The following is a 66,658-nucleotide window of genomic DNA, read 5'->3' on the forward strand; positions in this document are numbered from 1 at the left end:
CTCCTCCTTAGTATAGTGGTTAGTATCCCCGCCTGTCACGCGGGAGACCGGGGTTCAATTCCCCGACGGGGAGATTAGCAGTTCACTTTTGCTAACCACCACAAATACTTCCCATATTTCAACTGCCCGACACAGCTAACAAATACAACATGCTGTTATTGTCTGTAAGTGCGTCTTTTCAAAATGATAACTTTTAAGCTCACCGTGAAGTAAAAGCCAACACTGAAGGTAAACCCTTTTATACTGTTTTCAGAAGGATTAAGAAGTAAATACTTGGAGAACTCCCGCTGCTTGCTTCCAGCAACAAGCTGGCTGGCAAACGCCTGCGCAGTAGCGCCCCGCCAAATTCCAAATGGAGGTCACGAACTCGGCCTACGGAACCAGGAGAGGGTAGAGAGGGCCGAGGCTCCGCCCCTAACCAGGCGGATTGGAACGGAAACCGCTTGCAGAAGAAGGGGAAGGACCGGTTTCCTTTTACCCCGAGACTCGACTAAACGAGAAACTCCATTATCCCGTGTCTGTTAACCCCATCCTAGCCTAGGTAGAAGGCTAGCTGTGAGGAAAATCTTGCAGCTAAAGGAATCAGTCTCCGATGGAGAAGCAAAGAAAGAATGGAAGGAAAGGCGAGGCGCTCCCGGAAGAGACGCCATTTTGCCGGGGTCCTAAGAAACTGCGCGAGCTATAGCCCAGCAGGACCTCGTGGCGCAACGGTAGCGCGTCTGACTCCAGATCAGAAGGCTGCGTGTTCGAATCACGTCGGGGTCATGGCCTTTTACTTTTAGGCCTTCTGGTTTCTATGAACTAGATGTATTCAAGCTAGATGTGTTCCCGCCATTTTCTGGAACTTCCTTTCATTGCAGGATTAAATCTTCTTTGTTCAATTGTTATCCCAGTAATCCTTAGTCTGCAAAAAGACAAAGATCACCTTAGTCTGCCAAAAGACAAGGATCACCTTAAAGGTGGTGGTTTTGGTCTTTTTTTTTTTTCACTGTTGAGCCTTGTGAATTCTCTGTCATTCAACATTCATAATGCATAGTGATGTGGCTGTTACTGTTGTGCATTAGTGAGCATATTAGCTGATGGTGGTCCGTAACAGGGTACGTACAGTACATAAACCGTACAAGCTGTTTTTCCAAAAACAGTTTTGACCTGTTTGCCTTTGGAAAGCAAGTCCAACAAGGTACAATTTCTAACACTGTGCAATAGTTTACATCAACATGTGCATGCTGTACTCTTACAGGTGAAACTGGCACACGGAATAGTGACTAACCCAAGACCCTGAACCTGGTGACTCCTGATCTCAGTCTTCACTATCTTCTATTAAAAGTTGAAACAAACTATTGAAAAAACTGCCGAAGCCGTTGACCCTAAGTGATACCAATGCATCTTTTCTTTTCACCAACTAATGCAAGTAGTAATAAATTAGGTACCACTTTCAACTATTAGTCTCATAGCAGGAAGCAAAGCTTACTCATTCACCTTTGTAAGTTCCAGGACTCTTAGTACTGAATAGTGCCTTAGAGGCATGTGTCAAATATTTGTTGTACAAAAAGCGAATGGCAAGACTATGAAACATTATTAGATTTGGAGTTTTTTTATTGGGTATATTCCATGCAAGTCCCTGAGTTTTCTTGCTCAGTGTTTTGAATATGGCAAATACTAATTTCTTACATTTCAGCCTATTCTAACATTGGACATCATGTTTTTGTGTGGTTCTTTGCTTTCTTTTTTGGATGGATTGAGATTAGATCATACATTTCAACAGCTGTTTATGGACCACTGATACTGCAGTAAACACTGAGGAAAAGATTACACCCAGTTAAAGTGTTTTTTTGAGCAGCAGAAAAAAAGATACCTTAAGTACCCAAACACCATAATATATTGGCATGAGTGGCATGAACAGAGTGGTGTGAGGGTGCTAAAATATGGCCATTAGGTAGTTCAGAAAGTCTTCATAGAGGAAGACCTTGAAAAATAATGAACGTTTCTGTGTGACTTTAAGGCATTCCATCCAGTGGACATATGTGAATGCCTTCCAAGGGTCAAGCACTGTCACTTAATATCCCTGGGATCTGACATCTTCCAACTGTAAAAGTTGAGGTTTATATGTATTAGCTTCCTGGGGCTGCCACAGCAATATACTGCAGACTGGGTAGCTTTCAAACACCAGAAATTTATTTTCTGACAGTTCTGAAGGCTAGAAGTCCAAGATCAAAGTGACAGCACAGCTGGTTTCTTCTGAAGCCTGTCCTTTGCTCATAGATGACAACTTTCTTGCTATGTCTTCACATGGTCTTTCCTGCATACACATACATCCCTAGTATCTCCGTATGTGTCCAAGTTTCCTCTTTCAGGACACCAATCAGATCGAATTAGGGCCCATTCATGGCTTCATTTAACTGAATCACCTCTTAAAAGGCCTTACCTCGGAAATACAGCCACATTTTGAAGTACCAAGGGATTAGGGCTTCAATATATGAATGAAATCAGGGAACACAAGTCAGCCCATAATGGAAGTAATGGTCATTTTTTTCCCCTGGCAACTTTGCATATGCAGCATAACAAGACGCTTAATCTTAGCTGGGACTAAGGATGGTATCTCATTTGTACAAAATTATACTCTTGTGAGGCAGACAGAGCAGTTTGTATTACGTTGTAAATCATTTTATTTGGCAGTCCCAGCAAACTAATACAACTTCTTTGGAGAACTACTATTAATAGTTATTCATTATTGCTGGAGAGGAAGAGAGAAGTAAAGCTATAAAGGTAAACAGGAGTCAGATCACCCAGGACCTTTTGTGCCATTCTAACTAATTTAGATTTTATTCTGCAAGCAATGCAGAGCTATTATTTTAGAATGTGACAAGGTCAGCTATGGCTTTACAAAGAACATGAAAAATAGCCTAAAACTGCTGTTGCTGGACCAGCATCCTGGAAACAAGTTAAAAATGTAAAATTTCAGGCCCCACTGCAGACTCACAGACTCAGAAAACTCTGTAGGTGGGCCTACCAACCTGAGTTTTAACCAGGCCTTCCAGGTGATTCTGATGCAAGCTAAAATGTGAGAATCACAGGCCTAAAGAGCAAGGCTGGACTGGAAGCCCCACTTTCCTCACAGAGTAAAGAGAGTCACATAAGATAAAATACACAGGGCTTCCTTGGTGGCTCAGTGGTAAAGAACCTGCCCATCAATGCAGGAAATGTAAGTTTGATCCCTCATCCAGGAATATCCTACCTGCTGAGGAGCAACTAGGCCTGTGGCCACAACTACTGAGCCTTTTTGCCCTAGAGCCAGGAAACCGCAACTACTGAGCCCACGTGCCACAGATGCTGATGCCCACACACCCTAGAACCCATGCTCTGCAACAATGAAGCCACCACAATGAAAAGCCTGTGCACTCCAACTAGAGAGTAGCCCAAGCAACAACAAAAACCAGCATAGTCAGAAACAAAAAAATATTTTAAAAAATAAAATACATAAAAGTGCCTTCGATGTTGTAAAGTTCATTAATATATATCGTTGTTTAGTTGCTAAGTCATGTCTGACTCTTTCATAACCCCTTCATTAATATTTCTATCAGCGTCTGCCTGCAATGCAGGAGACCTGGGTTTGATCCCTGGGTTGGGAAGATCCGCTAGAGAAGGAAATAGCAACCCACTCCAATATTCTTGCCTGAAGAATCCCATGGACAGAGGAGCCTGGTGGGCTACAGTCCACGGGGTCACAAAAAGTAACTAACTGGAGAAGGAAATGGCACCCCACTCCAGTGTTCTTGCCTGGAGAATCCCAGGGACGGGGGAGCCTGGTGGGCTGCCGTCTATGGGGTGGGGTTGCAAAAGTCGAACAAGACTGAAGCAACTTAGCAGCATTAGTAATAGTTCTATAACTCTAAAATAGTCACTTTACATGTTTTAGCTTCTTTCCCAAGGCTGAACATTTGTACTCTTTCACAATGGCCCATTTTACTAACTTGATGTCACTGTGAAATAACCCAAAATCCAGCATGTCATTTAAACGTCTACAATCATTATATAGGAATGATATAAGGAAAAAGGATCTGGAATACACAAATTGATATTTGAATTCTCAAATTCTGACACTGAATGGCTTTGTGATTTTTGTTCTATTTCATTAACAACTTTCCAGTCTATCATGTATTCTTACAAATGGGTTTATCCCCAGTACAGAATGCTCTGAGCATGTTTCACCCATTTAATAAGATAGCTTTCACTTTTGAATTATTTTTAATCAGTTACTTAGGACTGATGTACTTGGAGGAACTGATAAAATGGAGCCTTTGGAAATGAAAACTAAAAAACAGGTTGTGAATTGATAAGACAAGTGATTTCCCAATTTCTCATACTAATTCAAAGTAGCTATGCTTATAAATCATAAGTAGTTACGATTACAAAATACAAAAGTAGTTATTATGAAATTATATGTGTTCACTGTAGAAATAGAGAAAAACATAAGAAAAATCATCTGTTCCCATCCTAGAAGAAACGACTATGAACATTCTGGTGTATACTCATTTAGTTCATTTAAATATACACATATCCATACACATCTGTTCTTCATAAAACTGAGATCTTACTCTAATATGGGTCTCTTTTTCTTTTCGTATTTTATTTACAGCTGTGTTATAAACATTTTCTCATATTCTTAGATAAATGTCATGTAGTATTTCATCATCTGCTGTTTCAGGTGACATCCTTAAATTCACAACCAAGTCCTATACAAAACAGGGTAATGAAACATTAAAAAGTCACCTGTATGTTAATAACATTAAGAACTCCAGAAAGGGAGATGAAGTGTTTCCAATTGTTTTAGAAAAACAAAAAATTGTGAGAGTTTTCTGACAAAGTAATTTCATTAAGTCTGTGGCTTCACATAGAAATATCTTTCCATTGTTTCCCAAAGCTTTGGGTATCAGAGCTGTAACATTAAAAAAAAAACAAACAAACAAACATTTTTTTAAACCTACTACCTGTTTTGACATAAAAGATAATTAAAAATTTTTTTACACTGGATGAATGTAACACAAGATTAAAAAATCGAGTCTCTTTTTTAAATTCAGAAATTTCACAGGAGATGACTGAAAGCATCAAGTCCTTGAGGAGAGAAGGCCGAGACCCACAGTACAACTGACAGAATTCACTCTGATAGGACACCACTTCAATTTAAACAAGAAAGATGCAAAAGAAAATGTGTGCAGACTTGACTATCTAAAGCTGAAGCATTCCCCACAGATGGTTTTTATGTTCTCAATTATGAGACAAGATCACCAGCTAGCTGAAAATCGGGACAAGTTAGAGAAAGGGATGTGAATAATTTGAGAGAGGTGAAAGTATGAATGGTTAATCCAGAGAGTGTCAAGTGCTCCTGTGAGGTCTGAGGTCATGAATTAAAACCAGCTGGTGTATGATTTTTTTTTTTTCCAGCCATCTTGGGTGCAAGTAATGAGAAAGCTTGTTCCAACAAGGTTCAGTCCAAGCAAGGCTCCAAGTTTCTCCAAGCAAGAAAGAGACACTGGAGTGAGAGAATTGAAAATGTTTGCCAAAGAGTGACTGTTAAGGATTGATCAGGGAATCTCAATCAGTTGAGTTGGAATGATTACATGATTGCAGAAGCAGGAAAAACAGACTTTTTTTTTTAAGTACTGGGGTTAATGAATTGGAGGTCAGCGAGAATATGACAAATGAGCTGAGTAAAAGAGGCTACTCATTGACCATTGGGATACTTGAAATTGAGATGTATTGAGTTATTGATGACAGGGTTCAGAGTCGTATCACTGGAGTGGATGGATGAGATGGAGTAGAGGAACAAGTAATTGGAGATGAAGAGGTCAAAGACCTAAGAGGCTCAGTGTTGGTGTTACATGAGTCATGCTGAATTCACACAGAATGCAGACAAAACCTAGAGCAAGGAGCAGTGGTCTAATTTCTGAGGGAGAGTGCCCAAGGGGTTGATAAATTTTAGCTGTAAAGATGATAAAGGGGTATTTGGCTAGATGATATGCACTTCAAATGTTTTTGAAGGAGGAAAGAGGAGAAATAGTTTGTAACAAGTCATTAGGAACAAAGGGGCCAAACTCTGTAGCCCAACGTCTTGGCCTTAAGGTACACAGAGTATGAGAAAAACAAATAAATAACCTATTGATAGCACCTTACTTCAGAGCTCTACAGAAGAGTTAAAAAAACAAAATTACCTTAGTCACTAAAAACGGTAGTGCTGGGGATATACCTGGATGCATCTAGGCTAATTCCAAGTCTGAATTTGATAACTCACGGCTTTGGGGATGATGTAGAAAGGCAGTCTGACACCTTATGACATCAACCACATTTCTGGAGAAATGTAGAATCTGCAAATAACCTCCTGTTGATAGCACCCAGTGATAAGAAAAGGAGAGATAATTAATGAAAGGGAATGAAAATTATGTTTCGCTCAGAGAACATTGATTTCAGGCACCTAGAATGCAGTTCTTTCTGAATTATATCTTTAATGTTGGCCTATAGGGTATAGATGGAGAAGGAAACGCCAACCCACTCCAGTATTCTTGCCTGGAGAATTTCATGGCCAGAGGAGCCTAGTGGTCCACAGTCCACGGAGTTGCAAGAAGTCGGACACGACTGAGTGACTAACACAACATAGGGTAAAGTATTGTCTATTTAAAAGAACTTTCAGGTTTGATGCATGAGACAGGGTGCTGAGGGCTGGTACACTGGGATGACCCTGGGGGATGGGGTGGAAGGAGGGTTCTGGATGAAGAACACATGTGCACCTGTTACTGATTCATGTCAATGTTTGGCAAAAACCACTACACTATTGTAAAGTAATTAGCCTCCAATTAAAATAGATAATTTTTTTAAAAAAAAGAACTTTCAGAAGACATACAGATGGCCAACATACACATGAAAAAGTGTTCAGTGTCACTAATCACTGGGGCTTCTCAGGTGGCTCAGTGGTAAAGCATTCTCCTGCCAATGCAGGAGCCGTAGGAAATGGGAACCCACTCCAGTATTCTTACCTGGAAAATTCCATGGACAGAGGAGCCTGGTGGGTACAGTCCATGGGGTAACGAAAGAGTCAGTTGCAACTGAGCACAGACTCATCACTAATCGTTAAGAGAAATACAAATCAAAACCACAGTGAGAAAACACCTCACACCTATCAAAATGGCTATTATCAAAAAGAAAAGTATTGGTGAGGACGTGATTAAAGGGAATCCTCGTGCACTACTGATAGGAATGTAAATAGATGCAGCCACCACGGAAACAGTATGCAGGTTCCACAAAAAATTAAAAATAGAGCTACCATATGATCTAGCAATTCCACTACCGGAAAACAATGAGGAAAAAAAGCACCCCTATGTTTATTGCAGCATCATTCACAACACTGAAGATATGTAAGCAAACCAAGTGTCCATCCAGAGATGAATGGATAAAGAAAATGTGATATACATTGATACAGACACACATTCACACACAAACACACACACTCTCACAGGAATACTTAGCCATAAAAAAGAATGAAATCTTGCCATTTATAGCAACATGGATGGACCTGGGAGGTATTATGCTAAGTAAAATGTTAGACAAAAACAAATACCATGTATTTCACTTTTATGTGGAATCTGAAAAACAAAACACAGGAATAAACAAAACAGAAACAGACTCTCAGATACAGAGAACTGGTGGTTGCCAGAGGGGAAGGCAATTAAGAGGTACAAACTCCCAACTATAAGATAAATCATGGGGGTTGTAATGTGCACATAAGTTAATAGTAAAAAATATTTTACCAACTTTGTACAGTGATCATTTCATAATGTATAAAAATATAGAATCACTATGTTGTACACTTGAAATTAATAATATTGTATAGTAATCAAAAAATTAAATAAGACAGCTTTCAGATTCAACAGGTGACTTTTTTTCTTTTTTGGCTTGTGGTAAAAGGGAGGATTAAACTGCCTGGAAATTTTCTACTACAAAGGCCCTACGGTAAAAAGGCATAGTATCCTGATAGCTTTCCCATATGGCTCTCTGATTCCATCATTGTATTTGCATACAGTTTACGTAGGTTTTTATTTTCATGTGTCAGTCAGTGATGCCGCCTCCTCTGAGAAAGCACGTCAGGATCCACTAGCTACCAGAGCCTGGAGATCCTTCTATGATCTACTCTCCTCAGATCAAATCTAGCCCTGGTAACTCTGACCCTTTCAAAACAAAACCTACCTTTTAAAATCTGTAAGTACAGTCAGGCCAAGAGCCAAACCCTTCAACTAGTAAGGTAAACACTTAACAGGATAATTTGCTAATTTAAGTAGGGTAGAATAAACCGATTAATTGTGGCCTTGCAGAGATTATGCTCAGGACTTTTGCTCCGCACATTTTAAAGTTAAGACTCTACGGAAAGAAGTAACTGAACTGTGGGAGGGCACACCACAGACTGTAGTCTCATCCCACACTCACGGAGTACGTTTGTGGGGTTACCAGTCACTGCAAAATCATGGTCGTTTGCCTGTCAGCTCACTTCACCCTCTTAAGATAAAACACTTGTTTCTGTACTCAGCGAAGCTGGTGGTAGGGGTTGAGGTAACTTTTACACTGCGATCTAAAAATCTTCGAAACAACTTGATAATTAAAACACAATTTTGAATTTGCATTCCTGATCTTAATATTGCTCAAATACATGTAAATTTTAAAAATTTTTAGAAAATAATTAGTAAAATTGTCTCTAGGTTAGAAATGTCTCCATTTCAACAAAATAAAATGGCTTGATTCATAGGAAACATTTTTGGTGAAGGTTCTTTAAATTTACAAGAACTTAACCATGCAGAAATCAGATAAATTTTCTTTTGAGAGGAACTTATAAAGCATAGTCTGGAGGTCAGAATTTGGGAAATGATTAAGACAACCTAATTCTAAGATCACCTTTCTTTTCTTGAAACATATAAATTGGTAAGGTAGACATGTATTTGTTATCAATGGTATTTGTTTTCAAGAAGACATTTTTATCTTAACAAATTTCGGAGACTCCACCAGGTTTTAACTTGGATCCTTAATATGGCTCTGATTAGTGTTTCCGGCCTAATTATAAAATCACTAGGCTTCCCCTAAGATTAAAATCTAGAATGCACCTATCTCAGTAATCTTAAATTGCCTATTAAGGCATTTCTAAATCATTTCATTTCGCTGCATTATTAAGCATTTAGGTTTAAGTTATGGTTTAAGATACTCACGGGTGGAGGGATCCAACCCATAGACGGCTCTCAACAAAAATGCAGTTGAGCCCAAAAAGCTAAATGAAATTCTTTAGGAATGCCCCAACCTTCTTTAGGTTAAGAGGCAAGTGCAGTATTTGGCAAGACAATTTCGTCACAAATTCAACGGCAGGTTAAAGTGCCTTGTAGTCGAGGTCTGGTTTTTCCTAAATTTCAGGAACAAAAGAAGCGTTCGCAAGCGGACAGGGATTGAACTCCCGCTCTCCCCCCTAGTAAATCAAATCGAGGAAGATGAGCGTCCACGAGCACGCCTCGCTTCTTTTCTTTCCCTTCAGGGCTAGCGTTTGGGGAGGAAAGGCTGCGGCTCTTCTTCCCGGGATTGAGACAGGCCCAGCCCCCAGGTCCTCGCAGCTGCCCTGAAATTCGGCCCGTTAGCGGCGACGGACCCCGGAGAGAAAGACATCTTCTCCAGCAGGGGGAGAGGAAACGGCGCACAAAAAGCAGTGCGACTTGTCCCTTACCGCCGTCTAAGGGTAGGGAAAAAGGAAAGAGAAACGGGCCACACTCAAGGGCTCCCGCCCGAGCGGCTTTTAAACTGCGTTTCCACCACCTCTCGCAGGGCGCCGCGGCTAATGGAACCCGCGCGAGGCGTCCCGCCAATCACCGCCGCGCTTCCTCCGGCCGCAGGCCAATGGCGGCGCGCCTTCTTGGGGCGTGGGCGAAAAGAATCCTCTCCCCTGGCTGTGGTGTGTGGGCTGGGGTTGGTGCGGACTCTTGGCTTGGCCGCACTGGGCCGCACTTGTCTTGCGGGGGCTTTTGTGTCCGCCTTTGGCTTGGCTTTGTGTGCGCGGGTTTCCGCTGGGCTTCGAGGGGCCAGTCCCGGCCGGGAGCCGTGAGGCTCGGAGGCGGGAACGCGGCGCCCCCCACCGCGGGCGAGGAGCGAGCGCGCCGGCGTGAGCGGAGGGTGTGAGGGCTGCGGGGAAGGGGATTCGCCGCCGAGATGCCGGAGTTCCTGGAAGACCCCTCGGTCCTGACGAAAGAGAAGTTGAAGAGTGAGTTGGTCGCCAACAATGTGACGCTCCCGGCCGGGGAGCAGCGCAAAGACGTGTATGTGCAGCTCTACCTGCAGCACCTCACGGCGCGCAACCGGCCGCCGCTCGCCACCAGCGCCAACAGCAAGGGGCCCCCGGACTTCTCCAGCGACGAGGAGCGCGAACCTACCCCGGTTCTCGGCTCCGGGGCCGCCGTCGCGGGCCGCAGCCGCGCCGCCGTCGGCAGGGTAAGGACGCCCGGCCGGGGCCACAAAGGCGGGCGTTGAGCAGTGGGCGCCCCCTCGGGCCTCGGCGGCGGGATAGGCACCCCACCCGCCCAGGGGGCTGGCCTCTGGGTCTGCGGACGCCCGACTCGGCCTCTTGGCCTCGGGCTCTGAGAGGGGAGGGGCCGGAGCGGAGAGCCCCGAAGTTGGGGCCGCGGGGCGCGCGTCTTGGCCGTGGTGTGTCGTGGGCTGTGAAGTTAGCTTTGCCCTCGGGTTGCGCGCGGACAGGTCGGTGTCCCTGCACCCCCGGCCGTCGGGAGCGGGTGGTGAGACCGGGACTTCCCAGCCCTTTTTGAAAAGCCCTGAGAAGGGTTAGCTCGAAACGGCTACAGGTTACGCTCGAGCGTTTTCCCGCTTTATTAACCGAAATGACTGGTGAGCGGATCTCAGAGCGCTCCCTGGAGGGCAATTTGTGACATGCTGATATCTAACCAAATTTTTAAATAAAGAAATTCCCGCCTTTTTATGTTTCTTTGCATAAGGAGGGCTTTTTGAACGATTTGTGTTTTTCCTGTTGGGGTTACCCCTTGCTAGCACCAGGCTGTTTTTTGGCGGGGCAGCATTACTCTAAATTCAGCAAACTTTTAAAAATGTATCTTTGAAAGCCTATGAGAGACGCTCAAATATTTGAAAATCCTAGGTACTAATGGTTTGGGAAGGTTGGTTGTTTTGGTGTATTTACGTGAAGAAAGGAGAGCCTTTGGAATTAGGAGAAATGTTTATTTCGTGACATTCTGCTTTGTTGGTGTTGCAGTTTGAAATATTTAATCCCGAATTCAGATTGGCTCCAGCAAATGCGCATTTTGTTTGAGAATATTTTGGGTTTTGTTCGGTGGGTTTTTATGTGCTGTTTTGTTAGTATTAATAAGCCTGGTTGTCACTTCAAATCATAATAGGATATGGTTAAAACTGATTGGTGTAAAGTATAGTGCTTTGTAAAACATTAAAAGTGGAGTTTGGAGTTGTTGGTACTGATTAAGGACTGCTTCTTTCAAAGTTATTTTAACTTTAGTTTTAAAAAACTTATCCAGTGTGTTTTCTGGACTACCTATATGGGAATGAAGGAAAGATATAATAGACACATGTAGATTTAATTAAATTTTAAGCCTGGGCTTTAGAGAAATTGAAAATCTTACGTCTTAAATCGGTATTTAGCATATGGTAGTGCCAAATAAATATTGGTTTGATAAATAAAATTCAATCTCAACTTATTGTTTCTGATGCCTTATTTTTGTGGATTTGAAAAAAGCCACTGTATTTCATAAGAAGAAATTTATTTTTGAAATAAAGGATATCCCTTACCTGTTTTTCCCCAGCCCCTCAGAAAACAAAAGTAATATTTTAGTAAAAATTTGGCTGAAAAATGAAATATTTTCCATTTAAATCAGCACTTTTTTTCCTTAATCTTATATAGACTCCTATGTTGGTCTTCTGTACAAATGTATCATTCTTGAATCGTGAAAGTATTTGGTTGTATGTGTGTGATAGGATTATTTCCTCTTATTCTGATGATGATTTGTTGTCGACAGAAACAACCATCTCAGTTTTGATGTTTTTTCTCCAACTTTAGAAGAGAGTATGTCCCAATGTGACCTGTGTTTGGGGTATAAGAAGACCTGAATGTAAAAATTTTTATTTTCAGTTCAGTTATCCAACATTGTTGAGTTCCTATGATGGGCTCTTAACTGCAAGAGTTTGTTTCCTGTAGACCTACCAACCACTGTAATTAATTTCTTGGATTAGCTCAGTAAATTACCAACTTTATCCAAATTAGTCAGCACAATGCAAATAAATAGAGATTCCCAGGTGAGCTCAGTGGTAAAGAATCCGCCTGCCAATGCAGGAAACACTGGAGACTAAGATTCTGTCCCTGGGTGGGGAAGATCCCCCTGGAGGAGGAAATGGCAACCCACTCCAGTATTCTTGCCTGAAGGATCCCATGGACAGGCTGCCAGGCAGGCTACACAGCCCATAAGGTCGAAAAGAGTCAGAAGCAGCTGAGCATACACACATGCAGATAAACTGAGTGAAAGAAAGTAACTTTTTAAAAGAACCTTTGTCCAGTAACGTGTATCTCAATTACTGTTTCAATCGTTATAGAGAACAACTGTATCATAGACATAGCTGTAAGTTTTCTCTACCTTGTGCATTTAAAACTCAGAAATGTGTACCCTGGGTTGGACTCAATGGTATCAACAACTTGAGAAGGTTAACAGTGGTAGTTGGTTAGCAACATCATTTTCTGTTTTAAAGCACATTAAGTAAAAAATGAGTTCTATTTTAACTGAGGGGTCTGGTTGATTTTTTTTATTAGGCATAGGAAAAACATTGAATTTATAAGAATACTGTATGCTATTTATAATCGGTATATGAAATTATTCTCCTTTTTTATACAATTATTCCTCTTGTATATACAGTGTTTACGTTCCAGTCATTTTTAGCCCTATGTGTAATAACAGTATAGAGTCAGGTGTTTTTTGTTTGTATTTTTTTAATTTTTTTCCCCACCCTGCAGCATGTGAGACCTGAATTCCCCAACCAGGAATCCAGCTGGTACCCCCTGAATTGGAAGGCAGAGTCTTAACTCCTTGACCCACTGGGGAAGTCCTTAGAGTCCTATTTCTTAAAAGAATATTTATAACTTAGGAGAAAGCCAAATTTAATGGTGAATTTTTTAACATTTTAAAACAAACATTAATGTGGATTTGGCCAAGGACATAGTGTATACCTTCGATTTTCATATGGGTTTATGTAGAATATGTTTAATTAAAGGAGTTGTTTGATTTCAGCCACTGCCATGAGCAGGTTCACTTGGTGTGATAGGACAGAATGTTTACATGTTCAGAATTTGGTTTTTGTTTTTAGTTTTCTTTTTTCTAAGCTTTCTGTGTCATCCATCTTGATGGTAACCAGTATTTTCTGGTGATGGAATTACTGATATTTTCGACAAAAATAAACATTTACAGAGGTGATGGTCTGCCTTTCAGTTCCAGGGTGTAAAACATTGTAGCTATTCGGTATCCAGGAGAGCATGGCATTTTTGAATGGTCTAATCTGTTGAATTATGAATTCTTAACAAATACTTAATGACATGGAGCAGAACAGTGAGGAGTATGTTATATAGTAAATGTTAAATCATAAATGGACCACCTACAGTGAGGTGTTAAGGGTACGGGCTTCTGATTCAGAATTACAGATTCAAATCCCAGGTCTGCCCTTATTCAGATGATCTCAAGCAAAGAACAGTGCCTATCAGATGCTCAATTTTCATCTGAAATAGGAATAATCTAATAACTATTTAGATTGAGGATTACATGAGCTTGCATTTGTGAAGGCATGTAGTACTCAGCAACTATAGCACATGATAGCTGTTACAACATGGGATTTCTGGATGTTGTTGCCTTTAATGCCAGAGCAATACAGTTTTACCATAATACATTCAGAATTGGATGAGGTAAGTTTGTGAAAGTGATGTATACAAAGTCTGCTCAGGTGTTACCATATAACTTAGTATGCAGATTGCTTGAGTTAACTAAACAACTTTGGGCTTCAGTTTCCTTTCTTGTAAAGTGGAAGTATCTATCGCGTAGGATATTTAGGATTCAGTAAGTTGGGCTTCCCTTGTGGCTCAGACAGTAAAGAATCTACCTACAATGCAGGAGACCTGGGTTTGATCCCTGGGTTGTGAAGATCCTCTGGAGAAGGGAAAGGCTACCCACTCCAGTATTCTGGCCTGGAGAATTCCATGGACTACTAGAGAGTCCATGGGGTCGCAAAGAGTCAGACTCAACTGAATGACTTTCAGTTTCTTTCAAGTTAATACGTAAGGCACTTAGAACACAATTTGGTATATAAATGCTCAGTAGAATCTGTTTTATAGTAATAAAGTTATATTAATACTTCCTGGGTGGCTCAGACGGTTAAGTGTCTGCCTATAATGCGGGAGACCCAGGTTCGCTCCCTGCCTCGGGAAGATCCTCTGGAGAAGGAAATGGCAACCCACTCGAGTACTCTTGCCTGGAAAATCCCATGAACAGAGGAGCGTGGTAGGCTGCAGTCCATGGGGTCGCAAAAGGTTGGACACGACTGAGCGACTTCATTTTCACTTTTCAGCATCTTTGCTGGTAATGGTAGAGATTTAAATGAGTGGCTCATTAGGTGATATAGAACTTTTGGATTTTAAAGTTAAAAAAAAATTAGAGATCGTCTGGTAGTTGGGAAGAAACTAGAGAGTGGTGCCTGGCACCTAATTGGTACTTGATATTTTTGACCAAAGGAAACAGATTACATATTTACTTAAAGGAACAAAGCTCGTTGGAGGCAGAAATCGGTGCAGCTAATGTTTCCTTCTTCCTGGTTGAAACTGCTGGTTTGATAAACATGTATACTGCACTACTTGGTAAATATGTATACTCCCAATTTTTATATTCTCATTAAATCTGATATTTCATAGAATGGCATTACTTTTCTGGGACTTTTTTTTTTTTTTTTCATTAAAAGTAAAGCTCAGGTGTCGTGATATGAACACCTGCACTATGCGAGTTTATTGGCCTCTTCCTCAAAATTTCTTTGTACAGCTGTAGTTTTTCACTGTTTCAGGAAAATGTAAGGACGCTGGTTTCCTGCTTGGGTTTGCTAAGGCTTTGTTCTTTCTTAATAAGAAATTGATTTTTTTTTAATAAGTGGCTAATTTCCCCTTCATTGGATGGCACTTTGATTCATTCATTCAACGAAACATCTATCAGGGACCTTTTCCTATGTCAGGCACTCTTTTTAATTTCAGATGCTTGGGTTACAATATGACAGTACTCCTGTTTTGTGTTATCCTCTTAAATGCTGCATCCAAAATTATCTAAACTACACATTAGAATAAAGATTCTCAGGCCCATGATTAGGACTCAGAATGGAGTAAGATATTTTTAAATAGGGGCAACTCTTCCAAAAGTTCTGAGATTTTGCTAACAGACCAGACTGAAGGAGTTTATCATCTGGAAAAAGTAAAGCATATGTACAGATAACTAATAGAAACTAAGTATTGAATGTGATGAGCACCAAAGATAGAGTTCTTGAAAACCTCAGGCTGCATCCAGACGTTGAAATTCATAGATGTTAAGAGAATTTTAATATCCTTGTGGTTGGAGGAATTTTTTTCTACAAGTGATCTATACCTAAAGTATTTATGTTACACAATGGAGTTTTTCTTCCCAATCTATTTGGAAAATTCAAGTAGGTGACAGGATTAGGTCTTTTTGGGTTTTTTTTAAAGCCTTTTGTAAAGAATTCAAGGATTTGATATCTAGAACTCTTAGTGACTCTAGGAAGCTATTTTGATACCAGGTGTAGGTTGCTTGAGATTTGAGTTTGATGATCCTAGATGAGTACAATTTTAAAGCTTCCTAAAAGTACCCTTGGTAATTTTTCCGACACTTAAAAAATTGTGTTGACAATTTCTCGTGTTGATGACATTGTTCTTTTTATGCTCTTTCAGTTCAGTTCAGTTCAGTTCAGTCGCTCAGTCGTGTCCAACTTTTTTCGACCCCATGAACCGCAGCACGCCAGGCCTCCCTGTCCATCACCAACTCCTGGAGTTTACCCAAACTCATGTCCATCGAGTCGGTGATACCATCCAGCCATCTCATCCTCTGTCGTCCCCTTCTCCTCCTACCCTCAATCTTTCCCAGCATCAGGGTCTTTTCAAATGAGGGTCTCTTCGCATGAGGTGGCCAAAGTATTGGAGTTTCAGCTTCAGCATCAGTCCTTCCAATGAACACCCAGGACTGATCTCCTTTAGGATGGACTGGTTGGATCTCCTTGCAGTCCAAGGGACTCCCAAGAGTCTTCTCCAACACCACAGTTCAAAAGCATCAATTCTTCGGCGCTCAGCTTTACTTTATAGTCCAACTCTCACATCCATACATGACTACTAGAAAAACCCACCTTGACTAGACAGACCTTTGTTGACAAAGTAATGTCTCTGCTTTTTAATATGCTGTCTAGGTTGGTCATAACTTATGCTCTTTATATAAAGTTATTTCACATTTTTATTTGGTTGAAAAACAAATTCTAGTACATTATTTGCCTGGCTTTTCTTTCCCCCTCCACATCATTGGAAAGTAAACAGCCCATACAACTTTATGATTTTCACCATTTTGCATAAAGTATTTCTAGGATGCAGTATTGACTCTTGTGCCTTAAATAGTAATCTGGGCCTACATTGACTTTGATATTTGTGGCCATTATTTAAACAACCATTTATATTCAGTACTCTGATGCTTTCTGGGATTACTGAGCCATTTGTGAAGCTATTTGCCACAACCCTAAAAGGTAACCAGACTTTCATTTCCTTCCCCTGTTTAACCTTGGAAGTTTATATAGTTTTTCCAGTAAATAATGCTATTCCTTAAATTATTTTGAAAACCACCTTTAAATTTGTTTATCTGTGTTTATTCCACATTTTTCAGCTAGTCTTAGTGAAATGGTCATGTAGATTGTGTGGCAACAAAGCAGTAACAGAGGTGATAGGTATTCATAAAGTCTGATTTCCTTCATGTGTCAAAAAACTGGCTACTAAAGTCACTATATACAAAAAGAATATCCATTTGGGCTTCTTAAATTCCAGTATGCTTGTTTGAAAGCAATCATTTTCATGCATAACATGATTAAATCTTTATGGTAAAGTCTTAAAGTTTGCTGATTTAAACTGTCAAGAATTATTGAAAAGCCAGTAGTAAATTGTTATTTACGAATATCTGAATGAAAATGTTCAGACCCAGACTTGCTCTTTGAAATTTTTGGTACCATCACCTCTTCTTAGATAAGTTAACCAAAATTGACTGTTTTAACAGTAATAACTAAAATTTGAGTTACTTGCTTGCCTTGTTAGGTTTGTATAATTATAATTGAACTTACAAAATACTTTTGAATAATGAGTTGCTTTTGAATTAATCAAATTGCTAAGCCCTACTGTAGTATAAGTTAGCCTGAAGATAAATTTGCATGTTTATTATATGCACTGTTATATAGTAAATGAAAATTTCTTAATTTGGAAATTTTAATTAGAAATTGATAACTGGACTTTGTTTACAGAAAGCCACAAAGAAAACTGATAAACCCAGACCAGAAGATAAAGATGATCTAGATGTAACAGAGCTCTCTAATGAAGATCTTCTGGATCAGCTTGTGAAATACGGAGTGAACCCTGGTCCTATTGTGGGTAAGCTGATTAAGTTTTAAGTATCTTTTTATGAAGCAGTCCCCCAAATTGTTTTCCCCTCTTGTCTAGCAGGTAGAGTTTTTGTTCTAAGGGCCTGTCTGTCATTAATTATTTTTATGACCAGGACTTCAGTTTCCCTAAATATAAATATAGATGGGGGAAAATATAATTAGGTAACTGAACTATATAATCTTAACTATATAATCCTCAAGATTACTCTGTTGCGATTGTTTCGTTTTGTGCCCATATCATATTGCTTGGTGAGACATAATGGGTCTTATATAACAGTTGAGGAAAATCTGAGGTAACATAGCTGGCCAGATTAATCCAAATCAGTAAGTTACTGACAGACTTGTTAATATAACTCAAGTTATTCAGTTCCCAGCATAGTACCCCCTTTTAGTTACCATTAAAAATGCGATTTAAAAAGTCTTATCTTAATTGTAATTCAAGAAGGATACACTAAAGAACAAACTGAAAAGAGAAAACTTGAAAGTAAATACCCTGGATTTTCATCATTTGGTTATTGTTAAGTCATTAAGTTTGCAAGGGTGATATGCCTTAATTTTGGAGGGTGTTGGCAAAAAACTAAAGATGAGAAAGTTCTATTTGATCTTCTAAGTTATATAAAATTTTGAATTCTGTAGATTTGTGAGTTTTTATCTATAGGTGTAGTTGCAAATAAGAATGTACTGCTTCCAAATGGATGATAGTAAGCCTATTAATATAATTAGAAACAGACAATGAATACACTTTTTATATTTTTCATTTAAAATTATAAAAGGAGATGCTGGAACCTGTGTATTGTGTATCAAGCATATTAAATTACATGTTGATATGCCAGTTGTTTGTTTTTTTCCCCATCTTTATTGAGGTGTAATTGACAAACAGATGTTGTACATATATGGTATACAACTTGCTGTTTTACTGTACATTGTGAAATGATCACCATAATCAAGCTAATTAACGTATCTGTCACTTCATATGGTTTTCTCGTATGTGTGGTGAGAGCAAAGATCTACCTTCTTAGCAAATTTCAAGGATGTGATATAGTATTGTTAACTATAGCCCAAGCCATACTTAGATTTCTAGAACTTATTTATCTTATATAACTGAAACACTAAGTACAGCTATTTCCCCTTCCCCAGCTTTTCCTCTTAAGACTACTTTATACATAGCATTGAGATGCACATTGTTTCCAGAAAACATGTTTATCATTTTATTCCTCTTATAGAAATCAGGGAAAGACATACATTAGTGTAAAACTTATTTTTGGTTTTAAGTTGTCACTGATGTTTAACTAAATTATTTATAATCAATTTTATTTTGCTATCTAATTGGTGTGTAATTTCTGTTTATAAGACATTTTCCATAAAAGGTTATTTTTACTGCAGCAGTATATTTATGATTTAACATCTTAAGTTTACTGTGTTGTGTGTCAAATATATTGAATTTTTAAAAATCTGACTTATAGGGCTTTTTCCATAACTGAATGGCCTTTTATAGGCATATTAATCTCTTAGAATTGTGGGGTTTAAATCATAATAGTTTAGAGTACAGTCTATTTATAAACATTTTTCTACAAAGGCAAATACTACGGTGGCGCTAGTGGTAAAGAACCTGCCTGCCAGTGCAGGAGATGTAGGGGATGTGGGTTCTATCCCCGGGTCGGGAAGACCCCTGAGGAGGAAATGGCAACCCACTTCAGTATTCTTGCCTGGAGAATCCCATGGACAGAGAAGCCTGGTGGGCTGCAGTCCATAGCGTCACAAAAAGTCAGACACGACTAAAGTGACAACACTCACTACATAGTACTAGAAAAATTACACAAAGTTCAAAACTTTTCAATCAAAGGTACTCAGTCATATGTGGCTCTTCAGTAGTAGGATGTCCTTAAGAGCTAAATCAATCTATTGTGTATCCCATGCTACTAAAAAGAAAAAATCATTGTTATAATCATGTATTAAAATCTCAGGAAAAAACCTGTTTTAGAAAATACTTTAAGCACTTAAGTTTAGAAGAAGAAACAGTGAAAAGTAATATTTTAATGTTTCTAAAGATAATGTCTGAGCTGAATCTTAAATCAAGACAATACAAGTAATAAAGCAAGTTCTGCCTTAATGCAGGAACAACCAGGAAACTATATGAGAAGAAGCTGTTGAAACTGAGGGAACAAGGAACAGAATCTAGATCTTCTACTCCTCTGCCAACAATTTCTTCTTCAGTGGAAAACACAAGACAGAATGGAAGTAATGACTCTGACAGATACAGTGACAATGAAGAAGGTAAAATTCTGTGATGTTAATAAACTATATAATCAAAAAATAAAAATTTTTCAGATTCATCAGATATGATAAACATGAAGAAGGTAAAATTTTAGATAATATTACCAAGATATACATAGATTTTGCTCCTATCATTAGTCCTCCAAGTAATTTAATACCTTTTGTTGAGAATTCTAAGAAACAGAAAAGTACCCATGTCTGATTTTTGTCACATAAAATTGCCAAGTATCCTTTTTTGCTGCAAGTCTCATCTAAGAGGAAAAAGTGTTACAAGTAGAGACAGTTTCCCCGCTTACCCTTTCCGAGTAACGTCTCCACAGAAGCAAACACTATCATTAATTTGATCCTTATTTTTGCAGCCTATTTTTAAATACTTTTTCATATACATCTGCCTATGGTATTATTTTGTACTTTTTAAAAAATCAATGTGGTATCATGCTAAATCTTGCCACTTGTTTTTCTTTATTCTGTGTTATATTACTAAAATCTTTTCTTGATTTATTACATATGTCTGGTTTATTTCTCATATAGCAGTAGTATTTACATATGGCATGTTTTCTCTGTTCTCTATTGATACGCATTTAAATTTGTAATTTTTGCTAGAAGATCTGATTTCAAGACAACTATAGTAAATTTGACGTATTTTTTGTGGGCTATTTTAAGGAAAATTGGCCGTGGTATATAAATATTTTTCAAGTAGTATGTGAAATAAACAACCTTTTAAAATATGACCACTTGACACTTAGAAATTTTTAATTTATATGACTTGTTTGTTAACTCATGACTATGTAATGACTCAGATTGCTTATATCTCTATAAGCATTGCCTGTCAGGGCGCAATCTGTCAGATTGGTTGTTCTGAGTATGAAATATAGTCTTTTCCTTCAACACCACTATGTTAGCAAAGAGGCAGAGAGTAGAATCAGATTAAACACAAGTAATGCTTAAACTTCCTGCCTCTTTTGCCTCTACAGGAAAGAAGAAAGAACACAAGAAAGCGAAGTCCACTAGGGATTTTGTTCCTTTTTCTGAACTTCCAACTACTGCCTCTGGTGGATTTTTTCAGGCTATTTCTTTTCCTGAAATCTCCACCCGTCCTCCTCTGGGCAGGACAGAACAACAGGCAGCTAAGAAAGTACATTCTTCTAAGGGAGACCTACCTAGGGAACCTCTTATTGCCACAACCTTGCCTGACAGGGACCAAAAGTTAGCCTCTGGAGGGAGGTTTCTTTCCTCCAAGTCTAGCCATGATAGATGTTTAGAGAAAAGTTCTTCGTCATCTCAGCATGAACTCGCTGCCATGTTGGTCTCTGCTGCAGCTTCTCCTTCACTGATTAAAGAAACCACCAGTACTTGCTATAAAGACACAGTAGAAAATATTTACTTTGGAGAGAAAAGTGGAATTCAGCCAGTATGTACCAAGAGGTCCCGTGGTTCAGATCATTCAGTTCTCTCCAGTGAAAGGAAAGCACTAGAAGAGTCTGAGCAATCACAAGTAATTTCTCCACCACTTGCTAGGGCAATCAGAGATTATGTCAATTCTCTATTGGTCCAGGGTGGAGGAGGTAGTTTGCCAGGGACTTCTAACGCTACACCCCTTCTCAATGTAGAAAATACATGGAAGAGAATTGGTCCATCTAATGTTCAAGAAACTGAACCATCATCTCCTCCACGAAAATTACCGCGATTCAGTGAAAAGTCAGTAGAGGAAAAGGATTCAGGTTCCTTTGTAACATTTCAAAATACACCTGGATCTGAACTGATGTCTTTTGCAAAAACTGTTGTTTCTCACTCGCTCACTACTTTAGGCATAGAAATGTCTAAGCAGTCACAGCATGATAAAATAGATGCCCCCGAACTATCTTTCCCCTTCCATGAATCTATTTTAAAAGTAATTGAAGAGGAGTGGCAGCAAATTGATAGGCAGCTGCCTTCATTGGCATGCAAGTATCCAGTTTCTTCTAGAGAGGCAACACGGATATTATCAGTTCCAAAAGTAGATGATGAAATCCTAGAGTTTATTTCTCATGCCACTCCACCAGCGGGTATTCGGGCAGCTTCTACTGAGTCCTGTGATAAAGAGTTGGACTTAGCACTTTGTAGAACCTATGAAGCTGCAGCATCAGCATTGCAGGTTGCAACCCACACTGCCTTTGTAGTTCGGGCTCTGCAGGCAGACATTAGTCAGGCTGCACAAATTCTTAGCTCAGATCCTAGTTGCACGCACCAGGCACTTGGATTGCTAAGCAGAGCATATGATGCAGCCTCATTCCTTTGTGAAGCTGCCTTTGATGAGGTAAAGATGGCTGCCCATACCATGGGATCTTCCACTTTAGGCCGCCGCCATCTCTGGCTAAAGGATTGCAAAATGAATCCAGCTTCTAAGAATAAGCTGGCTGTTGCGCCCTTTAATGGTGGAACATTATTTGGAAGAGAAGTACTCAAAGTAATTAAAAAGCATGGAAATAAACACTAGTAAAATTAATAATAAAAACATCTATGTAATCTTTAATATGGGGAACTTGGCAGCTTTTCTAGGAATTTGAAATACTTTTATGCCAAACTGTCAAACTTCTACCAGTTAAATTGCACTATAAAGGTAATTGCCTTCATATAACTGCCTTTTTTTAAAGTTGGATATATAGAAAGCATGAGACTAACAATTTAAAGCTTTTCTAGATCATATTTTTTTTCTCAAATAGTTGTTCCTATTTTAAGATTTTAAGGTTTTCTTATAGCTCTTTAAGAAAATTCCATTAACTAGATTATAAGTTGAGTCTTCGTGGTTTAAATATTACTAAATATCTCTTTGCTTTCCAGAACTTATCTACATATTTTCTCTTCTCACTTGTGTTGTTTTTGCTGATGTCTGCAGTATATTGTTCATAATATTCCAAATCAGTGCAACTCAAAGTGCCAGTCTACGAACTGTTACTTATCCACAGATAAGATAAGCATGTACCAGAATTTGAATCTAGACCAATGACAGGGTTTATTTTTGAGGTAAAATTTTATTGAGAAAGACAGAGTGCTGATTTACATTCCAGTGCAAATGCCTCATTTTTTCATGGACTGGTAGCAAACAGTTGGTAGACCACACTTTGAGAAATACTGCTCTAGACCAATAGTATTCTGGGATACTGCAGTCTCACCATAACTGTAAAACTATAGTCAGGTGAAGTAAGAAAGATGGAACTTACACTCCTAAGGTGTATAGTAATTCATGGATGATTTGGCTTAATCTAAGCTAAATTTTCAAAGCAACTTTATTAGCTTTTTTTTTAAGTTATAAGAAATCATACTGTATACCGGTTTCTGTGTGTCAATATAAAGCAGTATATTCTTTGTTTTCATTTCTATGATTGTAAGATGAGAGAGTCTAATTGTAGAAGCACTTGATTATTGAATTTCTTTGTATTTTTATGGAAAATAGTAGATTAAGTATAAGCAAAATGCAGTCTCTTGGGACTTACAGCTATTACTATATTCTTAGATTAACCTGTCCATCTTTGCAGCTTACTGGGAGTAATTTTGTTATTTGTCTTTTGAAATGTACATGTATACATGTACCTACTAAGTACTCTGTGATTTTTTTTTTTAATGTGTAACTGTAGAATGCTTCTGCAAATTCAATAAAGTTGTTGAATTGGAACAGTTTTGTGTGGTCTCCACAAACATGTTGTATGTGTGTTTTATTCTTGGAGTTGCAACAAGTTAGATATTTGTGGATGAACATGCCTTTTCCATTTCCTCATAGAAACTCACTTGACATTCCAGTGGTATAGCTGAAAATATTCAGATTGGTTTTTTTTCCTATTTGAGGACTGTGGGTTGTTTTTTTTTTTTTAATTGAAGTATAGTTCATGAGGATCATGTTTTTTATCAGCTATTGAAATTTAAGTTTGTAAGAGAAATTAGTCTGTAACCAGATGACTAATTTGTGTAACCAAATTTCTGCTAACTACTGTTGGGTTCTTTACTTTGTGCTTTCTAATTCTTAAGATTCTGAGTTAACGGACAAAAGACTTTGTTAAGGATTGTCCCATAGATAATAGAGCCATTAATAGAATTACTAGGAAGTGGGGGGATGGAGTTGATACGTTAATCCTAAATAAAGATGGAACTATCTGAACTGACATAGTAAAAAGGAAAAATCACTATTTTTGGGAAACTTGAAGTAGACTGGAGTGACTAGTACTAGTCTAAATAGTTAGCAAGGCACATACTTCATGGAAACAAAGCTTTTGTTTTAAGAATTGACTCCATTTCTGTCTCTGATAAAGTAATTATTTTTTTTGTTAATAGAAGTGACAACATTAATTTTGTTACACTGATAAATGGCCACAAAAGTATGGAAGCTACCTAAAATTTATATCAGTCTCTTGAAAAATCTAGCCCCTCAAATGGTGATAAAATCAAGACTAGGAGAATGGGATTTTGAACCATATAAAAAGATACATGTATTTGAATTCTTATGGTAATAACCATCATGGTGATATGCTTAGTAATATATACACTAGCTTCTCTTCAAAGAAATGTTACTTTATTATGGAAAGAAGGAGAAGTGACTTGTGATTGGTTGTACTTTTCTGTGAATAAGATACTTCCTTGGGGAAAAAAAAAATTACTCACAAAGTGTCCAACTCTTTGCGACCCCATGGACTGTAGCCTGCCAGGCTCCTCTGTCCATGGGATTTTCCAGGCAAGAATACTGTGTTAGCAGCTTGATACCATACAAGTTTTTCTCATTCTTCAAATTCTTATAGCACCTTCCCTTCCACATTCTAAATTTTAATTTAAAAACCTTTGTATAGTAATAATGCACTGTATCAAAACAAATGGTAACGATGCGTTTTTTAATGTCCTTTTCTCACTTCTAGATTGTTTTCAGTGAAAAGCCTCTGGAATTTTACATTGTTTCAGACTGTTAGTCCCAGGGGAGAAAAAAAGAGTAAATAGGAAGAAGTGGTGATCATATTATGGAGTGGATGACATAAAAATGGAATAAAATAAGGATGAGAAAGAAAAGTTTTTAAAGACAGATATTGCAGTTAACCAGTTTGGGTCTATTGAGATAATACCAATAGAGTTGTTTTACATATCAGTGAAACTAAAAACCAGGGTTCCAAGTAATGTTAGGATGACACAGTTTATGGTGTACTTCAGAGAGTAACGGTTTCTCCAATGTTATTTCCAGACTCTAAAATAGAGCTCAAGCTTGAGAAGAGAGAACCACTGAAAGGCAGAGCAAAGACTCCGGTAACACTCAAGCAAAGAAGAGTTGAGCACAATCAGGTATTTCTAGCTTTATGATCACTGTATTCAGGTGTAAGTAATCTGCTACAACACTTAACCTGCCTGTGTCCCAGCCTGTAGTTAATAGTTGACACCCAGAATCCAGCACATTCAATAATAAAGTGTTCATTAAATGACTCTGGAAGTCTAAACTTTTTGTGTTCTGTCAGTAGGGTATCCTGTGTTTACTGCAAAAGCTGTGTTTAGCAAATGTCTCATTTGTGTTTGATTCTGTGCTAAGCATGGTTCAGAGCCAGTCATGTTGCCTTTTTAAGAGAAATGCCAGTATTTTTAAAAGGTAGACACCCCTGAGGAATTCTGTTATGATAAAAGGCAGGGTAATGGTTTCATATTTGTGTCTGTTTCTAGGTCTTTGATTTTCCTTTTCTTTTTGTCTTATATTCTGTGGCTTTCCCCTTAGTTCTGAAGCCAGTCTGGTCCTAAGACCATACTGTTTTCTTTCCTTATTCTAGATGAAAATTCATCATTTCGTAGGGGAGGTAAGGTGCAGTTTTCCAAAAGGAAAATGTAGAAACTAAGGGAAAATTAAGCACAGATATAAATGAATTCAGTTTACAAAGTATTAACTAATCAAGGATTGATCTATCCCTAAAGTTCTTTTCCTTATCATTTTTCTGTCTCATTGACTTTATCTTTTTCATTCTTCCTTTGTCATTTTTTAAGTCACACATCCTCAGTGGAAGTGTTATTGATTTCCTAAGCCCTGTTTCTCTTAGTTTGATGTAATTAGGTTGAATATCGGATTTGTTTGTTAGCAACAAGCTTAGTGACTGTATGGACAATGTATAGAACTTTGAATGAAAGAAGATTTTGTTTAATATTGAACAAAGACTGGAATAAATATTTTGTCCTTTTATCTGTTATAGCCAGGGAAGAGCTGCAGGGGCACACTGAAGAATAAGGAAATAACAAAGAAAGAGAAACTAGGAAGATCTGGTGAAGAGCACTGAAATAGACAGACATGGAAAACTTTGGTCCAGTTAATGTAGGCAAGATGGTGTAGTGCTAACAAGAATGCCTTGATTTGTCAAATACCAGGTTAAAAAGAGGTTGAGGTTGGGAGGATGGTATTAAATATGGTTCAAGGGGTAATTGTTTGACTTGAGGCATCTAAATCAAAGGACAGGATAGATAGTGAAAGGAGAAAGTACATTTAGGAGATGGCAGGCAGGATTTAGATGATGGCTTTATTATACAAAATTTAAATTGTATAGAAAAGTAGAGGAAAGAGTTTAATTGACCATTCACAGAACCTCAACAGTTAACATTTTACCAGTTTTATCTTCATCTGCACCCTGCAGTGTTTTTAGTGTTTTTGGTTTTGTTGTTTGTTGCTGAAGTGTATTAAAACGAATCTCCAACCACCTCTCATTTCACACATTAAAATGTCAGTATTTCAGTATATATCTCTAAAAGATAATAGCTGGATTTTATTTTTATTTGGAATGATAGAGGCATTGTGTGTGTGTGTGTGTGTAAATAATTCTTTCATATCTGTGTTCAAAGCTCTATACATTCTTCATACAATCACCTCCAGTTTCAGAAGTGTCTCTTTCATGATTGAATTACTCAAATTAAGTTGCATACAAACTCCACATATCACTCGGTGTTTTAGGGTTTGTCTTAAGTCTGTAGCTATTTCCGCTGTAACTGTTTTCCCTCCCTCCATTTGTTTGGTGCTGAAACAAGATTAGTTCTCTACAGAATTTCTCACTTTGTGGATTTGGCAGATTGCTTCTTCAAGGGTCATTATTTTATGTCCTGTATTTCCAGTAGACTGGGAGTTAGACTTTTAGTGGGGCTATGTAATAGACCTTTCTGTAATGATGGAAATGTGTTATATCTGCTATTCATTAGGTAGCCTCTAGCCACAACTAATACTTGGGATGTGACTTGTATTTTTACCTATATAACTAGAATTCCTTTATAAAGAACTTCCCCTTGTGAATTGCTTAGTTACTTGGAAATAAAATTCATGTAGGAGAGCCAGGATAACTGCTTACATGCCTTTTATTTGCCAGTTTTCAAGTTAAGTGCCCTAGTCATTTTGAAAGGTGATCAATAATATGTTTTTACTAGTATGGTTTTTATGTATTTGATATATGATCAATTGCAGTCATTTTTTTCACGTTCAAATTATGCCATCTGTAGCTGCTGGGAATTACTGAGTTGGTTTCTCTCTTTTATTGACCCCATTTGTCTTCGATAATTTCTTGTTTTCTGGCACAGTAAGAAGTCCTGGGCTCATTTATATTTCCTGCCTCTTATAAGTCAGTCATTTTTTCCAAAGAATTCCTAATCTTTTTAGTGAAAAATATTATTTGGGACCTACCTACAACCTGGATGCCAGGGAGTTCTTTCCTGCTGGGTTGTCATTGTTCTGGGCTTTCTCAGTGAGTAGAGCTAGTGAAAGTGTGGAAGTGTTAGTTGCTCAGTCGTGTCCAACTCTTTACGATCCCATGGACTGTTGCCTGCCAGGCTCCTCTGTCCATGGAATTCTCCAGGCAAGAATACTGGAGTGGGTAGCCATTCCCTTCTCTAGGAAATCTTCCCAACCCAGAGATCGAACCCAGGTCTCCTGCATTGCAGGCAGATTCTTTACTGTCTGAGCCACTAGGGACGCCTGAGTAGAGCTAGGAATACTTATTTTTTAGAAAGAGAAAATAGGTCATGAGTTTCTCAACTTGAGAAACTTGAATGTAGGCTATTTTCTAGGTCTTATAAACTTCTGACTCTCTTCTATTATGCTGAGTATCTTGGTTCTTAATAGCTTCTTATGTAATTTTCACTATGTTTCTAAATAACGCTATTTACTACTAATAGTAAAACTGCTAATTACAGTTTCAGATTGGGGGCAGTTTTTCTTATGTCAAGGATATAAAATCAAAATATTATGCTTAAAGTCACTTGAAAGAATTTTTTTGTCCTTTGGTGTTTTTTTTTTAAATTATTGAGAATATATGTGGTTTTATTTGGGCAAAAGAAGAGTCAGAAATCTGGCTTCTGTCTTTGTTCTTTCTATTCATAGGTTACTATTTCTATTAAATTTTGGTTGTTTTTTGTTTCTTTTTTTAAATACAGATAAATAATACATTTATCTCTTTATTATTATATACACTCACCTCCTTATAAAAAAGACAGCCTACACTGCACATTTCTGTCTTTCTGTTCTTAATCTGAACACATCCTGGGGAGTCACTTCATAACAGGATATAGTAGAGCCATCCTCCTCATTGTTTTGTACCACTGCATGGTATTGCGTTTTATGGATTTTCTGTAATTTATTCAACCACCAGCTTTCCTTTTGGTGGATATTTGGATTGTTTTCCGTTATGTGGTATTCTGAATGATGCGAAGGTGAACCAACGAGCATGTTTTAGTCAGTTTATGAAATGTAGAAGTGAAATTACTGGGCAGTTTTTCTAGGTGCTAGCAAATTCCCCTGTGTAAAAGTTGAAGCATTTTCAATTCCCACAAGTACTGTGTAAGAGTATCTTTCCCTCCTGGAGGAATATGGTGCCATTTTTGCTTTGTTTCTTGATGTTAATATGAGTAACCATATTGGTCATGTTTTACCTAAATCAGTAGTTCTTAGTAAGGTGGATTTTAATTATCCTGATTATCTTTTTTATAAACTAGTTATAAATTTGTTTAGAGCTTGTATTTTTACTGAGTGGGATTTATATAGCCTCCCTTAATAACCTAGTTCCTGCATTCTCATGTGCCTCAACTACCTAATGTCTTCTGAATAACTTTTTACCTGATAGATTTTTTGTTTGTTTGTTTCTTCCTCCTGTTGTCTCCATGATAAATTGACCACTTTCTATAGAATATCTTGCTGTACATAGATGACATTACAATTCTTGACCACAGAGCATATAGCAGTCACATTAACTACTAATTTTACATAACAATGAGTTTCTTCAGTCAGTAGTTATTTGGTCGATCTTACTTGAAGTAGTTATATTACTGAATGTAATTTGTTTTTATTTATACTTCTGAAAGTCACTTGTTTCATAGTGGATTCTGGTAGAAAAAAAATTTTCTTTTTTTAGAATTAATCATCTTCACAGAAAACTAACTTTCACTGTGAAAGATAGTTTTCTGTGAAGATGATTAATTCTAAATAAATTAGATAGTGATAGTCAAGAACTAATAAAAATTGGTTGACAGTCCTCAAGCAGAGAACTTAATAAACCTGATCCAGAGAAAGCATAAATAATTTATAGTGAAGAATGTCCTTCCTTACCCTGTTGCCAGCTATTCCCATAGGCAACCAATAAGTTTCTTGTGTTTTCTTCCAGGAAAGAAAATTTAAAAATCTTTAAATGGAACTTGGCCTTTACTGTCAAAGATAACTAATTTTTAAAATGTAAACTTTTTTTTGTATAAACTGTAATAGTTTCAGTAGATGTTTGGTAAAATTTTGATGAGATTATCTCAGTTATTTATTCAGAATAAAACAAATGGAAACTCCTAGAATTTGGTAAATAACCAGTTTTAAGGGAAAAGGATGATTCTTCACTCATTTACCTTCATGGTTATAGGTAAAATATTTGGTCTTTTTAAAGTACTCATTATTTTTATTGGCCTTGAGCAATTAATTGATTATTAAAGAAGTAGCAGTGTTGGAATTAGTTTGAAAAAAAATACTTGACTTTGAAATGCATAATAAGTCAGTTACATTGTCTTAAACCAGTTATTCTCAACCCTGGCTACAGATTAGAATCCCTTTGAGCTATAAAATTTTGTTAAGCCCAGGCCAGTCTAGAAGCGATTCTGACTTAATTGGTCAAAGGTGGGGTTGGGGCATTTGGTGTTTTTTAAAAGCTTCCTAGATGATACTGTGCCACCAGGATTGAGAACCTCAGATTAAAACTGGTGTTCCATGCTACTCAGATAACCAGAAACTTTAACTATTAAGAAGCATCTATGGACAGAGGAGCCTGACAGGATACAGTCCGTGGGGTCATAAAGTCAGACATGACTGAGCAACAAAGCACATGCACACACGTTATATATGTGTGTAATTTGTTTACAGATTTGTCTTTTGACTGACATTGTTTACATTCAGCAGATTATTCCTATTGGTAGTAGGAAAAGAAACCCAAAGGTTCAGATTATGAGTCAAAGGGGGAAAGTTCCAAATAGAGATAAATACAAAACCAGGTGTGTGAGACAAAGTGTGTACCTTGTGGTGTTTTGGTAGTAATGCTTCCAACCAAATGAACTTACTTATTGGATGACTATTCTTGTCCTAAGATAAGAGTGAAATATATTTCTGTCTTTAAAATCAGTAGACACTAACTTGGATATAAAAACATGGCTTATCTATATAAAATATTAGCTTAAAAGCAGAAGTGACAATTTAGGCATATTCTAGTATAACTAATCATTTATGGGCGTACCCTAGTTAAAAGAATTTAAAAGAATCCTCTGGTAATAGAGGTTTCAAAGTTGAATAAGATGATACTTCGAATGTAGACTCTCAAACCTTACTCCAGAGCTACTGAATCAGAATCTACATTTTAACAAAAACTTCAAGTAGAGGCACTAATCTAGTGCTTTTCACGTGATTCTATTTAAATTGTCCTAACCACACAATAAGACTAATGTTTAATCTTTTCTAACAATTATGAAATGTATGTTTTGTTTTTAAAAGGAAATTAGCTTCTTATATATAATAAATGACTTTCTTACAAGTCATGATCAGCCTGCTTTTTATTTAGACAGCCAGAGATGCAGCTATGATACTGGAGCCATATAGCGAACAACACATCACAAAAGGAGCCAGTGATAAATTAATGTGTTCCCCCACCCTCACTTTTATTATAATATGTGAGCTCCTTTAGTTGGACTCTACCATATTTTCAGTGTTTTCTGGTGCCTGCATATCTGTTCAGTCATTACATTTAGTGATACTTGGAAGGCAGAGTGTTATTTTCAAATGCTGGCATTTAGAAACTTAATGGATTCTTAGTGGGCTAATATGGCCATCATTATTAAGGTTTTGATGTTAGAATATGACTTTTTAATGTGTCGATGCTTGAATAGAGCTATTCTCAAGCTGGAGTAACTGAGACTGAATGGACAAGTGGATCTTCAAAAGGCGGACCTCTGCAGGCATTAACTAGGGAATCTACAAGAGGGTCAAGAAGAACTCCGAGGAAAAGGGTGATGCAAGGCTTACTGCCTAGAATTGGGTTTTCAGATTGGTAGGGTCTTAGTGGTTATTTTATATTTATTGTTTTTATTTTGTTTTCAAACTAACAGGTGGAAACTTCAGAACATTTTCGTATAGATGGTGCAATAATTTCAGAGAGTACTCCCATAGCTGAAACTATAATGGCTTCAAGCAACGAAACCTTAGTAAATATGTTTCATAATATACAAGTGGTATTTTTTGTAAATTACCCTTTAATTAGAATTGGGGAGGTGGTAAATTTTGACAAACTTCAAACTTAAATGTTTTTAAGCATACTTTAAATTCATTTCCCCCATATAAATTCTGAATTTTAGAATTTTTCAATATAGCCATTTAAATATATATATAGTTCATTGTTCAAGAATCCTTAGTGTTATAAGGATACTTTTTTGCTAACATGTTTAAAGAATGATAAGGCTTCCTTCACATATGAAACACTGAATAGTTATTTTAGGTTTTTATGCCTAAATTTTTACTAAGGGAAAGTTTCAAATATTATAGAAATCGACTATCTTTTTTTTTTCTTTTAACGTTGTCTTTGTTTTGTTTGGATAATTCTGAGTCTGAATAATTTGAATCTTGGCAGGTTGTCAATAGGGTGACTGGAAATTTCAAGCATGCAGCTCCTATTCTGCCAATCACTGAATTCTCAGACATACCCAGAAGAACACCAAAGAAACCATTGACAAGAGCTGAAGTAAATGAATAAAATTTAGATCGATGCTATCATTGATCTTTTAATGAAGAAATATTTATATTTGTTGTTTGGAGTGGGAGGGAGTGGCGCTTTCTTAATTGGGTGGGGTGTGTGTGTCTGTATATGTGCATATATTATCTTGAAGGCATACTTTATTAGTGACAGTGAAAAGTAACTAATATAGTATGACATGCTAATACTATCCTCTTGCTACTATGTGCCTCTTTAAGTTCCATTTTTCAAGGGAGTGGTTATTTATGTGCTGCTTCTAATATGTCCTCTGTTAAAATGGATCTGAGTTGAAGGTGTTACTTGGGCTATGGGGGAAGCTATACTATCTTTCATTGAAAGGTCAGGTATTGGGACTTTACAGTGCCTTTGTATAATACTTGAATTAACTCTTATAAAATTAAGCTTTTTAAAGTACTAACTGCATGATATAATTTTAATGATTCTTCATCAAAGGTTATTTTGATCTGGGCATAACGGTAATTTAGCAAAGCAATCGGGTTCTTTAAAAAATCATTTTGTTTCTTAAGTTAGGAAGACTGGATTGACTGTAGTTAAAAGCATATACTAAAATTTGTTAACTATGTTAATTTTATATATTCTATATTTGATCATTTGTTTTATTACAAAATTAACAGGAAGAAACAATATACTTTTAATGCTAATGAAAAGTATCAGAGGGAACTTAACACTGCCATATTAGCTGTTGAATTTTATTTTTTTGTTTTTGAATGTGTGATCCCCATTACAACATAAACATATCTTCACACTGAGGAAATTTGAAGAGCTTTGGAAATGCATGGATAATTAAGCAATAATGAATTTTAAAATGGCAGTTGTAAAAGTTGGATAGATTTAAGTACATTCTGTTCTCTGTAACTTCTGTTTAAAATTATGTTCTAATCTGTGCATTTATATTAAATTTTAACTTGTGGTTGTTTGTTTCTTAATAGGTGGGAGAAAAAACAGAGGAAAGAAGAGTAGAAAGGGATATTCTTAAGGAAATGTTTCCCTTTGAAGCAGCTACACCAACAGGAATTAGGTATTCACATACACTGAAACAAGTATATGACGTATTCTATTAGGGCATTGTTATTTATTTATTTGTTCCCACCTTTATTGAAGTATATTTGATACATTAAAATTGTATAAACTTAGGGTATACAACATAATTATTTTATATATTCATATATAATCAGAAATTTAATTCTTCACAAATTATTGTGCCTCTGTTCTCAGAAGTAAAGTGTTCTTTCTGGGAGCTCTGTAATTACTTAATTCTTATTTTAAAATCTAAACTGAAAGCAAACAAGAAGGAAATCAGTTTTATTCCTGAGTGTTTCTCTAGTTGAAAAGACTGCTTTTAGATATCTGTTGAATTTTTTCCTCACGGGGGAATCACAACCAAACTATCTTTTTTTTTTTCCTCTTAATCTCATAAATGTATTAGCTCTGAAAAACCTTCAAAAAGGCAAATTTAGTGACTATTTATAATACTCTGAATAATTATTTTCTAATAAAACATGAATCTAAATGAAAAACGTATAGAAGTTTTAAATAGGTTGACTGATGACAGTTTTTTACTATTACCTCAAAGAATGTGTTTGAAGTTAGGAATGATAATGACATTTTATATTATTTAGGTCATAACTTTATCTAATATTTATTTTTCTCTTCCTCCTTTCACTCCCAACAGTGCTAGTTGCCGCAGACCAATCAAAGGGGCTGCTGGCCGGCCATTAGAACTCAGTGATTTCAGGATGGAGGAATCTTATTCATCTAAATATATTCCTAAGTATGTTCCCTTGGCAGATGTCAAGTCAGAAAAGACAAAAAAGGGACGCTCCATTCCCATGTGGGTAAAAATTTTGCTCTTTGTTGTTGTGGCCGGTTTTTTGTTTCTGGTCTATCAAGCTATGGAAACCAACCAAGGAAATCCATTCTATAAGTTTTTATCCAATGACTCTAAAAAAGTCAACTGAATGATATGTCTTTGGCACATTCAACTTGGTCTCCTATTTTTAATAACTGTATTAAAAAAACATTTGTGTACACTTGTTGACTCAAGAACAAAAAAAATGTGATTTCACCTCAATAAATGTAGTATTCCATTGAAAGCAAGCAAGATATATAAATGGACTTCATTTAATGTTTTGGAACTTTGGACTAGTAGGAGATCACTTCGTGCCATATGAATAACCTTTTTTAGCTCTGGAACTTTTTTGTAGGCTTTATTTTTTTAATGTGGACATCTTTATTTCTTTTTTGAGAAAAATGTATATTGTTTTTGTGTATTTGGGAAACAAGAAGGGCAAAACATGGCAGTATAATGTGAAGCTACACGTTTAAATACTTTGAATTCTTACAGAAAAGATTTTAAGAACTACTCTCTACTGTATTAAAAACTAGAGATACGGTAAATGTGAGATTCAGTAAGAGAAAAAGTAACTTGGGATTCTACTTTTTGTAACTGCAACAAAGTTTGATGGTGTTTATGGGGGAAAGTACTGGGATAATCTCTTCTGTAACCTTTCTTAATAGTAATGTTTTTGTTGTACCCTATTGTACTCACTTTTTAAAAGATAACTAGTATCATGAATGTCCTACTTCAGTAAGACCCATTTAAATGACGTTGATTTTAGCAGGAGTCTATCAGTGCAACATATGTGTCTTTTAGAGAACTGTTAGCTGGCTGTACATGTTTTTAAAGACTGTTTGGCTAGCTATAAGGCTATAATTGGAAACTTGTACTTCTTATTTATAGGACATTTATTCTATCAATCCAATTCGTTACCAAAATACTTTTTAGATAAATAAGTGTGTGTGTGTGTGTGTTTAGAAGTTAGAAATTTTAAACACCAGTCTTAATTTCCATTTGGATTCATTACTGAATTATCTTCTGTTACCAAAAACAAATTTTGCCAAGGTTTTTTGCCCTATATTTCCCAAGATAATTTGATTTGAAAGTGCAAAAAGATGTGCTTTTAAGCTACATTACACACTTTTCCTTGGATACACAGTGGTGAACACATAACTTTATAAACTCTGAAATTGAGGCGGGCATTATGATTTTTGTTTACTCTTTAATGGTTAATTTTATCCTTGTGGTTGATTTATTTTTTTAGCTAAAACTTACCTCATGTATAACTTCGGTAAAGTAGTGGGTAATTGAAATTTCTATAGAATCAAGTAAAACAAAAATTTTGACTTAATCATTTGTTTCAACTTTACAGTCATTGACAATAAAGCACATTAAAAATGTAAGTTATTTTTAAATATCATCTGAAATAGATACTTTTTAAAAAGAAAAAGCTGAAGATGTATATTTAGATCAGCACACAATTTTGATTTGCATCAGCCCTTGTGTGACATTTAGCTTTTAGATATTTTGTAGTCATTTTCCACTCACTTTGCAATTGACCAGAAACATTTTCAGGTCTGGTCTCTGCAAAGGCAGTGGGAAACTTACTCCTAGGTGAGAAATGCTTGCCTCTCCAAGTAAAAGTATTTTGAGATGAGCCACAGAGGGAGTACGTTTTATTCAGCGTTGCCTCTATACAGTAATAGCAGTCTACTTTTACTTACTTTGTTTGTAAACTATGTTTCCCATCTTTTGTTTATAATTAGAAATTGTGAGAAGCTGCATTTAATGTTCAGAAATGTGGGAGGATAAATCAGACTTAACAAGTATGTGAGATCAGTTTTCTAGTAGAAAAGGTATGGTCCAAACTAGCAAAAGTAGGACCGGATAAAGCATATAGTCTTTTTTTTTTTTTTTTTTTTTTAATGTGTACTTGGTCTTTTGTCTGTGTCTGTTTAATTCCACTAGAATAAATGTGTCCTTGATGTAAATGCAAAGCATTTCTTCATGATGAAAATTGTAGATGTAGACTTTACAATATAATTAAATAATAAAAAAGTAATTAACCTCTAGTTTTGTCATTGCAATAAATACTTTTTCAAATAGCACAAACTGTAAGGTTTCCTGGTAACATTTTGTATGTGAGATTTGTGTATTGACTTTTAGTTCTCATTTTAGTCTACTCCTTTATGTTTTGCTTCTAGTTGTTGTAGTAATCTGGTCCTCTTGTTCCTAGGTAAGCAGGGTATAGCTATTACACTCACAGAATGATGTAAGGAAGGAAGCTCTCAGAGGTACCTCTCACTCTCTACATAAAGCATTTTGCAATATATTGTCTCTTGATGTCTCATTTCTCTTCCATTCATGTGGTCAGTGTGTCACTTTGAATTAACAGTCATCAAGGGCTGTTCAGAGTTCACATAACATCTTTCCACCAAAGATTTAAGAAGGAAGCAGAGGAGACATGGAATCTTTAGTGTGGGGAGACCCAAAACAGTTTGGTTCTGTTATGTTCTGGTATAAAATCATTAGTTGAACTGACACTTCATGACATTTATGCTATGTTCACAGCTCTTTGAAATTGCTTAAAAGATTTTACTGCCCACTTGAACAAATATATATTCAGTGCCTCTTCTGTGCCATGTAAAATGTTTGGAAGTGGATGAATGCAGTTTTAGAAATATCTTTGGGGAAAGTAGCTTTTTGTTTTTTAAAGGGAAAACATGTGACCATCCAATTAACTAATAGCATAGGTTTATTAGGTGTTAATTATATTAATTGTTCTTTAGCTAATTCCCTTGTAGCTCAGTCAGTAAAGAATTTGCCTGCCATGCAGGAGACCCAGGTTTGATCCCTGGGTTGAGAAGATCCCCTGGAGAAGGAAATGGCAACCCACTCCAGTATCCTTGCCTGGAAAATCTCATGGACAGAGGAACCTGGTGGATTGCAGTCCATGGGGTCGCCAAGAGTCGGGCACAACTGAGCGACTAACAGGACACACAGTAATGCTTAACCCTTGTAAGCCAAAGAACCAAAAATTGGTCAGCTTATTTGGAATAAATCAAAGCTGACTATGCAAATACAGTCCTAATCAAATGTATTTATACTATACCACTACTGATTCTGTTGTCCAGAATTGAACGCATTGATCTTGTGATAGTGAATAATTTGAAATTGTGAAGCAGTATAAAGTGTACTTGTTTTATTTGTTCTAGTGACAAAAATTGTAGTCAGCTTATGGTTTGATTGGGATTAGAAATAAGTTCTCTATTGCTCAATAGCAATTAAGCAACCTCAAAACTTAGCAGCTTAAAACAATTGTAGTTTGTATGTGTTCAAAATCAGGAACGTGGCTGTGTGGTTCTGGCTCCAAATCTCATGACTTTTGTAGTTAAATGTAATCTGAAGGTTCAGCTGAGGTATAATGTGCTTCCAGGCTCATGGGGTAGTTGACAGGCCTCAGTTCCTTACAGGCTGTGACTAGAGACATCATAGGTTACCTGAGTGCCCTCGTGGTGTTGCAACCAGCTTCTCCCAGAATAATCCAAGAAAGTGTACCTATGATTAAAGCCACAACATTTATACAACCTAATCTTGGGAATGATGAGATACCATCATTTTTGTCATATTCTATTGGTTTTACAGGCCAAATGGGGAAAGGACTACACAAGAGTAAATACACAGAAGGTGAGATGATTGAGGCTCATCTCAGAGTTTGGCTACTACAGCTATCTTAATCTAAGGAGTTATATAGATATTTAACTTGGCCATTCCTTAGCATTTGAAAACAATGTAAAATATTGCTTTGGAATATATGGGGACATTTCTTTGGAGTCTAGTTTGATCTGCTCATCATTCCAAAAAATTTATGTCAAATTGAATATGAATGAGTAGCAGTGAGAACTCCAGAGAGAGAGAGATTTATCCTGCGTAGGTAAATTTAACAGACTTGATTGCTTACTAAAATATGGGCAGAGAGATAAGAAGAAAAATTACCTGCAGGCTTTTTATTTGGCTGGCCTAGTAGAAGGTAGGGCCAGTCATTGAAAGAATTCTAAAAGATGACTAAATATGCAGGAAAGAAAAAGATAGACTTGAGTTTGACTACAGTGACTATTCTGTGAGAAATTGTAGCAACAATATTTGACCCATAGTAAGCACTCAGATACTGTGTGAATAGATCCAAATGGATATACGTTGGCAGTTAGGTAACTAACTGAATCTTAGGAGAAATGAGAGATGGTTGAAAGTCCTTAGCAAATAGATACTTCTGAATGATGGGAATATATTAATGTAAGATTATATACAGATTTGGAAGTGAGAAAGAGCTAAAGATGAGTATCTATATTGAAGGGATGGTAAGGAAGGAAGACCAACAGAATGCAGCATCATTGAAGAGAGTGTTTTAAGAAGAGTGGTCAACAGTTATGCTAAGTAAAATGTAGGCACAGAAATGATACCTACTAAATTTACAGTCAGATGACTGGTGAGAATAATTTCAGTGTTAAGGCAGGGGCAGACATGCAGACAGCTCTAACAAAGAGACTAGGGCAGTAGCTTGAGAGTTGGCAGTATGTCAAGGAAGCCTTTTATTTCTAAAAATGGGAGACCATGCAGCCGTACATAGATCAAGATGCCGTATTACCAGTCCCCCAGAGATCCTCATTTCTCTGCTAGTTTCTAGCCCTCTACCTAGAGTAACCACTATGCTGACAATGCCATGGATTTTTGTTGTTGCTTTATTAATAAAACCATACATTATTTTCTCCTTTGAGTGGCTTTGCTTTGTGTTTGTAAAATTAATCCATGTAACTATATATAGTGATAGACTGATCGGTGTCACCGCTATAGTTCATTGTGTGGATGTAGCATAACATCTACTTAACTTTTAATGGGCATTTGGGTATAGTTTGAAGGTTGGGCTCTTAGCAAAAATGCTACTGTAAACATTTCTGTACAGTGTCCTCTGGGTGTATATGTGTATATATACGCACCCTGTCTCTCTTTTACAGGGTTTGCTTATGTACCAGGAGGCCATCTTTCATAAGGATTTGTAGAAGTTTTGTTCTGTATTCTAGCCCTTTTCTCAGTGTGTCCGATTCTAATCAGGGGGCAAAAATGATACCAGTTACTTGAACAAAAATAATTAAAAGAATTACTGACCATGCAGTTAGGTAACTGAAAGAGTAACAAGAATTTTGAAGTATTATGGAAAGAGCAGCTGCGGTAACTATTAAAACCTAAGGTCGAGAGAACAGAGAGAAGGTTGGAATATTAAAACTTAGAAGTTTGGGCCAGGTTCCCTTGGGACTGAAACTCAGACCTCTGAAGAGGGGATGCTGACAGCTGAAGGGAGAACAGAGTCCATACTGGATTCAGCAGCTGATATAAGAAACTGCCAGCACCACATAGAAGAGGCATCACTGAGTTGAGAGAGAAACGGCAAGAAGACAGTCCGCGGGAAAGACAAGTCTTTCTCCAGCCTTTCAGTCTATAGCAACTGCTGTAAGCAGAGCCTAACAGGAAACCAGTCTACAAAGTAGAAATGTGGTTGCAGAGTCTGAAACTCAGCATTACAAAGCAGAGTATGGGAGAGATTGCTTTCAGAGCCCAGAGATAAGAATTGATAAAAGGCAACTAACTACAATTAACTCAAGAAAATAATAGTACTATATGTTAAGATGAATGTCTAATTGTAAACTTCACACACATAAGACTCCATGATAGAATTCACTAATGAATTCTAGGGAAAAGATTAACCTTGCCCCCTAATTGACACTATGCAGAATTAATTTGAGATGAATCATTGACCTAAATGTGAAAGCTAGATCAAGCTTCTAAATAGAAACCGCAAGACCCCAAAAGCACTAACAAATTGGTAAGGTGGATTACTTGCTAAGAAGTTTGAATCAAAAGACACTTAGTAAACAGGTAAAGACTGGCAGGAAATATTCCCAATACATGTATCTGACAAAGGACTTAATCAGAATGTTTTGAAAAGTCCCACAAGTCAATAAGAAAAAGACAACTAAAAAAAACTAACAAAACCCTGAAAATCTCATCACAAAAGGAAATACCCAAATAAGCATTTGAAAATGAAAAAGCTAATGGAGCAGCCAGAAACTGGAACAGAATTATGCTGGAATACTATTTGGTGATATCTACTAATGGGGTTTCCCTGGTAGCTCAGCTGGTAAAGAATCTGCCTGAAATGCAGGAGACCTGGTTCAATTCCTGGGTCTGGAAGATCCCCTTGGAGAAGGGACAGGCTGCCTACTCCAGCATTCTTGGGCTTCCCTGGTGGCTCAGGTGGTAAAGAATCCGCCTGCGGTGCAGGAGACGTGGGTTCGGAAGATAGCCGGGAGGGGGCACAGCAATCCACTCCAGTATTCTTGCCTAGAGGATCCGCATGGACAGAAGAGCCTGGCAGGCTCCACGGGGTCACAAAGAGTTTGAGTCGACTGAGCAACAGCACAGCAGCTAATGATCAACATGCCCATCCTGTGACCAGGGCAAGACAGAGCCTTTGAAAGTCTCTGTAAAGGAACAGCATGGACCTGTAGGTCTGAGTGTCACTCCTCAGCAAAAAACAACTGACTGAAAACCCAACTGACAACCCAATAAACAAAACCATTTCTGAGTTTTTCAGAGAAAGAAAATAGAAAATATTTTAATCCTCTTTAAAAGTGAATAAAAAGGAAGGAACACAGACCCACTAATGCTCTTGACAGTGATGCTTCCCCATGTTGTTGTTTTTTAATTTTTAATATCTACCTCCATCTTTGTGGTTTTCATTTGTTCTCTTGATTTTATAAGCATCCTTTTGGCTTTTGGCTCAAAATACCCCGTAAATAATTGCTGCACAGATTTTAATAGATAAGGTAGGTAATTCACCTACAGGTGAATGCTGGACACGTATTTTCGTTTCGCTTGGACAAATACTGAAAATGTAACAGCTGAGTCTTACGGTAAGTGTAAAAACTATGAACATTGTCCCACTGTCTTCAAATGACTAACATTTCACAGCCCTTAAAGTACTGCCATTAGTATTGTCAGTCTGTTTTGGCTTGTTGACTAGAAATACAAAAAAAGTTGTGACCTATGTTTTATTTGGCAGACTTTCTGAAGACTTAAGCCCAGAAGACAGCCTCTTAGATAGCTAGCTCTAAGGGACTGCTCTGACGATGTAAGGGAGGAGCCAGGCTTCATAGGAGTTTTTGCAACAAAAACCAGGGAGACAGAACATCAAAAGACTCAGTTCAGTCGCTCATTCATACCCGACTCTGCAAGCCCATGGACTGCAGCACTCCAGGCCTCCCTGGCCATCACCAACTCCCAGAGTACCCAAATCCATGTCCGTCGAGTTGGTGATGCCATCCAAGCATCTCATCCTCTGTCATCCCCTTCTGCCCTCAATCTTCCCCAGCATCAGTATTTGCCAATGAGTCAGCACTTCACATCAGGTTGCCAAAGTATTGGAGCTTCAGCATCAGTCCTTCCAATGAAAACCCAGGACTGATCTCCTTTACAATGGACTGGTTGGATCTCCTTATAGTCCAAGGGACTCTCAAGAGTCTTCTCCAACACCACAGTTCAAGAGCATCAATTCTTTGACACTCAGCTTTCTTTATAATCCAACTCTCACATCCATACATGACTACTGGAAAAACCAAAGCTTTGACTAGATGGACCTTTGTTGGTAAAGTAATATCTCTGCTCTTTTAACAGTATTTTGCTCCTACTCACCTGAAAGATGAACTCCCCAGGTTGGTAGGATCAAAAGACTTTGTTAATTATAGAAAATCTGACATCTCAAGTTAGAATTTAGTGTTTTTCCATGTAGTAGAAGATGCAGATGACTTCAACTGTTCAGTAACTCAGTGTGTCCGAATTTTTGTGACCCCATGGACTGCAGCATGCCAGGTTTCCCTGTTCATCACCGACTCGCAGAGCTTGCTCAAACTCATGTCCATCGAGTCAGTGATGCCATTCAACCATCTCATTATCTGTCATCCCCTTCTGCCTTCAGTCCCCCTCATCATCAGGTGGCCAAAGGATTGGAGTTTCAGCTTCAGCATCAGTCCTTCCAGTGAATATTCAAGACTGATTTCATTTAGGATTGACTGGTTGGATCTCCTTGGAATCCAAGGGACTCTCAAAAGTCTTCACCAACACCACAGTTCAAAAGCATCAATTCTTTGGTGCTCAGCTTTATGGTCCAACTCACATCCATACATGACTACAGGAAAAACCATAGCTGTGACTAGACGGACTTTTGTTGGCAAATGAGCATAGGCTTATTGAAATCATTCCTTTGGAATGCACCTTAACTATCCAGGGCCAGTATCCTCCTGTTCTTTCCCATCCTGAATCCACTTAGGGTACACTGTTAGGGGTGACTGTAGTGGCTAACAGGGCAACCTGTTTGTCTCTGTCTTGAGGTCCCTCAGGGCTCACAGTGAGGGCAGCCATACTGGCTGACAGCTTGATTGCAAATCCTTTGCTGATACGGTAGGCAGCATTCTTTGTCCACAGGCATAGTAGGTATGTAGCAATATCTAGCTGGAGAAGGCAGTGGCACCCCACTCCAGTCCTCTTGCCTGGAAAATCCCATGGACGGAGGAGCCTGGAAGGCTCCAGTCCATGGGTCGCTAAGAGTCAGACACGACTGAGCGACTTCACTTTCACTTTTCACTTTCATGCATTGGAGAAGGAAATGGCAACCCACTCCAGTGTTCTTGCCTGGAGAATCCCAGGGATGGGGGAGCCTGGTGGGCTGCTTATGGGGTCACACAGAGTCGGACACGACTGAAGCAACTTAGCAGCAGCAATATCTAGCTGCGGGCTTAATTTCTCTTACTCCAGTGACTATGTTGAACATCTTTTATGTTCTGATTGGGCATTTGTATACTGTCTTTTATGAACTGTTTATTTCAATTTTTTGCCCATTTGGGGGGTTGTCTTCTGAGTTGAAACAATTCTTTATATATATATACATTCTTTATATATATATTCTTTATATATATATTCTTTATATATATATATAGGGTGCATCCCTATTTTAAACACCTATTGTGTCTTCACCTATTACATTCTTTATTAGTCAAGAATATCGATGTTTTCACTCAGGTGACTTGTAATGTCACAATATTGGACAAACAGTTTTCTGTTTTGTGTACAGAGATCCCTTCTCTACCATTTTATTATATCTTGAGTTCGGCAGCTCTGAATTGAAGCTCTGAATTAAAACTTACAGATAAACTCCAAATTTCCCAGTTTTTCTTACTATAAACTATGTAAATTTTATAGTAAATTTTTAGAGCAACCAAATGTAACTTTTTATACTGTGGTCAACTACAGTAGTGAGTTCTAATCCAGCTATAACATGTACAGTGAGAATCCCCCAAAATAACATTTTGCAATGTAATCGAAAAATTCACTTTACTCTGAGCCAACAGAAAAGCCCCACCCCCAAAAAAAATCCATAAGTATTGGTAGGCAGATTTTCCTTAGACTGTTTATTTCAGGACTTTATAAATAATGCCTAGTCTTATGGCCACAAGCTATCTCAGAAATAAATCCCACCCTGGAGAAGGAAATGGCAAGAATTTTCCATTATTTTTGCCTGGAAAATGCCATGGATAGAGGAGCCTAGTGGGCTACAGTCCATGGGGTCACAAGAGTGACAGGACTGACCACACACACATACTTGCTTGGCAGGAAAAAGTGATATGTCATTTCTTCTGTAACAATTGGTTATGTTCTCTTTCAGGCCAAGATTATGTCTGTTCTATTATCTAGATTTGTTTTCACAGATTAATTAGTAACTATACAAATAGTATCTTGAACTGTACCCAAAGTAAGTGTTCAGTAAATGGTAAATATCCCAGAATCTAAACAATTGTACCAAAAGGGGGCACTAGATGTCGCTGTGAAACTCGCTGTAATAATTCCTACTACCAGAGAGTTTTACCAGGTACTCTCCCTTTCCTAAATGTTGAGTTGATACTATTGTATAATGGATGGAAAATGCAATTACGTTTCAGTCCTTTTGTTCATATCACTACACGAAAATGAGCATGAAGGTAGAGTAATAGAAAATTAGTAAATAGGAAATAAGTGGCCTTAATTTGAGTTTATTTCCAATACAGCTTGACTATCAAGGTTTAGGATAATCAGTTTAGGATAATTTACTTTGTACTGATAGCACAACTCAACAGGAACCCTTTATGTTACCAACTTCCACATAGTAAAATCTGAAATATCCAGAAACATGCCAGTTATAATTTTGTTTCCTTTTTTAAAAATTAAAGGTTTGAAAATCTACATAAATGGTTCAAACTATTTTTTCAAAAACTTTCCTCCTGCCCCTCACCTCCAGCTCTTCAGTTCTCCACGTCACAGGCAACCAATGTTAAGTTTTGTGTGCATATCTTTTCAGAGATGTTACGTAGACACAAAAAGACATTACCCCCTTTTACACGGATGGTACTATGTTCTTTATATACTTTTTCATTTAACAGTATTTTGCAAATCTTTATACATCAATAAAAAGGTTCCAGTTTTGGCTATCTACCTATCTACCCATCCACAGTTACAAAGTATTCCATGTGTGTCTGCACCATAATTTCTTTTTTAATCATACTGGTATATTTAGTGCATTGTTTCCACACCATTGTCTTGTAAATAATGCCCCAATGAATCATTTTGTATGTGCGTTATTTTGCATGTGTTACAAGTGAGAGAAAAATTCCTAGAAGTGAGGTGACTGAAACAAAGTCTACATGCATTTGTGATTTGTAACAGATGGACATTGTCAGGACAATATGTCTTGATAGCTAAGGGAGTCTCACTCTCTTGCTCTTCTCTACACCCCCTTTTGTCCTGTGTGTGTGTGTGTCTAATAAACAAAGATATATATAACCAGGTACCATGTAAAGTTCTTTAATTTTACGCAGGGCTGGAGCCAGCTGTATATTTTTAGTTTGTGGTGGTTTTATTCTTGTTTTTCCCCTTATTATCTACTATTTGTCCCTCCTTTTGGCTGTCAATTGATTTGTATATAACCATTTCCTAGCTACCCCTTGATTTTCAGGGGTAGGTATTCTGATATTCTGACCTTTCAGTGCCTTAAAAAGCAGATTGACACGTTTATTAGGTTTCTGTCAAGAAAAAAATCAAACTGCATTTACTAACTGTATGATTTCTCAAACCAGAGACTGAATTAGAATTCTGCTTCAAATTTGTAATCTGAGTTATTCAGCTTATTTATATGTATCTCCACAATAAGACAGCTCTATATTTTAACGTTATTTTTTGAAATAACTGCATACTTTAACAAAAGCTGAACATAAAGAACTGAATTTATATATGCAACAAATCAATCACATGGGCCTTTAAATGTTCTGACTATAGTATTTTAGAGTTTGTACTTATCAGTATATTAGACTGCTTTCTTTTTTTTTAAGATTTTTCTTTTTTGATGTGGAACATTTGTAAAGTCTTTATTGAATTTGTTATATTTCTTCTGTTTTATGTTTTGGTTTTTTGGCTACAAGGCATGTGGGGTTGATCTTAGCTCCCTGACCAGGGATCGAACCCACACCCCCTGCATTGGAAGCAAAATCTTAACCAATGGACCACCTATATTACAGTGCTTTCAAACAGAGCTTCTATAATTGCTGTTTACCAAAGTAACAGGTAAATTTGGCCTTGGAGTACAGAATGAAGCAGGGCAAAGGCTAATAGAGTTCTGCCAAGAGAATGCACCAGTCATAGCAAACACCCTCTTCCAGCAACACAAGAGAAGACTCTACACATGGACATCACCAGATGGTTGACACTGAAATCAGATTGATTATATTCTTTGCAGCCAAAGATGGAGAAGCTCTATACAGTCAGTGAAAACAAGACCAGGAGCTGACTGTGGCTCAGATCATGAACTCCTTATTGCCAAATTCAGACTTGAAGAAAGTGGAGAAGACCACTAGACCATTCAGGTATGACCTAAATCAAATCCCTTATGACTATACAGTGGGAGTGAGAAGTATATTTAAGGGACTAGATCTGACATAGTGCCTGATGAACTATGGATGGAGGTACATGACATTGTACAGGAGACAGGAATCAAGACTATCCCCAAATAAAAGAAATGCAAAAAAGCAAAATGGCTGTCTGGGGAGGCCTTACAAATAGCTGTGAGAAGAAAGTAAGCGAAAAGCAAAGGAGAAAAGGAAAGATATACCCATTTTAATGCAGAGTTCCAAAGAATAGCAAGGAGAGATAAGAAAGCCTTCCTCAGCGATCAATGCAAAGAAATAGAGGAAAACAAAAGAGGTCTCTTCAAGAAAATTAGAGATACCAACGGAAACTTTCATGCAACGATGGGCTCAATAAAGGACAGAAATGGTAGGGACCTAACAGAAGCAGAAGATATTAAGAAGAGGTGGCAAGAATACACACAAGAACTGTACAGAAAAGATCTTCATGACCCAGATAATCACAATGGTGTGGTCACTCACCTAGAGCCAGACATCCTGGAATGTGAAGTCAAGCGGGCATCACTACAAACAAAGCTAGTGGAGGTGATGGAATTCTGGTTGAGCTATTTCAAATCCTGAAAGATGACACTGTAAAAGTGCTGCGCTTAATATGCCAGAAAATTTGGAAAACTCAGCAGTGGCCACAGGACTGGAAAAGAAAGGCAATGCCAAAGAATACTCAAACTACCACACAATTGCACTCATCTCACATGCTAGTAAAGTAATGTTCAAAATTCTCCAAGCCAGGCTTCAGCAATACGTGAACCGTGAACTTCCAGATGTCCAAGCTGGTTTTAGAAAAGGCAGAGGAACCAGACATCAAATTGCCAACATCTGCTGGATCATCAAAAAAGCAAGAGAGTTCCACAAAAACATCTATTTCTGCTTTATTGACTGTGCCAAAGCCTTTGACTGTGTGGATCACAATAAACTGTGGAAAATTCTGAAAGAGATGGGAATACCAGACCATCTGACCTGCCTCTTGAGAAACTTGTATGCAGGTCAGGAAGCAACAGTTTGAACTGGACATGGAACAACAGACTGATTCCAAATAGGAAAAGGAGTATGTCAAGACTGTATATTGTCACCCTGCTTATTTAACTTATATGCAGAGTACATCATGAGAAACGCTGGGCTGGAGGAAGCACAAGCTGGAATCAAGATTGCCAGGAGAAATATCAATAACCTCAGATATGCAGATGACACCACCTTATGGCAGAAAGTGAAGAACAAAGAGCCTCTTGATAAAAGTGAAAGAGGAGAATGAAAAAGTTGGCTTAAAGCTCAACATTCAGAAAACGAAGATCATGGCATCCGGTCCCATCACTTCATGGCAAATAGATAGGGAAACAGTGGAAACAATGGCTGACTTTATTTTACTGGGCTCCAAAATCAATGCAGATGGTGATTGCAGCCATGAAATTAAAAGACGCTTAGTCCTTGGCAGAAAAGTTATGACCAACCTAGACAGCATATTAAAAAGTAGAGACATTACTTTGCCAACAAGGGTCCATCTGGTCAAGGCTGTGGTTTTTCCAGTAATTATGTATGGATGTGAGAGTTGGACTGTGAAGAAAGTTGAGCGCCAAAGAATTGATGCTTTTGAACTGTGGTGCTGAAGGAGACTCTTGAGAGTCCCTTGGACTGCAAGGAGATCCAATCAGTCCATCCTAAAGGAGATCAGTCCTAGGTGTTCATTGGAAGGACTGATGTTGAAGCCGAAATTCCAATCCTTGGCCAGCTGGTGCGAAGAGCTGACTCATTTGAAAAGACCCTGATGCTGGGGAAGATTGAGGGCAGGAGGAGAAGGGGACGACAGAGGATGAGATGGTTGGATGGCATCACTGACTCGATGGACATGGGTTTGGATAGACTCCAGGAGTTGGTTATGGACAGGGAGGCCTGGTCTGCTGCGGTTCACAGGGTCGCAAAGAGTCAGACACGACTGAGCAACTGAACTGAATTAACAGAATTGACTGTCTCTTGGCTCCAAACCCACTCCTCTATAACTCTATGCCTCGGATTGAGACAAGCAAAAAATTATTTTAGGTTCCACTAATAGGGGATGCTAGAATCAAGAAGAGGGACCTCACCGTTGCTCCTGTTGGAATCCTTCACGTCTTGACTCCCGTCACTCCAACAGCGCGCATGCCTGCTCAGTTTTGTCCAACTCTGCACCTGTAGCCAAGGCGTGTAACCCACCAGGTTTCTGTAGGTCCATGGAATTTTTCAGGCAAGCATACCGGAGTGGGCTGCCATGTCCTGCTCCAGCAGCAGCACCAGTTAGCTCCTGTCAGCAGCTTCTAGCATTTCTAGAATTAGCCTCCCTGAGACCCCGTGGGAGGTACCAGCAGCAGCCAGGCAGCACCTTCCCGCAGGCTTGGATTCTGGTTCCACAGAGCCCCTCTTGAAACTCTTAAATCCTCATGGCCCCAACCTCTTTAATTGGTTCTGAGGCAGGAGGTAGATGGGCTCTAGGCTAGGCATTTGCTACTGGCCTCCTGTTTACATTTCTTGGGATGAGAAAAAAGATGGGCTTCAGGTCAGACATGTACAACTAGCCTCCTGTTTGCATTTCCTAAGACAGGCGATAGGCGGTCTCCAGGTACAATCAGCCTCCTGTTTGCTCTCTGAAGTGAAAGTAACAGAAACAGGGTTAATAGCCAGGCTTTGTCTCCTGAGGACACTTGAAGATAACAGTTGTGGCAGGAACAGAGAGGGGCTAAACCTTATCTAAGTAAACGGATCAAGAGATTTCACATTCTCCCTCCTTGGGGCAAGGGAGACACTACACAGGCACAGAAAGTCTCCTTGGGGGTTAAAGGTCGGGGGATGCCAAGCCGTAATAAGTCTTGCTTTTTTCACATGCCTTTGCATTGAAATCTATCTTGGCTGAGGGGTACTTGCACACCTAGGGGAAGGTCCTGAGATAAATTAGCTGAGTGGGTTGACGGGGGTGAAACACAAGACGACTGGCCAGAGGGAAGACAAAGACAGGAATACTACTGCTTTATAAAATATTTTAACTTCCCAAAGGCACAATTCTCAAGACTCTCACTGAGTTTGCCCGTGTGTTTTCCTGTATGTACTCTGCTTTACTTTCTCTCATTATATCATTATCTCATATATCTCATATATCATTTTAAAATCTTTGTTTGTTTGGCTGCACCAGGTCTTCATTACAGCACACAGGATCTTTAGTTGTGGTGTGTGAACTCCTAGCTGCAGCATGCAGGATCTAGTTCCCTGACCAGGGATCAAGCCCAGGCCCCCTGCACTGGGAGCACAGAGTCTTAGCCACTGAACCACCAGGGAATTCCTCCACTGCTTTTCCAATAAACATTTTACTTTTCTCTTTACCTTCTGCCTCCTTGTCAGAATTCTTTCTTGTCAAGGTAGGCAAGGACTGGGGCTTTAAGCCCTAGCTGCTGGCCTCTGGTCTAGCAATTAGATGTCTGGTCAAGGAACTAAGGTCTCACTTCCAGCTACTGCTCACCGCTGTTGTGTCTGAAATCAGCTCCTCCAGCATTGATGGCAGTAACTGCTTTCTGTAGTTGTTTGTGTGACTTCAACGTTTTCTTTGTGCCTGTTTACCCAAATCCGATAGTAAACAAATGCTTTGTTAAAATAACTAGTATTGTTCCTTTTTCCTGACTATGATCTCAGTTTTATCAGAGGAAACAAACATAAAATACTCAACTATTCATTGTGAATTAACACCTCAGACTTTACAGTACCATCTCAGTCTTCATAAAAAGAAATGACATTTATGGAAACGATGGCCTAGTTGTTTAGAAAATCATGAAGACAGGACAGTCTTGAAAAAGGGACACTGAAAAATTTTGGTTCAACTGTTGACTCCTAAAGGTTTCTAATATAATACAAAACATCAAGGTAAACAGAAGGACACATAAGTCTATTTTAAGCTACCAATCTGTAGCATAAGTGGCCATAACAAATGAATGCAAAAAAATGTAAGCACATTAGTGATCCTTGAACTTAAACCTGGAACTATATCTCAAATAGATTTCTCTTGGCAGCATGTAAACCGTTCAGCAAATGTTTATGGAATACTTTCTTAAGCATCTCTGGCACTGTATGTGCTGAGAACCCACTGATAATCAAAACAGATCCTTGTAGAATTTAGGATCTTACAGAAATGTGAAGGAGGTAAATGCTTTCTCAGCCGGAGCAAATGGGACCTAATTCACTTCTGCAATTAAGACCGTCCAAATCATTTTAGGTTCAATAATGTAAGCCCTTCCTTAAGAAAGGACTAGGTTCCTAAATACTATTACTCAGTACAAGGAACCAGGGATTCATGGAGAAATTACTGATTCAAAGATTGAAAAATGTGGAAAAAAAAAAAAGCCAGAATATCTTATCTTGGAAAGTAAGGATGTGTGCAAAAAAGTGATGGGACATTTTAAAAGAACAAGAAGTCATCCTAAAGGGGCTCTCACTAGGATAATTTGAACATCAAAATAACCATAATGTATTATAACCCAGAATCCAGAGTCTATATCAATAGGAAATAAATTATTTTAAAAAGGGAATCTCATTCTTAGAGTAGAATAGTCAACTAAAAAATGTAGAAGGGAAAAGAACTTTAAAAATTACCATTTTTAGCTATTGTAGTAGTCTTTGACTCAGGCAAGAATCATCAATGGATGTGAAAATGAGTCGGTATGAGATATTTCAGAAACAGGGTATTGACACAGTCTCAAAAGCATCTCCTCTCAAGAGAAGGGAACCTTCCTGCACTGTTGGTGGGGATGCAAATTGGTACAGCCACTATGGAGTTCCTTAAAGAACTAAAAGTAGAGCTACTGTATGTGCGTACTAAGTTCAGTCACGTTCAACTCTTTGAGACCCCATGGACTATAGCCTGCCAGACTTATCTGTCCATGAGATCCTCCAGCAAGAATACTGAAGTGGGTTGCCATTTCCTTCTCAAGGGGATCTTCCTCACCCGGGGATTGAACCTGCATCTCTTACATCTCCTAGAACACATTGGTAGGTGTGTCCTTTACCACTAGCGCCACCTGGAAAGTTCCAGAGCTACTGTGTGACCCTTCAGTCCCACTCCTGGGCATGTACTCAGAGGAAAAAATTGGTCTAAAAGGATACATGCATCCCAATGTTCACTCAGCAGTGTTTACAACAGCCAAGACATGAAAGCAACCTAAATGTCCATTGACAGAAAAATGGATAAAGAAATAATGTCATTTGCAGCAACATGGGTGGACCTAGAGATTGTCATATGAGTGAAGTAAGTCAGACAGAGAAGGAGAAATATCATATGACATCTCTTATCTACAGACTCTAAAAAGAGATTATACAAAAGAACGTTATTTACAAAACAGAAACAGACTCATAGACTTAGAGAATGAACTTATGGTTGCCGGGGCGGGCGGCGGGGGGGGGGGGGGGGGGGGGGTGGGGAGAAGGGATAGTTAGGGATCAACATGCACACACTGCTACGTTCAAAATGGATAACCAACAAAGACCTACTGTATAGTACATGGAGCTCAGCTCAGTGTTATGTGGGAGCCTGGATGGGAGTTGGGGGAGTTGAGGGAGAATGGATACATGCATATATATGGCTGAGTCCTTTGCTGTTCACCTGTAACTATCACAACATTGTTAATCAGCTATAATTCCTTCCCTAAATGCACAACTTTAATCATGAGGAAACATCAAAGAGGGAAATCTTACAAAATATCTGAACTGTACTCTTTAAAATTGTCCATGTCATGAAAGATGAAGAAAGACCGAGAAACTTACAGAGTAAAGGGAACTAAAGAGACATGATCCCTAAATGCAATGTGTCATCCTGGATTGGATGTGGACCAAAAAAAAAAAAAAAAAAGCCATTACTAAAGGACATAATTGGGATAATTGGCAGATTTTGAATGGGGATTGTAGATTATATTATCACAGTTAAATTTCCTGATTTTGATCATCTTACTGGAATTGTGTAAGAAAATAATGCTTCTTGAGAAATGCACTCAAGTATTTAGGTAAAAGTATAAGTCTGCAGCTTACTCCCAAATGGTTCCAATTATAAAGATGGATGGATGGATGGACAGAAAAGAATCTATTAAATCAATTGTGGCAAAATGTTAAAAACTGGTAACTCTAGATGAAGTACACCCTTTTACTATTTCATCTTTGCTGTAAATTTGAAATTATTTCAAAATTTAAAAATAGTTACAATTAAGGAAGGAAGCACAAGGCTGCACCTTTACTACAGTTTTTTAATCCAATTTTCTGTTGATGGGTGGAGCTGTGTTCTCTCCCTGCTATTTACCTGGGGCCAAACCCTTACCCTACTGCTCTCCACCCGGGTGCCCTTTCCCAATAAAATCTCTTGCTTTGTCAGCACATGTGTCTCCTCGGACGATTCATTTCCGAGTGTTAGACAAGAGCCCAGTTTCGGGCCCTGGAAGGGGTCCCTCTTCCTGCAACAAATGGCAACTCTGGTGGGACTCTTCTTCGCTGAGACTGACATCCTGACCACTTGGGATACTTGGGGGCCAACTTGCCTGCCAATGGACCAGACCCAGCGGCCGCAACTGGGACCCTTTTGTCCCTGGTCTCCTCCTGACACGGACAACTGGCCAGAGTGCCCCGACTCGTAAGGAACAAAAGACTTTGTTGACCTCTCTCCTCTCCCCTCTCTCTTTCATTTCCTTAACTCTTCCTATCCTTCCCTGTTTTTCTAGTCCCCTGGTCCTGGAAGCAGGAATCTGATCAAAGGGCCCTCAGCCGGAGCTGAAGATTGGAGACTGATTACCTCCTCTTGGCAGAGAACTCAAATTCTGGTTCTGGCCTGGTCTGATTTCTGGTAGGGCCGAGTTCCAGTCCTCCCTTCTCTGGAGGCCCAGGGAAAAGTCCCATAACGCCTGGGTATCTGTAGCTGGCAGGAGACGTCTGTAAGGCCACCCCTTTCGCACCCCCCTCTCCTGCCTCCTCCCCCTTCTTCTTTCAACCTGGCTTCCTTTCCTCCCTTGAAATCTTTGATGTTAGTACTTGGATTCTTGTATTTAAGGGCTTCCCTGATGGTGCAGATGTTAAAGCATCTACCTGCAATGTGGGAGACCTGGGTTCGATCCCTGGGTGGGGAAGATCCCCTGGAGAAGGAAATGGCAACCCACTCCAGTATTCTTGCCTGGAGAATCCCATGGACAGAGGAGCTTGGTGGGCTACAGTCCATGGGGTCGCAAAGAGTCGGACATGACTGAGCAGCTTCACTTTCACTTTCACTAAACTACAGTGGAGGTAATGAAGATAATGGTGAAGTCGCTCAGTCATGTCCAACTCTTTGCGACCCCATGGACTGTGGCCCACCAGGCTCCTCCGTCCTGGATTCTCCAGGCAAGAGTACTGGAGTGGGTTGCCATTTCCTTCTCCAGGAGATCTTCCCAACCCAGGGATCGAACCCAGGTCTCCCGCATTGCAGGCAGACACTCTACCATCTGAGTCACCAGGGAAGAGAATGGTGACCTCCTTCGAAACATCCCATGCATGTACTGCTACACTCAGTGCCCCCACCCATGCAGCAGGCCACCACGGACCCATGCCTCCACTCGAGACTCCTGGATACTCACAGGCAAGTCTGGGTCAGTCTCTTGTAGGATCACTGCTCCTTTCTCCTGGGTCCTGGTACATAAGGTTCTTTCTGTGCCCTCCAAGAGTCTATTTCCCAGTCCTGTGTAAGTTCTGGCAGCTCTATGGTGGGGTTAATGGCGACCTCCTCCAAAAGGGCTTATGCCATACCTATGTTGGCTGCACCCAGAGCCCCTGTCCCTGTGGCAGTCCACTGCTGACCCGTACCTCCACAGGAGATGCCCAAACACAGTTCTGTCTCAGTCTCTGTGGGGTCCCTGGGTCCTGGTGCACACAAGGTTTGTTTGAGCCACTAAGCATCTCTGGCGGGAATGGAGTTTGATTCTAAACACGAATTCACCCCTCCTGTTGTCTTACTGGGGCTTCTCCTTTGCCCATGGACGTGGGGTATCTCCTCATAGCTGCTCTAGCACCTACCGTCTTACTGGGGTTTCTCCGACTTGGACTGCTAATAATCGAGATACTCACAAGGACCACCAGGAAAGAGTATGTTAGCCTTTGGACTAAGAGTAGCTATTATAGAGGCGTGATCCTGCTAACTACTAATTACTACCAACTGCTAGAAAACATATCTTTGAATCAGACAATCCAATAATCAGACCATCAGAGAAACGTGAGCTCACCAAACAAGGATTTCAGTTTAGATTTTGTCTTTACCAAATGAAGTTAAAGGAACAAATTATTGTTAAAGTTTGAATGGAAGAGCCTGCCATTGTTCTTCCACATCTGGTTGCTGCTGTTTACCTTCCTTTGTTGTGTCTACACCTTCATAAGCTTTTTGGCAGGTATATGTTAAACACCAGTTTCATGGTCAAGACAAGTTCAGAGGCCATGGGTGCGAACAACTTACCTGTCTGTTTTCTTCTTTTTTCCATGACTATATCTACTGCCTCATCTTGATTTACAAGCAAAACCTAGAAAATCAACAAAAATAAGTGTTTTGTGGTTTATCTAGGAATAATATAGAGAATATTGCTATTATTTTTGGTGAAGAAAATCAGTTTTGCATAGTTTCAGTTCAGTTCAGTCGCTCAGTCGTGTCCGACTCTTCGCGACCCCATGAATTGCAGCACACTAGGCCTCCCTGTCCATCACCAACTCCCAGAGTTCACTCAGACTCACGTCCATAGAGTCGGTGATGCCATCCAGCCATCTCATCCTTGGTTGTCTCCTTCTCCTCCTGCCCCCAATCCCTCCCAGCATAAAAGTCTTTTCCAGTGAGTCAACTCTTCGCATGAGGTGGCCAAAGTACTGGAGTTTCAGCTTTAGCATCATTCCTTCCAAAGAAATCCCAGGGCTGATCTTCAGAATGGACTGGTTGGATCTCCTTGCAGTCCAGGGGACTCTCAAGAGTCTTCTCCAACACCACACTTCAAAAGCAGCAATTCTTCGGTGCTCAGCCTTCTTCACAGTCCAACTCTCACAACCATACATGACCACTGGAAAAACCAAAGCCTTGACTAGACAGACCTTTGCTGGCAAAGTAATGTCTATGCTTTTCAATATGCTATCTAGGTTGGTCATAACTTTCCTTCCAAGGAGTAAGTGTCTTAATTTCATGGCTGCAACCACCAACTGCAGTGATTTTGGAGCCCCCAAAAATAAAGTCTGACACTGTTTCCACTGTTTCCCCATCTATTTCCCATGAAGTGATGGGACCAGATGCCATGATCTTCGTTTTCTGAATGTTGAGTTTTCAGCCAACTTTTTCACTCTCCCCTTTCACTTTCATCAAGAGGCTTTTTAGTTCCTCTTCACTTTCTTCCATAAGGGTGGAGTCATCTGCATATCTGAGGTGATTGATATTTCTCCCGGCAATCTTGATTCCAGCTTGTGCTTCTTCCAGCCCAGTGTTTGTCATGATGTACTCTGCATGTAAGTTAAATAAGCAGGGTGACAATATACAGCCTTGACGTACTCCTTTTCCTATTTGGAACCAGTCTGTTGTTCCATGTCCAGTTCTAACTGTTGCTTCCTGACCTGCATATAGGTTTCTCAAGAGGCAGGTTAGGTGGTCTGATATTCCCATCTCTTTCAGGATTTTCCACAGTTTATTGTGACCCACACAGTCAAAGGCTTTGGCATAGTCAATAAAGCAGAAATAGATGTTTTTCTGGAACTGTCTTGCTTTTTCCATGATCCAGCGGATGTTGGCAATTTGATGTCTAGTTCTCTGCCTTTTCTAAAACCAGCTTGAACATCTGGGAGTTCATGGTTCATGTATTGCTGAAGCCTGGCTTGGAGAATTTTGAGCATTACTTTGCTAGCATGTGAGATGAGTGCAATTGTGCAGTAGTTTGAGCATTCTTTGGCACTGCCTTTCTTACTTCAACCTAAATAAAATGTGAATTTTGTTTTAAAAAGTTAATAAAGCATATAACTAATCCAAAACTGAAATCATTTTTATAGATGACTGCTGTATTTAATAGTATATATCCAAGGGCTATGTATAATAAGTTTATTCATTTTTTTCTCATTGTCATTCTCCAAGAATATTCATCAGGAAGCTACATTGTTATCTAGATATAAATAGAATCTGTGCAAATGTGTCTACATTGGATGTGTTAGTCATTCAGTCCTGTCCAACTCTTTGAGATCCTATGGACTGTAGCCTGCCAGGCTCCTCCGTCCATGGAATTCTCCAGGCAAGAATACTGGCGTGGGTTGCTGCTCCCTTCTCCAGAGGATCTTCCTGACCCAGGGATCGAACCTGGGTTTCCCACATTGCAGGCAGATTCTTTACCATCTGAGCCACCAGGGATGCCCAATGAGTCCTTGAATATCCATATGCTATTACCTTTCTCAATCCTGTACATCTGGGTGATGTCATAAGATTATTTCTCCATCAAGGAACATGAGCAGAAGTGATGTTTTCCTTTCATTCTGAGGCAGCTGAGAGAGGGTGTGCCTTTTCCTTGTTGCAGCTCTGTCCTTTGGCCAAACCAGCAGTCGTCATGTGTTGAGATGGCATAGCCATAAGTTTAAAGCACCTTTGATCCATGAGTCACCACTTGGAAGAGAACTTCCTGGAGAACCATTCAGTCAGCATTAAGCATTACAGAAGCAAGAAGTAAACTCTTACTGAGTTATACTGATACAAATTTGGAGTTAATTTGTTAATAATGATAGCCAAAGCTGTTTTCCATTCCTCTTCCTCTTCTCCCTATATTTTTCTTTTCCTTAAAAAACATTGGTTTGTGTCTTTAATTTATTGGTTTCTCTTCTTCATTTCAGGTAATCAGGGCCAGTGGGCCTGTAAGGTTTATGCCAGGGAGACAGTGGGCAGGATTGAGAAATTGGTTCCAGAAGAAAGGGATAAGCAAGTAAGAGACTATATCGAAGGTAATGAAAACCAAATAAGGGTATTGTAAGTGTGGAAAGAAAAAGGCTAGAATGAATTCTGGGGAATTCTGACTTGGAAGTATTTGTGTGCACTCATGGTTTTTAAAAGAACATATAATCAGGGACTTCCCTGGTGGCTCAGTGGTAAAGAGTCTGCCTGCCAACTCAGGAGACACGGGTTCGATCCCTGAAGATCCCACGTGCCATGGAGCAACTAAGCCTGTGCGCCACAGCTCCTGAGCCTGTGCTCTAGAGCCCAGGAGCCACAACTGCTGAAGCCGCCATGCCCTCAAGCCCCTGGTCCACAGCAAGAGAAGCCACTGCAACGAGAAGGCTGCATACGGCAGTTAGAGAGTACCCCCTGCTCACCACAGCGAGAGAAGAGCCCAAGCAGCAACAAAGATCCAGGACGGCCAAAAGTACATGAAAAAATAACTTTATATATATAAACCAGATGAATTGTTGAAGCAAAGAATAGCAGTTGAAAAGGAAGAAGATATAGTCAGACTTCCCTGGTAGTCCAGTGGTTAAGAATCCCCTTGCCAGTGCAGGGGACACAGGTCCATCCTTGGTCCAGGAAGATTCCACATGCCTTGGAGCAACCGAGCCCGTGCTCTGGCGCCCACATGCTACAACTGCAGAGCCACACGGCCTAGAATACGTGCTCCACAAGACAAGGCACAAGACGAAGCCTGAGCAAGGCAACCAGAGAGTAGCTCATGCACAGCAATGAAGACCAAGCACAGAAAAAAAATAAACTATTTAAAATTTTAAAAATAGAAGGTATAATCAATGATGGATGGATTGATAGAAATGCATATGTATGTATGTATGTATGTATATACACTGAGAAAACACCTCAGAACATTAACCATATTTTGCTCCCAGATTTTTGTTTCTGTCATTCTCGTAAACAGAACCAAAGCTCTTCAGAGAAATGGCTGATTCCAGGGCTGGGGTAGAAAAAGTATAAGGTGAGCCTCGAACCTCTTGCTGCACCAGAATGTAACAAAGTCCTCAAAAAATGATGGGGACTTGTAGAAAAAAATGCAAGGTCAGCTTAAAGGGGTTCCCAGTGGTCAAATCTGGGACAAGAGAAGCATTAAAAGAAATAATGTTGGTATTGGATTATAATTTGTTGAATAAAATGGGGATCCATTAGTCCATACTGATACAAATGAATGAACTAAATAAGAGGGAAAAGGAAAGCACTTCCTAGTAGTAGAATAAATGTAGGACTGATAGAGCTAGAAAATCACTATTTGGCAATTATCACAATAGTAATTGATTCAAGCAATAATCACTGACAAATGTGAAAATTAGTAGTTGAAAGTTTGTTGTAGAACAGAATACTTAGGTAGTCTCAAATGCTGTACTGTGCTAAGTTGCTTCAGTTCAGTTCAGTTCAGTTCAGTTCAGTCACTCAGTCGTGTCCGACTCTTTGTGACCCCATGAATCGCAGCACGCCAGGCCTCTCTGCCCATCCCGAGTTCACTCAAACTCATGTCCATCGAGTCAGTGATGCCATCCGGCCATCTCATCCTCTGTCGTTCCCTTCTCCTCCTGCCTGCAATCCCTCCCAGCATCAGGGTCTTTTCCAATGAGTCAACTCTTCGCATGAGGTGGCCAAAATATTGGAGTTTCAGCTTCAGCATCTGTGTCCAACTCTGTGTGATGCTATGGACTATAGCCCACCAAGCTCCTCTGTCCATGGGATTCTCCAGGCAAGAATGCTAGTGTGAATAGCCATGCCCTCCTCCAGGGGATCTTCCCAATCCAGGGATCAAACCTGGGTCTCCTGTATTAGCAGGTGGATTCTATACCACTGAGATACCAGGGAAGCCCAGTCTCAAAGTATCTCCCCACAAACTACATATTAATTACAGACAAAAATAGTAACCTTACAGTAAAGAAACTGGGCAAATGCCAACTTGATCAAGTGATCAAAGTTTCACTCATCAGTAACACAACAAATCAACATAACGTGCCTTCTGATATGACACTCCGAAAAGAAGAAGGAATCATTCCTATGATACTCCTGCCCTAAATGTATACTCTAAATCCAGTCCTGAGAAAATATCAGAGAAGCCCAGTTTGAACAACATTTTTCAAAATAACTGTCTTGTACTCTTAAAATGCCAAGGGCATGAATGACAAAGAAAGTTATAACTGTTCCAAATTGAAGAAACTTAAAGTGACATGAAAATTAAATGCAGCATGCACCTAGACTGGAGAGTGGACTAGAATAAAAGGTATTCTTGGTTAGTTTTTATTATTATTATTTTTTTGCTATAAATGACAGTATTGGAAAATTTAGGTAGGACCTATAGATTGGACAGTAGTATTATATCACTGGTCATATCCTGATTTTGATGGCTTTTCTCTATTGTTTGGGCTTCCCAAGTGGCTCAGTGGTAAGGTAATCTGCCTGCCAATGCAGGAGCTGCAGAAGATGTGGGTTCTATCTCTGGGTCAGGAAGATCCTCTGGAAGAGGGCATGGCAACCCACTCCAGTATTCTTGCCTGGAGAATCCCATGGACAGAGGGACCTGGCGGGCTACAGTCCATAGGGTCGCAAAGTCAGACATGACTGAGCAACTGAGCACGTACTTTATCTTTTTTGTGAGTAGGCCCCTTAGTCGCTACAGGAAAAACATCCCAAGTGGCGTGAGACTTGAACTGTGATAAAACTACATTTAAATTTAGGTGTTAGATATAGTCTGTACCATCTAAAGGATAAACAAAACTATTCCTTTTAGTAAGGCTTAGTTCCTTCTTTTTTCTTTGGCTTGCAGGATCTCAGTTCCTCGACCCTGGACTGAACCTGGACCATTGCAGTGGAACCCTGGAATCCCAACCAGTAGGCCTCCAGGGAACTGCATAGTCTCTTCATTTTATACTCATTATTTTTCACAGTTGCTATTCTTCAGATATATAAATTTCTCTCTAAAATTTCCTGTATGTTACCAAGCACGTGGCTGTGTCTGTATTTAAGCAGCTGATATTCTCCTGTCTCTTTTTATACTTCTCTTACTTAAGGTGCTTGAGTTTTTATGGGGCACTGATGGTGTGCACTGCAGCCTTGCACCTTGCTCTTCCATGTGGAAGATCAAAGTCAACAGTCAGTCTGAAGCAGACCAGCTCAGCAGAGATTCCTTTCCAGTAACTGAGCATTTTACAACCATGGCAAACTAGATAATTCAAGATGCTGTCACTGCTGGGGCAGGCCCATTTTAAAGGCTCCAGCCTCTCTCTGAATTTCTTAGATCAGCAGTCCCTACACCTGGCTATTTTAAGAATAACCTTGGAATCTTATTAAAAATGGCAGTTTTTAGGACCCTTCATCCAGAGAAGGCAATGGCAGCCCACTCCAGTACTCTTGCCTGGAAAATCCCATGGACTGAGGAGCCTGGTAGGCTGCAGTCCATGGGGTCATGAAGAGTCAGACATGACTGAGCAACTTCACTTTCACTTTTCACTTTCATGCATTGGAGAAGGAAATGGCAACCCACTCCAGTGTTCTTGCCTGGAGAATCCCAGGGGCAGAAGACCCTGGTGGGCTGCCATCTATGGGGTCTCACAGAGTTGGACACAACTGAAGCGACTTAGCAGCAGCAGTAGCAGCAGCAGCAGCAGCAGGACTCTTCATCAGACTTATTAAAATAGAATCTTTTGAGATCTGAGAACATCTGTGTTTTAAAAGCTCCCCAGGTGCTTTGATGAGAAACCAGATTTGGGAAACTCTAACTTGTGATATGACCAACCTAGATAGCATATTAAAAAGCAGACACATTACTTTGTCAACAAAGGTCTGCCTAGTCAAATCAATGGTTTTTCCAGTAGTCATGTATGGATGTGAGAGTTGGACTATAAAGAAAGCTGAGCGCCGAAGAATTGATGCTTTTGAACTGTGGTGTTGGAGAAGACTCTTGAGAGTCCCTTGGACAGCAAAGAGGTCCAACCAGTCCATCCTAAAGGAAATCAGTCTTGAATATTCATTGGAAGGACTAATGCTGAAGCTGAAATTCCAATACTTTGGCCACCTGATGCAAAGAACTGACAACTTAGAAAAGATCCTGATGCTGGGAAAGATTGAAGGCCGGAGGAGAAGGGGACAACAGGTTATGGGACGGTTGGATAGCATCACTGACTCAATGGGTATGAGTTTGAGCAAGTTCCAGGAGTTGGAGATGGACAGGGAAGCCTGGCGTGCTGCAGTTCATGGGGTCGCAAAGAGTCAGACACGATTGAGTGACTGAACTGAACTGAACTGAACTGAATTTGTGATAACCAAGCCTCATAAAATCTGTCCAGGTGATGAACGGTAGCCATTGAGTGGCTAGAGTGCCACATGGGTGTGCACCTTCCATGGGGACTGTTTTCGGTTCTGCCTTATCTAGGTATGCCTCTCCTCTCTGGACCAAAGCATATTTTATGCTTTTAATTGCAGAAAAAAGGAAATTTCAAGATTACTAGTGATAAAGACTGGGTAAAAGGATTCACCTGCCTATTATTTCCTATAAAATAAAACGTCTCTGAATATACCGCTATAACTTTCACTGTGTTCAGCTGCACACACAAACATGGGTGACTTCAAGAGTCTAAGCCTGGCCGGCGAGGGGCGGGGGCGGGGGGTGGGGGCCACTTTCCTGGTGGCTCAGTAGTAAAGAATCCACCTGCCAATGCAGGAAACACAGATTGGATCCCTGGTCCAGGAAGATTTCCCACATGCCACCGAGCAGCTAAGCCCATGCACCACAGCTATTGAGCCTGTGCTCCAGAGCCGGAGAGCTGCAACTACTGAGTCCACCTGTTGCAGCTATGGAAACCTGCACACCCTAAAGCCCATGCTTTGTAACAAGAGAAGCCACCACAATGAGAAGCCTGTGCATCACAACTAGAGAGTAGCCCCTGCTCTCCACAACTAGAGAAAATCCTTTGCAGCAACAAAGACCCAGCATAGCCAAAAAAATGAAATAAATTAAAAAAAAATTTTTTTAAGAGTCTAAGCCTAGTCTTCAGAGCTAGGTCTGCTTTCTTGGGGTGCACTATGGTAGAGCTCACAGCTAGTTTTACAGCCAAGGTAATTTAGGCTCAACCAAGGATGCTGTTTCAAAGAAGGGATTTTAAAACTTTCCAGAATGGAAATTACAGCCTCAAAAGTAAAGCCTACTTTAACTTATTTCAGATATGTAGAGACAAACTTCTCTCTACTCTGTTTATGAAGTCACACAAAAATATGAAAAAGTAAAACCTACCAAAAAACAAGATTTCTAATTAAAAAAAAAACAATAAATAAGTGGATGTCATCCTTTTTTCCTCAGGGTGGATATGAAAATGGACTTTCGTCTTCCTTGCATAATTGTTTATATCTTTTTATTACATGACTGTGCTAGGAATTATTTAAGGCCTTTCTGGTGATTCCCCATGACAGAGAAGATCATCAAATCTATAAAAGCAAACTTGACTTTTAAATCTAAATTTCTCAAATGTGGCAAAGTTCTCCTTGAACTTTCTCTCTCTCTAGTATCTCAAAGTTTAACTGTTTATCTCCCAGTATGAGCCTGAGTTAGGACTGGTCACAAGAGAGATTTGTGCAAGATTCCAAAGGCAGAAGGGAAGCAGCAGTCATCACACTCTGAAGGTCAGTGCAAGACACGAGGTGCTGTGGCCTCATGTGCTCATTGCTGCTGATTAGCTGGCTCGCCTTGGATTGGGGCGGAAGCCAGGTATGGCGCTCCATCGCAGAACTCCTGGCCCTCCCTGGTTTCTCCTGAGCCCAGGGCCAGATGCACAGCAGCACTCTGCTCCCATAAGCACTTGCGCCATGGCCCCCATGAACACCCACACCACAGCTCCTGTAGGGACCCGCACTGTCGGTGACAAGACAGACTACGGTCTCGTTTGACTTTGTGGGTTCTAGTTTGTCCCTGCTCACACACTTCACGTCCAGCTTTCCTGTCTGGCTGTAAGTCCTACCAATTTACAGTAATTTCAGGTCCAACCTCAGACATAGAGGCAAATTCTTCTCCAGCTCCCATAATTTCATAAGGTCTAATCCCCCAAATAAATCTTGTATTCCATATGACTCATAGTGCCTATGCTTCTCTGATCAAACTCTGATATAGACAGTAGGATTGGAAGCAATTCCAGGAGAATCAAACCTTAAATGGGTTTCTTGGGAATTCCCTGGTGGTCCAGTGGTTAGGACTCATCACTTTCACTGCCCTGGTCCTGGGTTCAATTTCTGGTTGGGGAACTAAGATCTCACAAGCCCCATAGCACAGCCGAAAAAAGAAAAGAATGGGTTTCTCTGAATTTATTCTGAGTTATCTGGTCTTATTGAATTTAAAGGCGTTGGTAACCAGTTGTCATAATTGTGACATTGTTGTTCATGGCATGCATTAGCAAAAAAAAAAAAAAAAACTTATGATCTGTGGACATCATTAGCCATTGGCTAAATAAGGCAAAGCTTTGGGTGACCAAGTAGATGATTCCAGAGAATATTTAAGTGAAAATAAGGACTACAGTGGGGTTGTTTCTTTTCCTAATTATGTTGGATAACTAGGGGAAAGGAAATGATGAACTTAGGGTTTTAAACTCAGTTTAAGATGAGAAAAAGGGCCAGAAAACATATATGACTGCCTTCCTATATGCACTTCTAAGTGTGAAAGTCGCTCAGTTGTGTCCAACTCTTTTCAAACCCATGGACTATAGAGTCCATGCAATTCTCCAGGCCAGAATACTGGAGTGGGTATCCATTCCCTGCTCCAGGGGATCTTCCCAACCCCGGGGTTGAACCCAGGTATCCCGCATTGCAGGCGGATTCCTTACCAGCTGAGCCACAAGGGGAAGCCCATAATCTCTGAAAAAACCAAACCAAACCTGAAATCTAATCCTGAATTACAATGCAACTGAATTTCCAATCTTGCGAGCCTCGTGTTAAAATAAGGTGTTTTTTTGATTTGTTTTTAGTAGCGTAAATGGGAACACACAAGAAGATTCAGATGACACTGGGATCATGAATCTCTAAATCCTGTTGAGCCTCCTTTGCTAGTAGAAATAGTCCTTCTTCCCTTACCTGTGCAGCCTAGTTGCTCCTTTCCTCAGAAAAATTGTAATAGACTTCCCTGAGGTAGTTGCCTTGTAGAGTGTGTTAGGCTTTCTCAAAAGCAACTGGCAATACCTCCCACTGCTTCTAGACCTTGATGCAGGAAATCCTAGAAGGTAAGACAAAAAGAGCACAAGATTTATGTTAACAGAAACCTGGGCAGCGTGCCTGGGGATGGAGGCTAAGCATGTTTGTTTGGATATGTAGTAGTTGGTTAACTAAGTAGTTAACCAATGATCCCCACCTCTCTTCCCACATCATTTTCATCTGCATGACCAATAAAATACAGAAGTGATGCTGTGTTGCTTCTGAGATTAGATATAAAGGACACTGGAGCTTCTGTTGCTCTTTCCTTTTTGAATTACTCACTCTGGGAAAGCCATGTCTCGAGTAGTGCTATGGAGAGGCCCCTGTGATGAGGAACTGAAGCAGTCAAGTTTGTGGTCTTAGAAGCAGATGAAGTCTTCAGAGACCACAGTCCCAGTCAAAAGCTTGCCTACAACCCCATGACAGTCCTTGAGTCAGGCCACATGGTTAAGCCATATCCAGATTCCTGGCCCTCAGAAAATATGAGCTGATAGTGTTTGTTGTTTTATGTCCCTAGATTTTGAGGAAATTTGATAAGTAGCAATAACTAAAATAAAAGGGAAGGAATATAATGGTAGACCAAGCCAAGTTAATTGATACGAGTACAGTAAAGACCATGTCCCAGTGCACTGTTTTTAGCTCAACCTGCTGAGAGTGTCTCTAAACAGTTTGGCTGAAATTTTAATCCAATGGTGGCCTATATGAAATGAAATTAAAATGCCAGACTGCCTTGGTATACTACAGGAAGGCACTGACGAAGACTCTCTCCTTGACCAAACTGTAGTTACGCTACTCTGCACCCTTTTTCCACTAAGCCCATACTTGGGCATAATCATAAGGAGCCCAAGTGTAGCAAGAATTCTGCAAATCAGTTTAGCTAGAATCTCCCAAACTTGGTAACTGATTATCCTCAATACCTAATCAAATTCCTCATCTCTCAAGTGATATCTGACAACTTTGGCCTTCCTTCTTCAGGAATCCTGTTACATCAATTTAGCAAGAATTACTCTAATCTCTTAGTAACTTCTCATCCATTAACACCCCACTCATCCCAACTCTGCTCCTTGGCTAAAAACCTCCACTTTTACAAACTGTTTCACTGAGAACTATGAGAACAGACGTTTCTTTTGCTTAAGCCATGCAGTCTGAGGTACTTTGTTATAATAGCCTCTAGCAAACTAATACAGCAGATTTTGAACTAGTGATGAGTGATTAGAAAACCAAACAAATGTTAAAAGTGACAATTATTACCTCTGGAGGATAATAAATCATTCAATATTGGAAATATACCATTTACCATCACTTACTATAAATAATAGTCATAAAAATGTGAACACTAAATATTGATCTCACCAAAATTATTATTGAACTCTAGTCAAAGGATGGGAAATTGACAAGAATGAAGCCCCTGATATCTGCTTTTGAAAGGTTTGTCCAGTTTTTTTCTTAGAATGCTAATAGTGAATAATTTTCTAATATTGTAATGCTAATTTTCTATAAAAATCGTGCATGCTTATATAGGAATGGAATTTTAGTCAATATTGCTACCATTAGTACACATGACTTAGCTTAATTTTTCAAGTCCATTTAATCAGACAAAAATGGAAGAAAAAAAAAAGATACTATCTCACTGAGTTTTCACAAACTCTGCAAGAAAGGTATGACTCCTGTCCAGGACCAGTTACATAATCTGCAGGACCCAGTGCAAAATGAAAAACACAGGGTCTCTTGTTCATTAAGAATTTCACAACGGTGACAACAGAAATTAAACCAAGCATAGGTCATGTATAACTGCACAGGTAACAGGCCCATGAGGCCAGCTCGGTTTCTACCATTTAACAGTCAGGTGCACAGAGAAGTAAATTCCCAGTTAGTTTAGCAATAGCTAGGGAAATGCGAGAGCCAGAATTCTAACAGAGGTTTGACCTCTACTAAATTCTTCTTAATTAAAGAAGAATTAAGAAGAATTACTTTGTTTAAGTAAAGCTAAAGAAGATTTTCTAAATTTATTAGACATTAAAAATCTGCAGCCAGTCACTTTCACTCTAGCTCACCCTTGAACTCCCACTTGTTAAAAATAATTTATTTAATGCTATCATGTGCGTGCTTGCGTGCTACGTCACTTCGCTCCAATTGGATTCTTTGCAACCCTACGGACTATAGCCCAGGAGGCTCCTCTATCCATGGGATTCTCCAGGCAAGAATACTGGAGGGGGTTGCCATGCCCTCCTCCAGGGCATGTCTTAAGATCATCCCTACCCAGGGATAGAACCTGAGTCTCCTATGTCTCCTTCATTGGCAAGCATTTACCACTTGCCAC

The 66,658-nt window shown here is 39.1% G+C and overlaps 1 protein-coding gene and 2 non-coding genes across 7 annotated transcripts; all 3 read left to right on the forward strand.

Moving 5' to 3' along the window:
* The first annotated feature begins 1 nt into the window (after position 1).
* TRNAD-GUC (transfer RNA aspartic acid (anticodon GUC)) lies at positions 2 to 73 on the forward strand. Its single transcript has one exon. It is a non-coding gene; the product is annotated as a tRNA-Asp (tRNA).
* A 620-nt stretch (positions 74 to 693) lies between these two features.
* Positions 694 to 765, forward strand: TRNAW-CCA (transfer RNA tryptophan (anticodon CCA)). The gene has a single exon. It is a non-coding gene; the product is annotated as a tRNA-Trp (tRNA).
* A 6,849-nt stretch (positions 766 to 7,614) lies between these two features.
* TMPO (thymopoietin) lies at positions 7,615 to 36,237 on the forward strand. 5 transcript variants are annotated; one of them, XM_069581047.1, is made up of 9 exons: positions 7,615 to 10,503; positions 17,626 to 17,752; positions 19,879 to 20,037; positions 25,235 to 25,332; positions 31,408 to 31,527; positions 31,627 to 31,722; positions 32,145 to 32,255; positions 33,218 to 33,306; positions 33,961 to 36,237. In XM_069581047.1, the coding sequence occupies exons 1-9, from the start codon at positions 10,225 to 10,227 to the stop codon at positions 34,244 to 34,246; spliced, it is 1,365 nt and encodes a 454-aa protein (XP_069437148.1). In that variant the 5' UTR covers positions 7,615 to 10,224; the 3' UTR covers positions 34,247 to 36,237. The 5 variants fall into 5 exon arrangements, with proteins under 5 accessions (XP_069437148.1, XP_069437149.1, XP_069437151.1 ...); XM_069581048.1 differs by lacking the exon at positions 31,408 to 31,527; XM_069581050.1 differs by lacking the exons at positions 31,408 to 31,527; positions 31,627 to 31,722.
* Positions 36,238 to 66,658: the final 30,421 nt, after the last annotated feature.

The sequence above is a fragment of the Ovis canadensis genome, chromosome 3 (genome assembly GCF_042477335.2).
Source record: "Ovis canadensis isolate MfBH-ARS-UI-01 breed Bighorn chromosome 3, ARS-UI_OviCan_v2, whole genome shotgun sequence".
Classification (NCBI taxonomy): Eukaryota; Metazoa; Chordata; class Mammalia; order Artiodactyla; family Bovidae; genus Ovis; species Ovis canadensis.

Coding starts and splice junctions, on each gene's coding strand:
- TMPO (XM_069581046.1), top strand. CDS start 10,225: ATGCCGGAGTTCCTGGAAGACCCCTCGGTCCTGACGAAAGAGAAGTTG. Junction 17,753..19,878: donor GAACCCTGGTCCTATTGTGG/GTAAGCTGATTA, acceptor GCCTTAATGCAG/GAACAACCAGGAAACTATAT. Junction 20,038..21,011: donor ATACAGTGACAATGAAGAAG/GTAAAATTCTGT, acceptor TTGCCTCTACAG/GAAAGAAGAAAGAACACAAG.